The 72,089-nt window shown below is 40.3% G+C and overlaps 2 protein-coding genes and 1 pseudogene across 2 annotated transcripts; 2 read left to right on the forward strand and 1 right to left on the reverse strand.

Moving 5' to 3' along the window:
• The first annotated feature begins 15,256 nt into the window (after positions 1-15,256).
• LOC127217115 (protein FAM47E) lies at positions 15,257-16,567 on the forward strand. The gene has a single exon (XM_051177952.1). The coding sequence runs from the start codon at positions 15,281-15,283 to the stop codon at positions 16,565-16,567; it is 1,287 nt and encodes a 428-aa protein (XP_051033909.1). The 5' UTR covers positions 15,257-15,280.
• Positions 16,568-37,417: 20,850 nt separating this feature from the next.
• LOC127217116 (probable inactive serine protease 37) lies at positions 37,418-41,930 on the reverse strand (annotated as a pseudogene).
• A 13,601-nt stretch (positions 41,931-55,531) lies between these two features.
• LOC127217121 (ferritin heavy chain-like) lies at positions 55,532-56,177 on the forward strand. Its single transcript, XM_051177957.1, has one exon. The coding sequence runs from the start codon at positions 55,596-55,598 to the stop codon at positions 56,175-56,177; it is 582 nt and encodes a 193-aa protein (XP_051033914.1). The 5' UTR covers positions 55,532-55,595.
• Positions 56,178-72,089: the final 15,912 nt, after the last annotated feature.

Genomic DNA, 72,089 nt, shown 5'->3' on the forward strand with positions numbered 1-72,089 from the left:
CTTTATTTTTATTCCTTTCTGTTTTGCAGATTGAGCCACCTTAGCAAGTTATGGTCGCACTTGGAAACCCTTATGCAGTCAGAGTCAGCAGCTGGCTGACTGCAGATTTCAAAAAGAGTTCTGCACTCACTGACAGTCTACTCACAAAGCTGATGGTTTTTGGTTGTTGACCAAGGCTGTAACTAGGCCTGATGACTAGAAAATTTAAACCACATTCATGTTGCTTGATCTCACAGCTCATAAAAATGGGTCCTTTGAGAACCCCCAAAGGTGAGAGTTCCAAAGGCCCACACAGAAGCTTCAGTTCTTAAGATATAGTCTCAAGCTGAAGGCATGAGTGTAATGAGTTCACTAGACCCAAGATAAATGAAAACTGGGTGTTTCATTGGGGAACAACTTACAAAGAAGAGTAAACAAGCACCGTAGCCTTTCTCTGCCCTTTTGTTCTGATCTGCAACTCAGAGAGAGAGAGAGAGAGAGAGAGAGAGAGAGAGAGAGAGAGAGAGAGAGAGAGAGAGCACACCTCAGGCTTCTCTTTCTGATTCTGTCCCAACTTGAATCCATGCCCAAAGGGGTGTGGCCACCGTTACAGGTTCACAGGCAAGATGCTGCTACATCAGACCTTCAGTTTCAGAGTTCAGTTCAGTTACTTCTGCTGCATCCTACTGGTCATACAGAGTCAATTCCTGTATGGAATATAACACACAAGAGCAAAAGCAACAGGACATGCTATCCATTGAGGGCCTTTGTGGACACCAATCACCACTACCTCTAGTTCACACATTGGAAGAAGACCTAGGGACAAGGGCTGAAACTCTCAACTAGCTAATTGGTCTGAGAATTCAAGATAAGTTATGGATATTGAACTTACATTTCTTGTAATTCTATACTTCTTCATATCTTTTAAATTCACTGAGCATCTTTATATCTTCACACTCTTTTGGTTTCTATGCATTTAAAAGTATTTATCTTTAATAGCCACAAATTACATAAAATATCTTGGGTAATTCTAACCAAACAAGTGAAAGATCTGTATGATAAGAACTTCAAGTCCTTAAAGAAAGAAATGAAAGAAGATATCAAAAAATGGAAAGATCTCCCATGCTCTTGGATAGGTAGGATCAACATAGTAAAAATGACAATCCTATCAAAATTCCAACACAATTTTTCACAGACCTTGAAAGAACAATACTCAACTTCATATGGAAAAAAAATCTAGGACAGCTAAAACTATCCTGTACAATAAAGGATAATCTGGGGGCATCACCATCCCTGACTTCAACATCCACTTTAGAGCTATAATAATGAAAACAGCTTGGTATTGTCATAAAAACAGACAGGTGGACCAATGGAATAGAATCAAAGACCCCAATATCAACCCACACACCTATGAACACCTAATTTTTGACAAAGAAGCTAAAATTATAAAATGGAAAAAAGAAAGCATATTCAACAAATGTTGCTGGTATAACTGGCTCTCAACATGTGGAAGATTGCAAATAGATCTATATTTGTCGCCATGCACAAAACTCAAGTAAAAATGAATCAAGAACTTTTAATATAAATCCATCCACACTGAACCTTGTAGAAGAGAAACTGCGAAATACATTTGAACAATAGGCACAGGAGGCTACTTCCTAAATAGAATACATAACTCCAGGGGCACAGACTCTGAGAGCAACAATTAATAAATGAGACCTCCTTAAATTGAGAAGCTTCTGAAGGTAAAGAACATGGACAACAAGATAAAATGACTCCCTACAGAATGGGAAAAGATCTTCACCAACCCCATACCTGACAGAGGGCTGATTTCCAAAATATACAGAGAACTCAAGAAACTAGACATCAAACTACCAAATAATCCAATTAAAAATGGGATACAGATCCAAACAGAATTCTCAACAGAACAATCTCATATGGTGGAAAGACACTTAAATGCTCAGCATCTTTAGTCATTAGGGAAATGCAAACCAAAACCACTCTGAGATTCCATCTTACACCGATCAGAATGGGTAAGATCAAAAATACTAATGACAGCTTATGTTGGAGAGGATGTGGAGAAAGGGGAACACTCCTCCACTGCTGGTGGCAGTGCAAACTTGTAAAGCTGCTGTGGAAATCAGTATGGCAATTTCTCAGAAAATTAGGGCTCAACCTACCTCAAGACCTTGCAATATCACTGTTGGTCATATATCCAAAAGAGGCACACTCACACCACAACGACATTTGCTCAACTATTTTCATAGCAACATTATTCATAATAGCCAGATCTTGGAAACAACCTAGATACCCCTTAACTGGAGAATGGGTACAGAAAATGTGGTACATTTGAACAATGGAATACTACTCAGTGGTTAAAAAAAATGACATCCTAAAATTAGCAGGCAGATGGATAGATGTAGAAAAAAAAATCCCAAACCAGAAAGACAAATATAGTATGTACTCACTCATAAAGCAAAAGATATCCTACAGTCCATACCCACTGAGAAGCTAGAACCCTCATGCAGCAAAAGATGGAAGCAGATTCAGAAATCCACAACTAACCAAGGGGTCAAGCTCCTGGAGTACAGTTGAACAAAGGAGTCAGCTGACTCGAGTTAGTGAGAGATCACTGACTCAGGTCTGACAAATGGGGAACCTGCATAAGATCGAACTAGACTTCCTTAATATAGGTGACAATGTGTTGAGACAATATATGAGGCCACTGTCAGTGGGTCCAAGCTCTAGTTCTAATATACAAACTGACTTAGTGGAACCCATTCTATTTAGAGAGATACATTGTTCAGGCTAGACACAGGGTTGTTGTGTGTGTGGCTTGGAGAGGTGCCTTGGTCCTGCCTCAAGGAAATGGTGGGACAAACTTAGTAGACTTCCTAGGGGAGGCATTACTCTCTCCGAGGAGCAGGTGGGAGAGTGGGGTAGGGGAGAAGTGGGGGGAGTGGGAGAAGAGGAGGGATAACTGGGATTGGAATGTAAAAAAAAATAAGTTAATAAAAATTACACATTACAAAAGTACAAATAAATGTTTATCTTTGACCAGAAATATAGTTCATTTGTAGAAACTACTATGTTTTTAGAAACAGCAGATGGAGTCAAATATATTCTCTATGAACTACTTTAAGTCACCTAGTTTTGGTCCATCTATCTTACAAAGGCAAGAATGGTAGGTGATATAGTCTTTTAATTAAAATTATTTAAATTTTTGTGCATTGTCCTATGCAATTGATTTTTAGACTTTTGAATGAGTTTCAACTTTAGGGTTTGATTGCTATTCAAGTTTGCTTCTCTGTTGCAAAATAGACATGTCCCCATCTTAGTTAAGTCATATTTCTGTGATAACTACACCTTCTGACCTTGACATTTTATTTTATCCCTGCAATGTCTGAGCTACCTATGGATCTTGTGAAATCAAGGGCATCACATTATTCTTAGTTTCCTATAAGATCATAGACAGAAGACAACAAGCATCTATTCCTACACTGGCTATATCATTCACTGAAATACTTTTCTCTTTATTCATACCACATTTCCTAATGTAAAATATTAAATGTTAGGTACATTTTCTTTTTTGAATTTTATTTATTTATTTTATATAACCAAGTCCATTTAAATGAAAACAAACATTTATAGACAATATTTGGGAATTTGGGTGTCGTCCTTCCCAAACTACTTCCTGCTGGTAAGGGGCGTTGACATGGGGGATTCTAAGAAGATGCAGAAGTGCTGACTGTAGTCTGTAAGGCTGCTTTCTTTGTCCAGCTGTTTTGAATGTAGGATCACCTGGTACTCTGTTTCAGGCAGTCTGGCTTGATCAAACCACGTTAGTATGGAAGGAATACACAGCTTTTCATTTTCTGTGGAAACAAAAATAGAAATTCTTTTCCCCAGTAACTTGTCCTTCAACTTAAATTTTGGAGTCAAAGCATTTTTTGTTTATTTAATTTATTATTTTACATGTCGATCTCAGTTCTCCCTCCCTCCCTCCCTCCTTCTGTCCCTCCCTTTTACTCTCTCTGCCCTCTCACATGCACCCTAACCACCCTCCCCTCCCATCCCCCCCAATTTCCATATGTAGGGGAATGCCATCCAGTTGGGGTCATGTAGATCTGACAGGTCATGTGAAGTAGGGACTAGGGATTCTCTCCTGTCTCTAGATTAAGGCAGTTATCTGTGTTCGCAAGGTCCTTTGGGGCACCAGGAATATATTCTGGCTCCACTGTCTGAGGTCCCTTAGACTGCTCAGTCCTTCTTGCTGAGACCCATATTTAGGGGGGCCTGAGTCAGTCCCATGCTGGCTTCCCAGCTATCAGTCTGGTGGCCCGTTTGTTCCTTGTTCGGGTAAGCTGTCTCTATGTGTTTCTGCTGCCTGGTCTTGTCCTCTCCATCTGCATCTGGGTTCTACTTCGACTCAGTGTTTATGTATGAGTGTTTGCTCCTGTTTCCAACAGGCATTAGTTGAGGGCTCCATGGAGAAGTTAGTTGTTGATCTCACTCTCCGGGAAGGGTATTTATGGTAGCCTTTCCATGGAAGTTCAAATTGTTAGTTGGCGGCTGTCTTGTAGTTCTCTAGACCTTTCTTTGTGTTCAATTTTATCTTCAAACCAATATTGGCTCCCTCTTTTATGTTCTCTCTCTCTCTTGTTTTCTGTTCCTAACCAGGCTCAATCTTCCTGGTCGCACATGTTTTCCTTTCCTCCCCCTTGTTTTCTACTACTTCTGTCTCCATTTGCTGCCCCCCGATATCCCCTGTGCTCTGGGGGACTTGTCCCTTCCCAGTTCTGTGAGGGACTTTATATGAATCTCTTAGAATACACCTTGTATCCTAGTTCCTCTGTTGGTGTGAAGTATAGGCTGGTGATCCTTTGATCTAGGTCTAAAATCCATATATGAGTGTATGCATACTATGTTCCTCTTTTTTGTGACTGGGTTACCTCATTGAGGATGGTTTATTCAAGTGCCATCCACTTGCCTGCGAATTTCAAGATACCATTATTTTTTTCTGCAGAGTAGTATTCCATTGTGTAGATGTGCCACATTTTCATTAACCATTCTTCAACTGAGGGGCATCTAGGTTGCTTCCAGGTTCTTGCTATTACAAATAGTGCTGCTATGAACATAGTTGAACAGATGTCTTTGTTGCATGGATGTGGATCCTTTGGGTATATGCCTAAGAGGGAGATTGCCAGGTCCTGTGGTAAACTAATTCACATTTTCCTGAGGAACTGCCATACTGATCTCCAAAATGGCTGTACAAGTTTGCACTCCCACCAGCAGTGGAGGAGTGTTCCTCTTTTTCCACATCCTCTCCAACATGAGTCCTCAATGGTGTTTCTAATTTTAGCCATTCTGGCAGGAGTAAGATGGTATCTCAAAGTAGTTTTGATTTGCATTTCCCTAATAGCTAAGGATGTGGAGCACTTTCTTAAGTGTCTTTCAGCCCCCCCTTTTTTATTAATTTATTTTATTTTATTTTATATAACAAAGTCCAATTAAATGAAAACAAACATTTATACACAATATTTGGGAATTTGGGCGTTGTTCTTTCCAAACTACTTCCTGCTGGTAAGGGGTGCTGTCATGGGGGATTCCAAGAAGATTCAGAAATCCTGGGTGTAGTCTGTAAGGCTGCTTTGTCCAGCTGTTTTGAATGTAGGATCACCTTGTACTCTGTTTCAGGCAGTCTGGCGTGATCAAATCACATTAGTATGGAAGGAATCCACATCTTTTCATTTTCTGTGGAAACAAAAATAGAAATCCTTTTCCCCAGTAACTTGTCCTTCAACTTAAATTTTGGAGTCAAAGCATTTTTTTTATTAATTTAACTTATTATTTTACATGTCCATCCAAGTTCCCTCTCCCTCCCTCCCTCCTTCTGTCCCTCGCTTTTACCCTCTCTGCCCTCTCACATGCACTCTAACCACCCTCCCCTCCCATCCTCCCACCCCAATTCCATATGTAGGGGAATGCCATCCAGTTGGGGTCATGTAGATCTGACAGGTCATGTGAAGTAGGGACTAGGGCTTCTCTCCTGTCTCTAGATTAAGGCAGTTATCTGTGTTCGCAAGGTCCTTTGGGGCACCAGGAATATATTCTGGCTCCACTGTCTGAGGTCCCTTAGACTGCTCAGTCCTTCTTGCTGAGACCCATATTTAGGGGGGCCTGAGTCAGTCCCATGCTGGCTTCCCAGCTATCAGTCTGGTGGCCCGTTTGCTCCTTGTTCGGGTAAGCTGTCTCTATGTGTTTCTGCTGCCTGGTCTTGTCCTCTCCATTTGCATCTGGGTTCTACTTCGACTCAGTGTTTATGTATGGGTGTTTGATCCTGTTTTCAACAGGCATTAGTTGAGGGCTCCATGGAGAAGTTAGTTGTTGATCTCACTCTCCGGGAAGGGTATTTATGGTAGCCTTTCCATGGAAGTTCAAATTGTTAGTTGGCAGCTGTCTTGTAGTTCTCTAGACCTTTCTTTGTGTTCAATTTTATCTTCAAACCAATATTGGCTCCCTCTTTTATGTTCTCTCTCTCTGTCTCTCTCTCTGTCTCTCTCTCTCTTTCTCTCTCCTATCTTCTATTCCTAACCAGGCTCAATCTTCCTGGTTGCACATGTTTTCCTTTCCTCCCCCTCATTTTCTCCTACTTCTCTCTCCATTCGCTGCCCCCCCCCACTTCCCCTGAGATCTGGTGGACTTGTCCCTTCCCAGTTCTGTGAAGGACTTTATATGAATCTCTTAGAATACACCTTGTATCCTAGTTCCTCTGGTAGTGTGAATTATAGGCTGGTGATCATTTGACCTAGGTCTAAAATCCATATATGAGTGAGTACATACTGTGTTCCTCTTTTTGTGACTGGGTTACCTCATTCAGGATGGTTTCTTCAAGTGCCATCCACTTGCCTGTGAATTTCAAGATACCATTATTTTTTTTCTGCAGAGTAGTATTCCATTGTGTAGATGTGCCACATTTTCATTAACCATTTTTCAATTAAGGGGCATCTAGGTTGCTTCCAGGTTCTTGCTATTACAAATAGTGCTGCTATGAACATAGTTGAACAGATGTCTTTGTTGCATGGATGTGAATCCTTTGGGTATATGCCTAAGAGTGGGATTGCCGGGTCCTGTGGTAAACTAATTCCCATTTTCCTGAGGAACTGCCATACTGATCTCCAAAATGGCTGTACAAGTTTGCACTCCCACCAGCAGTGAAGGAGTGTTCCACTTTCTCCACATCCTCTCTAACATAAGTCATCACTGGTGTTTCTAATTTTAGCCATTCTGGCAGGAATAAGATGGTATCTCAAAGTTTTTTTTGATTTGCATTTCCCTGATAGCTAAAGATGTTGAGCACTTTCTTAAGTGTCTTTCAGGCTTTTTGATTTCCTCTATTGAGAATTCTTTCTTCAGTTCTGTACCCCATTTTTAATAGGATTGTTTGGTGTTTTGTTGACTAGTTTCTTGAGTTCTTTGTATATTTTGGAGATCAGCCCTTTGTCGGATATAGGATTGGTGAAAATCTTTTCCCAGTCTGTGGGCTGCCGTTTGGTCTTGTCGACTGTGTCCTTTGCCTTACAGAAGCTTCTAAAGTTTGAAGAGGTCCCATTTATTAATTGTTTCTCTCAGTGTCTGTGGCCCTGGAGTTATGTTCAGGAAGCGGTCTCCTATACCAATTTGTTCAAGGGTACCTCCTACTTTCTCTTCTAAGAGGTTCAATGTGTCTGGATGGATGTTGAGGTCTTTGATCCATTTGGACTTGAGTTTTGTGCATGGCGACAGACATGGGTCTATCTGCAGTCTTCTACACACCCTCATCCAATTGTACCAGCACCATTTGTTGAAGATGCTGTCCTTGCCCCATTGTATAATTTTAGCTGTTTTTCTGAAAATCAGTTGTTCATAGGTGTGTGGGTTAATGTCAGGATTTTCAATTCGATTCCATTGGTCTACCTGTGTATTTTTATGTCAATACCAGACTGTTTTCAGAACTATAGCTTTGTAGTAGAACTTAAAGTCAGGAATGGTGATAGCTCCTGAAGTTCTTTTATTGTATAGGGTTGTTTTGGCTGTACTGGGTCTTTTGTTTTTCCATATAAAGTTGGTTATTATCCTTTCAAGGTCAGTGAAGAATTGCGGTGGGATTTTAATGGAGATTGCATTGAATCTGTAGATTGCTTTTGGCAAGATTGCCATTTTTAGTATGTTTATCCAAGAGCATGGGAGATCTTTCCATTTTCTGGTATCTTCTTTAATTTCTTTCTTTAGAGTCACAAAGTTCTTATTATATAGGTCTTTTACTTGTTTGGTAAGTGTTACACCAAGATATTTTATGTTGCTTGTGGCTATTGTAAAGGGTGATGTTTCTCTGATTTCTTTCTCTGTCTCTTTGTTGTCTGAAAAAAGTAGGGCTACTGATTTTTTTTGAGTTTATCTTGTATCCTGCTAGTTTGCTGAAGGTGTTTATCAGCTGTAGGAGTTCCCTGGTAGAGTTTACTGGGTCTCTTATGTAAACTATCATATCATCTGCAAATAGAGACATTTTGACTTCTTCCTTTCCAATTTGGATCCCCTTGATCTCCTTTTGTTTTCTTATAGCATTAGCTATAACTTCCAGTATGATATTGAAGAGATATGGAGAGAGAGGGCAGCCTTGTCTTGTTCCTGCTTTTAGAGGAATTAGCTTAAGTTTCTCTCCGTTCAGTTTGATGTTGGCAGTTGGTTTGCTGTATATTGCTCTTATTATGTTTAGGTATGTTCCTGTTATCCCTGATCTCTCCAAGACCTTTATCATGAAAGGGTGTTGAATTTTGTCCAAGGCTTTTTCAGCGTCTAGGGAGATAATCATATGGGTTTTCTTTTTCAGTTTGTTTATATGGTGGATCACGTTCATAGATATTCGTATGTTAAACCATCCCTGCATTCCAGGGATGAAGCCTACTTGGTCATGGTGCATGATTTCTCTGATGTATTCTTGAATTTGGTTTGCCAGTATTTTATTGAGTATTTTTGCATTGATGTTCTTCAGGGTTATTGGTCTATAGTTTTCTTTCTTAGTTGTATCTTTGTGTGGCTTGGGTACCAAGGTTATTGTGACCTCATAAAAAGAGTTTGGCAATGAACCTTGTGTATCTATTTTGTGGAACAGTTTGAGGAGTAGGGGTATTAGTTCTTCCTTGAATGTCTGGTAGAATTCTGCACTGAATCCATCTGGCCCTGGACTTTTTTTGGTTGGAAGGCTTTCGATGTCTGCTTCTATTTCATTGTGGGTTATAGGTCTATTTAAGTTGTTTGTCTCTTCTTGATTTAAATTTGGTAAGTCATAGTTGTCCAGAAATTTGTCCATTTCCTTTGAATTTTCAATTTTTGTGGAATATAGATTTTCAAAGTATCACCTAAAAATTATCTGAATTTCCTCTCTATCTGTTGTTATGTTCCCCTTTTCATTTCTGATTTTGTTAATTTGCATGTTCTCTCTCTGCTTTTTCGTTAATTTGGATAAAGGTTTGTCAATCTTGTTGATTTTTCTCAAAAAACCAACTCTTCATTGAATTGATTTTTTGTATTGTTTTCCTGGTTTCTATTTTGTTGATTTCAGACCTCAAGTTGATTATTTTCTGGCGTGTGCTCCTATGGAATGAGTTTGCTTCTCTCTGTTCTAAGGTTTTCAGTTGCACTGTTAATTCTCTTATGTGACTATCCTCTGTTCTCTTCATATGGGCACTTAGTGCAATGAACTTCTCTCACAGCACTGCTTTCAAGGTGTCCCATAAGTTCGGGTATGTTGTGTCCTCATTCTCGTTGAATATTAGAAAGTCCTTACTTTCTTTCTTTATTTCTTCTTTGACCCAGTTGTGGTGCAATTGCACATTGTTCAGTTTCCATGAGTTTGTAGGTTTTCTGCTATTTGTGTTGTTGAATTCCAATTTTAAAGCATTGTGGTCTGATAAGATACAGGGTACTATTCCTATTCTCTTGTATCTGTTGAGGTTTGTTATGCTACCTAGTATGGGGTCGATTTTAGAAAAGTTTGCATGTGGAGCAGAGAAGAAGGTATATTCTTTTGTGTTTGGATGGAATGTTCTATAGATGTCTGTTAACCCCAGTTGAGACATAACTTCTGTTAGTTCTTTTGTTTCTTTGTTGAGTTTCTGATTTGTGGTTCTGTCTAGTGTTGAGAGTGGTGTATTGAAGTCTCCCTCTATAAGTGTGTGAGGTTTTATATGAGCTTTGAGTTTTAGTAGTGTTTCTTTTACAAATGTGGGTGCCTTTGTATTAGAGGCATAGATGTTAAGAACTGAGACTTTGTGTTGATGGATTTCTCCTTCTATGACTATGAAATGACCATCTTCATCTCTTTTGATTAATTTTGGTTTGAAGTCTAACTTGTTAGATATTAGGATAGCTACACCTGCTTGCTTCTTGGTTCCATTTGATTGGCAAATCTTTTCCCAACCCTTTCCCTTTACCCTGAGGTAATGTCTATCTTTGAAGCTTAGATGTGTTTCTTGTATGCAGCAGAAGGATGAATTCTGTCTTCGTATCCATTCTGTTAGCCTGTCTCTTTTTATAGGTGAGTTAAGACCATTAATGTTGAGGGTGAGTAAGGACCATTGATTGTTGATGCTTGTTTGATTTAGGTTTGTTGTTGGCAGTGGTATTGTGAATATATTAGTTCTGCTTTACCCTTGGTTTCTGGTGTATTTGGATTATCTGTTGCCTACATTTTTGTGGGCGTAGTTACCTTCCTTGGGTTGGAGTTTTCCTTCCAATACTTTCTGTAGGGCTGGATTTGTAGATATGTATTGGGAAAATCTGGTTTTGTCATTAAATATCTTGTTTTCTCCATCTATAGTGATTGAGAGTTTTGCTGGATATAGTAGCCTAGGCTGGCATCCGTGTTCTCTTAATGCTTGTAGAACATCTATCCAGGACCTTCTGGCCTTGAGGGTTTCCATGGAGAATTCAGGTGTAATTTTGATAGGTCTGCCTTTATATGTTACCTGTCCTTTTTCCTTCGCTGCTCTTTATATTCTTTCTTTATTCTGTATGCATATTATTATATGCCAAGTGGTCTTTTTTCTTTGGTCTAGCCTATTTGGTGTTCGGTATACTTCTTGTACTTTCATGGGCATGTCCTTCTTCAGAGTTGGAAAGTTTTCCTCGATGATTTTGTTGAATATGCTTTCAGCACCTTTGAGCTGGGCTTCCTCACCTTCCCCTATGCCTATTATTCTTAGGTTTGGCCTTTTCACGGTGTCCCACATTTCCTGGATGTTTTGTGTTAAGGATTTGTTGGATTTATGATTTTCTTTGGTCGATGAATTTATTTCTTCTAGTTTATCTTCTGCACCTGAGATTCTCTCTTCCATCTCTTGAATTTGTTGGTTATGCTTGCGTCTGTAGTTCCCGATTTTTTGCCCAGTTTTTCTATTTCCAGCATTTCTTTGGTTTGTGTTGCCTTTATTTTCTCTATTTCAGTTTTCAAGTCTTGAACAGTTTCCTTCACCTGCTTAATTATTTTTTCTTGGCTTTCTGTACTTTCTCTACTTTCCTTAAGGAATTTGTTCATTTCTTCCACTTTTTTGTTTGTTTTCCCTCCATTTTTTATGGGATTTTCTCACACATTCTTTGTGGCTCTTTCTTTTTTTTTGGTTATTTTTATGTCCTCTCCTCCTTCTTCTTTTTTTTGTTGTTTTTTTTTTTTTTTGGTGTTGTTTTTTTTTTTTTGGGGTGGTGTTTTTTTTTTTTTTTTTTTTTTTTTTTTTTTTTTTTTTTTTCCTTCTTTTCTTTTTTTTTTGGTTTTGGGTTGGGGTCTCCTCCTCTCTCTATGGTACTTCTCCGTTGGGCTTATGTGGGTCAGAGATTCAATATCTGTAGCTCTGGGTGGTCCAAGCTCTATAGGAGGTCTCTCCATAGATAGGGACCCAGGGATGGGGTCAGGGCTGAGGATCCAGTAGAAGATGCCACTAGCCAATGGCTGTAGCCAATGGCTGGTGGAAGAGGACAAAGGCTGAGCTGAAACCTGGGAAGTTTCTGCAGGATAGTCTGATCTCACTGGAAACTGGCACTCCCCAGCTGAGGCCTCTTTCTTTAGCAGAGTCCTCGGATCTCACTGGAAACTGAGATTTTCCAGCTGAGGCCTCTTTCTTTAGCTGAGGCCCTGCTTTGGAGGTCAAGTATCTTGCCTGTGGGAACTCAGCTGTTAGATACATTTTCAAGATGAATTTCTTTTCTTTTCTTTCTTTCCTTTTTTCTTTCCTTTTCCTTCTTTTGAGTCAGGGTTTCTCTACATTTATTTGGAGCCTGTCCTGGAACTCATTCTGTATACCAGGCTGTCCCCAAATTCATAGAGATCCACTTGCCTCTGCCTCCTGAGTACTGTGATTAAAGGCATGTGCCACCAACACCCAACTTCAAAATGAATTTCTTATATTAAGTCTATATCACTATCTTTGCTTCCATTGTTTCACTACCATGCTGGGTACACTACAGGGAACTCTCTCCACATACAGACTTTTCATCTCCAAATCTTAATGTCTGCCATTGCATGTGTAACGAATATTGAAATATTTCCACAAAGCTTAGAAAGACCTAGCCTTGTGTCCTTACCATTCCATGCCATAAGAAGTTTTGAGATTAATGCTTGCAAATAAATCATGTGTTAGAGGCTTTGTAATTCATGCCATTACTGTATTTTTTTATTTTAATTTAAAAAATTAACAGTTTTCATTTATTTTACACACCAACCACTGTTTCCCCTCTTTCAATCCTCCTACCAAGACCCCCATGCCTCCCATCCAGTCTCCTGCCCATCCACTGTCTCTATTCAGAAAGGGGTAGGCTTGAACAAAGCATGGCACATCATACGTTAATAGACTGAGTTACTGGAGTCAGTTTCCATGTTCTAAACATCATAGTGTTTAAAAACAACTCTTATAAAATCATGCAAGATTGCTCTCTCTCTCATACACAAACAACATATACACACACAGCATAACAGTGAGTGATAGTTCTATTATAACATTGAGAATATTCATTGTAAAAAAATAATATTCTTATGATGCCCAGAAACAGGCACTTAAGGCTAGGACTGGATGGAATACAATAAAGGAGGTGACCTTAAGAAGCAGGAATAGTGTAGTACCTAAAAGAAGCAAGGTAGAAATCCAATCCACCAAGATATGGGTTGATAACCATATAGTTATAGAAGGCAGCTGCCATTCAGAGTTTCCAGGCAATGCTAGGGAACACATGACACAACCAACCTCAATGTTGTAGCTTTGATTTGAAGATCCCTGCAAAACCTAGGTGGCAGAGTCCTTGTGGTTTCAGAGTTGATCCAGTGAGCAACAACTCTTCAACATCCTTGGCATGCCAGACACAGGCTTTCTTACTTTCAGGAGTAGAGATATTCCATAGACAGAAACTACAAAACATCTGTTCAGTTGACACAAGGGAAGGCTAAAAATCAATGGACAGCTGCCTGCAATAGTTTTTTTAAAGCTAAATTAGAAGTTTATTATCACAGCATCATCTACATATTAATGAAAATGGTAGCTCATTGTGAAAAAATAGTTTACTCCTCCAGCAAGGCTAAGAAAAAATATGGATTGGAATGTTCCTTGCAATAATTCTGGGAATGTCTTGCTTTCCATATTTTTTTCTCAATAGAATCTATACTCCAAAAGATCAATATAATCACTATATAGTTTGACAACCAAATGTTCCCCCCAAAGTCACAGTAGTTTATAATAAAAACTTCACACGGCACACTCTTGTCTTTGGAGGAGTCCCTTATTCCATCAAATAGCCATAAAACAGAAGTCTTCCATATAGGACAGAAGTAAGTGTGGCCCAGACATGGACAGCAGAGCATGTAATCAAGACATTTGCACACACCTTTCTTCTATAAGGTGTTTCTCTGCAAGGATACCTGGGAAGGCCATTGCATAAAACTGTAAAGGCAAAGCCTAAGTCACAGTGAAGATTCAGGATGTTGGAGATGTTCAAAGGTTAACATTCAGCATTGGACAAACAATAGTGGAGCTCATCCCTGGGAGAGGCCAATTCTCCTTTCTTCAAGAGTCATTAGTTGCTTGTTGTCTTTGTCTAGGGGCAGGACCCCATGGATTTTCATCTTGCCATGTTAATATGTTCACTGTTAATGCCATTGTTCTGGGTTGTTTATGCAGCCATTTCTAGGAGAGACTGTTTCACAGAAGACTTCCTGGTATTCTGACTATCACAATCTTTCTTATCTCCCTTCCTTGGTGTTCACTGAACAGAAGATGCAGGCTCTCTGATGTGAATGTGGCTACTGGGGCTGGGCTCTCAAAATCTGTTGATCTTTGCATTGGGTTCAGTTGTATTTTCTGTGATGGTCTCCATTTGCTGTAAAGAGAGGATGAAGGGTGGTAGCACACTTATCTGTGGGTATAAGGAAAAGATTTAGAAGGTTGTGAAGAATTATACTGGTCTAGTAGAGTGGTGGTAGTAGATTGTTTTCTAAGGTCCATGGCCTTACTATCCTGGGAAAGCTTGCTAGATTTCCAGGAACATGCCTAATTTCCCTCCTGTTGAATGGCCCTTAAGTCAACGAGAGAGCGGGTGGTTGCCACAGAAAAGTGAGAGCCACTCATTGCCCCTTTATCTTGTCTGGTCAATAATTGTCATGCTTCATGAGTGTTGCAGCTGGGAGGATTTAATTGCTTCCATTCACTGGCACCTTGCATTGTGTTTTCTGGGACCATGAAAGATAGACTAAAGGAAAGAGTCTTTCTGGCTACATTCAGGTCAAATCATCTTAGTTGTGCATCTTAAGTGTGTGGTGTCTTCAGTAACAAGGGCCTACCCTCAATCCCTGAGAGATACGGGGTACCCATCTCCAGGGTTTTGCTAATCTGTCATTTTTATGGGGAGCATGTCAGCCCAATTGACTTAACTTCCTTTAACACACACACACACACACACACACACACACACACACACACACACACACACATTTATGTGTATTGTGTATAGTTTTAAGTAAATATAAAATAATATTGAATATACATTTCCATAGAAACATTCTTTGAAATATGGGTCAAGACAGAAACAATTTGAAAGTCCATCAAAAAGACTATAGTACATAAAGCGTGTTTTTTTCTCCCCAACACTGTGTAGAACAGAATGGAGGGGACTGCTGGCGGGGCACTCCCTTGCTTGTCAGAGTAGAATCCAGATCTCCTAGCAACTGAGTAACCTCAACAAAACAAATCCCTGAGGCTGAGACCGTGGCCCCACAGCCAGGAGTATGGGAGACCACAGGCTGCCAGGGAACCAGGCCCGGCGGACACTAAAGCCAACATCTCAGGACATGACCAGCAAGTCTGTGTGGAAGGACTCTTCCAAGTGTTTCTTAAAGCAGAAGAAAGAGCAGCTAAGGTTGCCCACCTCCGTGGAGGGCCAGCAGCGACTCTACATTAAGGATCGGCCAGATGACTTCAGGAAAGTTGGAACACCAAGTGAAGGACTGACTACACGCAGTATGGAGGGTACCTTTTTCCCTACCATTTCTCGCGGAATGTGCAGTCCCATCGCCAACAAGAACCAAAGAAAGCTGTCTGAGGACTCAGGACTGTATCATCCACTTTTGCCAGTCCAACAAACACGTAGAACCTTCTGGGATGACATAGGTATGCGCCAGAATCACCATCTGCTAGCTCCCTGGCCTCGAGGAGAAGAGAATTCTGCAGATATATTAATCAAAATTCTGGAAACACCAAAACCTAACCGGATGCTGGAGAACAAGTGGCTGTATTGGGAAGATCACAGGGAAGCAACCAAGCAGCCCACCAACACTGGCAAACAGTCTCAAGGAAAATTAGATCTGGAACCACACAAGCTTCCCTGGTCATGTGAAGGCAAATGGCTCCATGATCGCAAACACAGGAAACAGGACATGCTTAGCTCTATTTATTATAAATATATATACAAAGGAGGGGATGACATCTGTGAATGGGCTGAGCCTTGTCGAGATTCCATGCAACAAATTGACACCGGAAATGAAAACCAACCAAGCTATGAAGAATCACCTGCCAAGAAAACTGATCTGCCTACATTTGATCTCAGGTATGGCAGGAAAGCGAGCAAAGTGAAGGACAGCAGACTCTCCAAACAGGCCTCCCACTTCGATATAAAACTCCAAAAACCACAAGATCCTCATAAAGCCAGCAAGGAGATTAGATATGAATCGCCATACCTGAAAAACAACCATTGGAAAATATTAGGAAATGAAGAGCCTGTAGCAGATCCCAATGAGCTTGAACTTCAAGATGAAAACATTGGTAGTCCAGAAATCATTGAGGAAGCTTATGAACCAACTGACTGGAAATACTTCATTAGCAAGGATGACAATTCTACACTAAGCACTCTTGAGCAGATGTTTATGAAGAAAGGATGGGGTTATGAAAGTTCTCCTGCGTCAAAAATGTTTAAAGATTATTATTGGATCATGGATACAGATTGTGATGATGATGATGATGATGAAAGTAAAGAAGAAGAGGAAAAAGTGAAGGAACAGAAGAAAGAAAATAACTAGGTGGCTTTCTAATTATGACTTATTATATTGGCTATATCTCTCATTTTACAATCAATCAAATTATACATCATTACACATAAATCAAATTATACATCATGAAGTAATTCTAACATCTGCCTTGCCTTCACGAATATGTTATGTACTTTATCAACTACAGGATGAATATTCACATGTACTTTTTCCACATTTTTGTAGCATTGAAGCTATTGCATCATCACATGGATCAATTATAAGAATGCACAAAACCATTCATAAAAAAATCAGTCTAAAGAAGATCCAGTGATGACAATAACAATGTGAGAAGAATCTCAAAACACTGAAATTGCACAGGATAAAAGGAAACTCATACAATTCTCCGAGGATTAAAACTTAATGAAATAACTGTAGCAATTATTTTGTCAACTGAAACCTGAGATCAATAGCCAAATAAATGTGAATTCATCTTCTGTGATAGTAGCTGTTACTAATGTCTTTAATTTCAAATTCATTTTGGTGTTTAAAACATTAATTTTAACTTTTTTTTTACTGAACATTCACAAATAAGTGGATATTTTCATTTATTCTCTTTGTAAGATTTAATATTTTCACAATTAAATCCTTATCACATATGGTATTTTGCAAATATTGCAATCTCATAGTACCTTTTACTATTTTGGTTCCTTTCCCCCCAGAAAGTGTTGAAGTATCTCGCTTGTCTTTCTTTTGTCTTCATAGTCTATGCTTTTTTTTTTTTTTGTTGATTTTTGAGTCAGGTTTTCCCTGTGTAGCTTTGGAGCCTGTCCAGGAACTCACTCTGTAGACCATGCTGGCCTTAGGAGAGCTGGGATTAAAGGCACTTACCACTTGGCTATAGTCTATGTTTTTAATGCCATATCCAAAAAGTTAATACTCATGCAAATATCCCAGTGATTTCTCCCTGTGTTCTTTTCTTCCTAATAGTAGTGTTATGATGTCAGATATTACATCTAAGTGTTTAGTAATTTTGGTTTCTTTTTCTTTTTTCCCCCTAAAGTTAGGTTCTCGGTAACTAGACTATGCTGAGGACAAAATGGATGCTCAAATAGTTGGTAAAAGAATTGAGAAACAGTGAAAGCACTTTAAAATATAAGGCTTATTATTATCCTACAACATTCTCCTCAATGTTAACAATTCACACATTTCTACAATCATCTTCACTGTCCCTCCCACCGGTTATTTCTTTTTTCCCCCACAGCCATTTTGTTGGCTGCATGCCTTTGTCAAGATTTTTCATAACCACATATGCCTTGGAACCATTTTTATGTTGTTGTCTGTCATTCAGTGTGTTATCCTTCCCCTTTATCCCATGGCGTCTTCATACATACCACTCCATTTTTAACATAAACACTGAAATATTTTAATATAAATATGAGTTAACTTATTTTGGAAGTTATATTTCAGTAAATCTAGCAGTTATAAGAAGTATGTGGTTCACTGGAAGAGTTGTGGTGTCCAAGGGGTGACAGAAGAGGTTTAAGTCTCTGATCTCCACCAACACATAATCAAAATGCCAATTCGTCTCCTATTGTAAAGTTTAATTCAGTGTTATCCATACATCATCAGAAAGCACCACATTTTGGGTCAGCAATCAATTTTATAATTAGCTGACTTTCAATTTTAGAATTGTGACCTTGTACTGCACGGAGTCAGTTTCCTCATATATGAAGAGGAAACCATGCCATTAAACTCAAAGACATTTTGATGAGAATCATAGATCTATTTTCTATGATTGCTTATGGATACAGATAGCACACAATTGACACTAAGAATGTCTTCATAAAAGAGGACTGTATTTATAAAAGGGAGATGGGTGTTTTGGTGATCCAAAGGAAAAAGGGAAGTTTGATGACATCTATTGTGATACTCTCATGTTCTATCATACTCAATGTTGACTATTGCTGAAAATTAAGAAAAAAATATTGCAGGGCTGGAGAGATGGCTTAGCAGTTAAGAGCATGGGCTGCTCTTCCAGAGGTCCTGAATTCAATTCCCAGCACCCACATGACAGCTCACAACTTTCTGTAACTCCATCTCCAGGGCATTCAACACTCTCACACAGGCAACTTATCAATGCACACACAATGAAAACAAATAAATAATTTTAAAAATTGTGGTTACATTGCCTTTTCAAAATTTGTGTTCCTCAGTGCTCTTTTCTTCATGTGGACTCAAGTCTGGGTCCTACTTCTTCTGGGAATTAAGGAGGCTTTTGTAAGGGTGGTGGGGATGCCAGGTAGGATGCATGAAGGCCTTTCCTGTCAGAGATGATGCTTTCACTCTGGCAACACGGCTTCCATGTCTTGTAGTAGTGTCCTTCATCTTGTGGGAGTGATCATCAATCCTGGGAACTGACTTGCCTTGCTGACCAATCCCCATACACCATCCTGCTTACCCCATGGTACATCTGTATCCCACCTTACCTAAGCTCTTTCTATGGTATGGGATGGAACAAGCCATATCCATTTAACTTTTCATAGAGTGGCAGGGACAGTAGGACCCCAATTCTGTCATAAAGTTCAAGTACAACCAAATGTGGACCCATGCCAGGAGAAATTCATGAAGCCTGGGACATATCTGTGCTTTTAGAGCCAGCATGAAGAGGAGTTGCTATAGGTGATTAGATTAGTATCAAGCACTCAAACCAGAGGCCTGTCACAGGAGAAGGAATAGGATTCCAGAGAGGCTGGTTATGAGTGCTGTGCTTTATCAGATAGACTCCTATGTATATTGATGAATCAAGACCTAAAATATAGCACATATAGTACTGTTATCACAGTAATAGATGTTATGGAATATTAGTTGAAGATGTGTTATATTCATTTATGCTATAGAATATTTGTTTAACCATGCAAATATTCTTTTATGCTGCATTTGTTTAACTATGTAAAGCTGTGTTACTTTGCCTGCTTAAAACACCTGATTGGTCTAATATAGAGCTGAATGAACAATAGCTAGTCAGGAGAGAGAAATAGGCAGGGCTTCTAGGCAGAGAAAAGAAATAGGAGGAGAAATCCAAGAAGAGAGGGGAGTAAGAAAAGGAGGAGAGGAGATGCCAGGGGCCAGCCACCCAGCCACAAATCCAGCCATGGAGTAAGAATGAGAGAAAGAATATGTAGAATAATGAAAGATAAAAAAAGTCCAGAGGCAAAGCACAGTTAAAGAGAAATGGGATAATTTAAGTTAGAAAAGCAGGCTAGAAACACGCCAAACTAAGGCCACTCATTCATAAGTAAGAATCAACCTCCATGTGTTTACTTGGGAGCTGGGTGGTGGGCCCTCAAGGAGTAAAAAGAAGCAAAACTAGAAACAAAGAAACAAACAAAAACCAAAAAGCCTTCTATACATAATGTGAAATATTGTAAGATTGGGAAATTATGTTAATGTAGGAAGAAAGAATGGATTCAAAGTAGGATAAGCAATCAAAGGTCATCAGTGCCCTAAGCTGTCTGGTCTACCTTGTGAACCAGGGAGTTTAACTACCATTATTTACAAGAGGACGGACGAGGACCTCTTATATTAATGTGGGCAACTTGTGGAGTAGGTATACTACAAAATAAGAACCTCACCCACCAACAGTTGATAACATAACAAACCTTTATGAAGGGGCAGAAAGTTGATCATCACTTTCTGGGATCTCCCTCTCATCCAAGGAGTATGTACACTCTTCTGGTGGTCTTCTGTGGGGAACATGATTTTAAGACAGCAACAACTATGTCATACTCTGATCATGGTATTTCACAATACTTATAATCACAAATCACATAACAAATAACTTCTAGTGTTTAATGTATTTATTACAATGTATTCTATAATACTCAACCAGCACCATTGCTGGAGAACTTAACCTTGAGACATCATGATTTCACATTTTTTTGATATTTTTTAAAAATTTAAATTTGAAAGAAGCTTGTTTTACACAATACCAGTTCCTGCATCCTCCTGTCCTCCTCTGTTACCCCACCACCACCAACCCCTATCCCATCCCCTTTTTGCTCCTCAGTGAGGGTGAGGCCTTCCATGGGGAGCTTCCACTCTGTCCTATCATTTGGAGCAGGGACCAGGCACTCCCCCATGTGTCTACGCTGAAGGAGTATACAAATGGCTACCACAGTCCATTTGTATACTAGGGATAAATACTGATTCATTACCAGAGGCCCCATAGACTGCTCGGCCTTCTAACTGAGACCCACGTACAGGGTCCCTATACTGGTTTCCCAGATATCAGTCTGGGGTCTATGAGCTCCCCCTCGTTCAGGTCAGCTGTCTCTGTGGGTTCTCCAGCCAGGTCTTGACCCATTTGCTCATCACTTCTCCCTCTCTGCAACTGGATTCCAGGAGTTTGGCTCAGTGTTTAGCTGTGAGTGTCTGCTTCTGCTTCCATCAGTTACCAGATGAAGACTCTGAAAGACAAAAAAGTAAAGTTAAGGACAGACTAACCTGGAAAGCTAACCCAGACCAATATCTGTTCCTTAGAATTTGCTAACTTCTCCTCACAAGGCCCTGAGATAACAAGATACCAAGAATTTACACTGCCCTGCTTTCTTGTGAGTCAGCAGGTGGTAAATAGGGTCCTTAAGAAACAAAGAGATAACTGTACCTCCGGTTTGCCCAGACAAGATTAATAGCACACCCTGAGGCCCTAAGATCTGTTGACCCTAATAGCGAGACCATCCAGCCTCAAAGGGTCAGGTACTCAATGGACAGAGGGTCCCACCCCCTCCCTAAGCTTGTGGGTTCTGCCTTTAAAAACACCTGTGCCTGGGGGGATGGTGCTTCTCTCTAGCCTGTGTGCTGGAGGATCCCGTTTGCGCAAACGTTTCCTATTCATTAAAGCCTCTTGCGTGTTGCAGCAACTGAACTGGACATTGAGTTCTTGGGGGTACTGACCGAAACTGGGAGACTCCTCATTCTGCGAGTCTTACAGCTCTAGGATGGCAAATAATGTTGTAATTAACCGCATTATTGTGGAAGAGCATTAAAGGTAGCCTCTCCACTATTGCTTAGATTGTTAGTTGTGGTCATCCTTTTAGGTCTCTGGACATTTCCCTAGTGCCAGACTTCTCTTCAAACCTATAATAGTTCCCTCTATTATGGTATCTCTTTACTTGCTTCCTCTCTCCCTCCCCTGATTCAACCTTCCTGTTCCCTCATGTTCTCCTCTCCCCTCCTCTTCCTCCATGTTCCCAATTTGCTTGGGAGATCTTGTCCCTTTCCCCTTCTCTGGGGGACCCTTAAGGTCCTCTGTGTTTCTTAGCTTTTCTGGAGGTGTGGATTGTAGGCTGGTAATCCTTTGCTCTATGTGTAAAATCCATATGTAAGTGAGTACATATGTTGGAAACCAGCAGTCTGCTGACCCCACCCCCTGACAATGGGTGGGACAAGCATGGCCATGTCATCGCTACATCATCACTCATTATGGGGCTGCGTAGGGGACTCAATTTCCCTTTTAAAGCAAGCACGCCCCCTTCTTCCTCTCTCTTCTGCTCTTCCTCTCTTCATCTCGCTCTTCCTCTCTTCCTCTCTCTCTTTCTTTCCTGCTTTAGGTTGGCCACCAGCTACCCCCCTTCTCTCCTCTCCACCAATAAACTCCATGTGGGCTCTGAGTTTTGTGTTTGTGTTTCATAGGTGATAGCTACAGCAAAAGAACAACAACATATCTTGTTTGTCTTTTTGTGACTGGGTTATCTCACTCAGTATGGTTTGTTCTATCTCCACCCATTTGCCTGCAAATTTCAAGATTCCATTGCTTTTTTTTCCTCCTGAGTAGTACTCCATTGTGTAAATGTACCACGTTTTCTCCATCCATTCTTCAGTCGAGGTATAGAGAGGCATCTAGATTGCATCCATTTTCTGGGTATTACAAATAATGCTATTATTAACATCATTGAACATATGTCCTCGTTATATGAATGTTTATCCTTTGGGTATATGCCCAAGAGTGGAATTACTGGATCTTGAGGTAGACTAATAACCATTTCCTGAGGAACCACCATACTAATTTCCAAAGTGGTTGTATGAGTATGTACTCCCACCAGCAGTAAGAGCAACTTTCTCCACATCCTTTCCAGCATAAACTGTCTTTGGTGTCTTTTTTTGTTTTTGTTTTTTTTTTATTTTTTATTTTTTTAGGTATTCTGACAGGAGTAAGATGGTATCTCAGAGTTGTTATGATTTGCATTTCCCTGATGGCTAAGGAGGTTGAACACTTTCTTAAGTGTCTTTCAGCCATTTTGGATTCCTCTATTGAGAATTCTTTACTTAGTTCTATACCCCACCTTTTAATTTGGTTAGTAGGTGTTTTGGTGACTAGCTTCTTGAGTTCTTATACAAAGATTTTGAAAATCAGCCCTTGGTCAGATGTGAGGTTGGTGAAGATCTTTTCCCATTCTAAGGGCTGCCCTTTTGTTTTGTTGACTGTGTCTTTTGCCTTACAGAAGCTTCTCAGTTTCAGGAGGTCCCATTTATTAATTGTCGATTTCAGTATCTGTGCTGCTGTCCAGGAAGCAGTCTTCTGTACCAATTCAGTCAAGGGTACCTCCCATCTTTTCTTCTAAGAGGTTCAGTGTGGCTGGATTTATGTTGAGATCTTTGATCCATTTAGATTTAATTTAGTGTTTGGTGATAGATATGTATTTATCTGCAGTCTTCTACAAGCAGGCATCCAGTTATGCCAGCACCATTTGTTGAAGATGCTTTCCTCATTCCACTGTATACTTTTAGCTGTTTTGTCAAAAAATCAGGTGTTCATAAGTGTGTGGGTTAATATCAGCGTTTTCAATTCGATTCCATGGTTTTACCTATCTATTTTTGTGCTAATACTAAGCTGTGTTCATGACTATAGCTCTATAGTAGAGCTTGAAGTCAGGGATGGTGATGTCTCCAAAAGTTCCTGTATTGTACAAGGTTGTTTTGGCTGTCCTGGGTCTTTTGTTATTCCATACAACTTGAGTATTGTCCTTCAAATGTCTGTGAAGAATTGTGCTGGCATTTTGATAGGGATTGCATTGAATCTGTAGATTGTTTTTAGTAAGATTGCCATTTTTACTATGTTGATTCTACCTATCCAATAGCATGGGAGATCTTTCCGTTTTCTAGTATCTTCTTTAATTTCTTTCTTTAAAGACTCAAAGTTATTATTATGTAGGTCTTTCACTAGTTTGGTTAGCATTACTCCAAGATGTTTTATGTTGTTTGTGGCTATTGTAAAGGGTGTTGTTTCTCGGATTTCTTCCTCAGCCCCTTTATTGTCTGTACATAGTAGGCTACTGATTTTGTTTTTTAGTCAATCTTGTATCCTGTCACTTTGCTGAAGGTGTTTAATAGCTGTAGGTGTTCCCTGGTATAGTTGTTTGGGTCACTTATATAAACTATCATATCATCTGCAAATAGTGACAATTTGATTTCTCCCTTTCCAATTTGTATCCCCTTGATCTCCTTTTGTTGTCTTATTGTATTGCTCTAACTCGAACTTCAAGTGCAATATTGAAGAGATATGGAGAGAGTGGACAGCCTTTTCTTGTTTCTGATTTTAGAGGAATCACATTGAGTTTCTCTCCATTTAGTATTATTTTGGCTGCTGGTTTACTGTATATTGCGTTTATTATGTTTAGGTGCGTTCCTATTATACCTGATCTCTCCAATACCTCCATCATGTTGGATTTTGTAAAAGGCTTTTCCAGCATCTAGTGAAATGATCATGTGGTTTTTCTTCTTCAGTTTGTTTGTATGGTGGATTACATTGATGAAATTTTGTATGTTGAACCATTCCTGCATCCCTGGGATCAAGCCTACTTGGTCATGGTGGATGATTACTCTGGTGTGTTCTTGGATTCAATTTGCCATTATTTTATTGAGTATATTGCATCAATGTTCATAAGGGATTTTCATCTGTAGTTCTCTTTCTTAGTTGTGTGTTTGTTTGGCTAGGGTACCAAGGTAATTTTAGCCTTGAAAAAAGATTTTGGCAATGACCCTTTTGCTTCTATTGTGTGGAACACTTTGAGGACTATTGGTATTAGTGGTTCTTTGAATTTCTGGTAGAATTATGTACTGAAACCATCTAGCTCTGACCTTTTTTTTTTTTTATTTGGGAAATTTTGATGACTGTTTCTATTTCATTAGAAGTTATAGGTCTATTTAAATTGCTTATTTGTTCTTGATTTAATTTTGGTAAGTGATATCCATCCAGAAAATTGTCTGTTGCCTTTAAATTTTTGAAGTTTGTGGAGTACAGGTTATCACAATATGACCTGAAGAGTCTCTCCTCAGTGTCCATTGTTATGTCCACCTTTCCATTTCTGGTTTTGTTAATTTGCATGTACTCTTTCTGCCTTTTGGTTAGTTTACATAAAGGTTTGTCTATCTTGTTGATTTTGTCGAAGAATCAACTTTTTGTTACATTGCTTCTTTGTATTGTTTTCTTAGTTTCTACTTTATTGATTTCAGCCCTCAAATTGATTATTTCCTAGCATCTACTCCTCTTGGGTGAGTTTGCTTGTATTTTTGTTCTAGAGCTTTCAGTTGTGCTGTTAATTCTCTAATGTATCTATCCTCCAGTTTCTTCATGTGGGCACTTAGTGCTATGAACTTTCCTCTTAGTATTGCTTTCATAGTGTCCCATAAGTTTGGGTATGTTGTGTCTTCATTCTCATTTAATTCTAGGAAGTCTTTAATTTATTTCTTATTTCTTCCTTGACCCAGGAATGGTGAGACTCTGCATTGTTCAGTTTCCATGAGTTTGTAGGCTTTCTGCAATTTGTGTTGTTGTTGAATTCTAACTTTAAAGCATGGTGGCCTGATAAGATACAGGGGGTTATCTCAATTTTTTTTGTACTTATTGAGGTTTCCTATATTTCTGAGTATGTCATCAATTTTAGAGATGGTTTCATGTGGTGCTGAAAAGAAGGTATATTCTTTTGTGTTTGAATGGAATGCTCTATAAACGTATGTTAAATCCATTAGGTTATAATTTCTGTTAGTTCATTTGTTTCTTTGTTAAGTTTCTGTCTGGTGGACCTGTCTAGTGTTGAGAGTGGGGTGTTAAAGTCTCCCACTGTAAGTGTGTGAGGTTTTATGTGAGATTTGAGTTTTGAGAAATTTGAGTTTAGTAATTTGTTTACAAATGTGGGTGCCTTTGTATTTGGGACATAGATGTTCAGAATTAAGACTTCATCCTGATGGATTTCTCCTGTGATGAATAAGAAATGACCTTCTTCATCTCTTTTGATTGATTTTAGTTTAAATTCTAATTTGTTAGATATTAGGATTGCCACACCCACTTGTTTCTTGGGTTCATTTGATTGGAAAACATTTTCCCAGCCCTTAACTTTGAGGTAATGTCTGTCTTTGAAGTTGAGGTGTGTTTTTTGTATGCCGCAGAAAGATGGATTCTGTGTTCATATCCATTCTGATAGCCTGTGTCTTTTTATAAGCAAGTTAAGACCATTGATATTGAGGAATATTAATAACCATTGATTATTAATTATTGTTTGTTTTGTATTTGTTGTTAGTGGTGGTATTATGGTTGGATTTCCTCCCATTTTTCTTTTGGCTGTTGGTAAAGTGGGATTATCTATTGCCTATCTTTTATGTGGGTGTAGTTGACTGCCTTGTGTTGGAGTTTTCCTTCCAGAACTTTCTGTAGGGCTGGGTTAGTTGATAAGTATTGTGTAAATCGGGTTTTGTCATGGAATATCTTGGTTTCTCCATCTATAGCTATTCAAAGCTTTGCTAGGTATAGTAGTCTGGGATGCCATCCGTTGTTTCTTTGTGTTGGTAGAATATCTATCCAGGACCTTCTGGTCTTCAGAGTTTCCATGGTGAAATCAGGTGTAATTCGAACAGGTTTGTCTTTGTGTGTTACTTGGCCTTTTTCCTTTGTGGCTCTTAATATTCTTTCTTTATTTTGTATGTTTGGTGTTTTGCTTATTATGTGGCAAGGGAACTTTTCTTTTTGTGGTCCACTCTACTTGGTGTTCTATAAAGTACTTCCTGTACTTTCATTGGCATGTCTTTCTTTAGATTGGGAAAGTTTTCTTCTATGGTTTTGTTGAATATATTTTCTGCTCCTTTGAGTTGGATTTCTTCACCTTCTTCGATACCTATTATTCTTAGGTTTGGCCTTTTCATGATGTCCCATTTTTTTCTGGATGTTTTGTGTTAGCGATTTGTTGGACTTGGGGTTTTCTTTGGTCGATAAATCTATTTTTCCTAGTGTATCTTCAATGACTGAGATTCTCTCTTCCATCTCTGTTGGTTATACTTGCATCTGTAGTTCCTGACCATTTACCCAGTTTTCTATTTTCCAGCATTCCCTCAGACTGTGTATTTTTAATTGTCTCTATTTCAGCTTTCAAACCTTGAATTATTTCTTGAAATTTTGGTTTGTCTTTTCTTCCATTTCTTTAAAGGATTTTCTCATTTCCTGTTTTATGGACTCTATCATCTTCATAAAATTGTTTTAAGGGTTGTTCTTTTCTGCGTCATCTGTGTTGGGATGTTGAAGACTTGCTGGTGTGGAGTCCCTAGACTCTGGGGGTGTCATATTGATCTTTCTGTTGTTGATTGTGTTTTTAGTCTACCCATCCCTTCTTCCAGTGGGTACCAGTGGGGTCTCTCTGTCTTTCCTGGTGGGTACAGGACCAAGGTTCTCTTCCAGTTGGTGCAAACAGGTCCATCATTCTGGTGGCTCTCCTGTTCCAGTGGGTGGAGGTGGGACTAGGGTGCTGGCAGACTCCAGATGGCCTGGTCCACTGGGATTGGTGTCCCTGTGTGCAGTTCCAAGTCCTCAGGAGGCTCCAAGCAGGGCACTGAAAGGCCGATTTCACTCTTAATTAAAGAATGGGCTGGAGGGATAGCTCTGATATTAAAGGCCAGGCACACAACCAAAAATATAAGAAAACTTTTGTTGCATACAAAAAGCTACCACACAGAATTAAAATAAATAGGAAAGTATGTAGTTTAGTTCTTATGCATAAGAAACATATGGTTACACTTTTCCTAGAAATGTTGATTGACTATATGAAAAAATGTTCTAATTTCAACTTTTAAAATTAGCTTCTTTGTGTCATTCACTTTGACAAATAAGACTTCAAAAGGAAAAGCATCCTATTTATAAAGTGTAACTTTGTAGATTAATTCCTCAAACAACCCACTTCCAAGTTATTCAGAGTATTAATTTTACTTAGTGATAACAGCAAGGGTTAACATTCAATTTTAGTAATAATGAAATGTACTTTAAATCTAGTTTCTTAACATGGACGACTATAGAAAATTAGCTTTGTAACTTTGTAAATTATTTCCTCAAACAACCCACTTCCAAGTTATTCAGAGTATCAATTTTACTTAGTGATAACAGCAAGGGTTAACATTCAATTTTAGTAATAATGAAATGTACTTTAAATCTAGTTTCTTAACATGGATGACTATAGAAAATTAGCTTTGTTTCTAAATTGTAAATATATTTAAGAGTCTCGAGGGACAAAATATAGAATGCTGCCTATATCTTCTCTATCCAAAGGCAGCAGTGCCCAAAACATTTCAACTGTCACAGGCTCCTTGATCTCTCTCAACAAATAACAGACACACAGTAAGTTCTTGTGTAAATGCAGCCCAGACTTTGGATTTCTGTAGCACAGCTGGTTTGTGTTGACTGAAGAATGAAAGCAGCTAATATCAACTGTTTGGTCCATGATGCCATGTAGCAAACTTGCACTCCAGGAAGTGCACCCTTAAACCTATGGCTACACCCACACAAGTCATTAATTTATCTCATCCCCTATGCATTGTTCACTGCCTTTTGTGTCTGAATAAAAGGTATGCATTTTTAGTTACTTTCTCCAGAATGTGGAAACATATCATATACTTTCCAAACCACCTTATCAGTATTCTTCATGACATTAATGGTGTCAAATTAACATTTTAGTTTACCTAATGACTTTCTGTCTTTGTTGTTTTTAAATGCTAAACTATGCTGGAATTAGTGCCCCACCGGACCCGGCAATCCCCCTCTTAGGCATATACCCAAATGATCCACATCCATGCAAGAAAGACATGTGCTCAGCTATGTTCATAGCAGCATTATCTGTAATAGCAAGAACCTGGAAGCAACCTGGATGCTCCTCAACTGAAGAATGGATAAAGAAACTTCCTTGTTTTAATAATCTGCCTTTGCCTGCTGTTTCTTTTACTATTTTATTAGATGTGTCTGCACTTTGAGGCTACACAGTCTCTCAGAGGGACATATCCTCCACATATGCTGTTCAATGTGTGAATTGTGTGTTGCTGTCTCTAATTTGAACTGAGTCTTCTTTCTGTAGGTGTTGTGTCACTTTTCCTGGGAAGAAACCAAGAAACTTCTACTCATCCAATATGATGACAGAATAAAGTATTGATTCTACCAAAGTCCAACTTGGCAAATGGAAGAAGTTTATTGGAGTTTCTTACTGGACTATGGGTGATTACTAGCAGGAACATGGGCAACTCAAAGGCAGCTGTATCACCAAAAAGTTCACATAAGCTTCTTCCTTACAGTTACTATAAGACTTGTAGGCATCTCTTAGCATAGGAGTTTTCACTCCCTAGCATTTGTTCTGACAGTTGGGATTGATATGTAAAATAAGAAAACATATTTTAAAAAATTAAAAAAGAAAACATATGCATGGGGCTAAGTAAGGTTTATTCTTGTGATTAATTACATTAGTACTTAGCATTACTACAATTAAAGAATTTGATCATTTATACAATGACTATTAACTTGTTTTCTTTAATTATCCATAACAGTTTACAATAAGTTAGTAGCTTCCATACGACAAGGACTTTAAGTTCCTGTTTAAGGTGACGGACCATTAACCTACATTTCTTAATTATCCTTAACATTTACAATAAATTAGTAGCTTTCATAAGACTAGGGCTTTAAGTTCCATCCCTGCTTGGTTTAACCTTAAAAAATAACAAATTTTGAAAGGAAGATCTTCTAGTGTCAAAATTAGTGGGGTTTATGAGCTGGGTGGTGTCTGTGGTCTGTGATCAGAGACTGGAGGAGCATGGAGGCTAGCATTGCCCTTGACAGTTAAACAGGCACCACAGTCATACAGAAATGGAAGGGCCACAGGTTCCTCTTGCCAGACATAAGGAGAATGATCACATTTTTTGCAAGCAGGAACTTTCTTCAAGCCCCTGAAGAAGTGAGGACTTTTGTTTAAATGCCTGATCTTGGGAAAAGGACTTTCTTCTTTGGGATCCAGACACCCCATTACAGAATATTGCAGACGGTTTTTGTATGGCTTAGTTTATCCAGATAGCTAAAGCTTAAAATGAGCAAAGATGAAGGTAGAGAAACATTACTGTGAATATGAGTAGACCTTAGGAATTTATAAATCTTGATTATCAAACATGCCTTATTTATCAACAAATCTTATTTGTCAAATATACCTTATTATCAAATATATGTTGTTACCCATTCAAATTTTCTAGCAGCTTAGCATTAAACATTTAGCAAAGACATAAGCAGATACATGTCTTAATAAGCAGTTAGACATATGTCATTTTATATTTATTTATTTATTTTATGAATATGAGTGACCTTTCTTCATGCACACCTGAAGAGGGAATCAAATCCCATTACAGATGTCTGTGAGTCACCACGTGGTTGCTGGGAATTGAACTCAGGACCTCTGGAAGAGGAAACAGTGCTCTTAACCTCTGAGCCATCTTTCTAACCCTAGACATATGTCTTAAATCAGCCTTTGTTTATCATCATACAAAAATCCATACCAATCCAAAATACTTGAGACTTGTTGCTTCCTTACTCTAAAAAGATATTCAATGATGTTGAGCAATTTCTCAAGTGACTTTCAGCCATTTGAGATTCCTCTATTGAGAATTCTCTATTCAGCTCCGTACTCCACTTTTTAATTGGATTATTTGTTATTTTGGTGACTAGCTTCTTGAATTCTTTGTATATTTTGGAGATCAGCCTTTTGTCAGGTGTGGGGATGGTGACGATCTTTTTTTTTTTTTTTATTCTGTAGGCTGCCTTTTTGTCTTGTTGATCATGTCTTTTACTTTATATAAGCCTCTCAGTTTCAGGATGTCCCATTTATTAATCGTCAATCTCATTGTCTGTGCTACTGGTGTTATGTTCAGGAATCAGTATACTGTGGCAACTAGTTAAAGTGTACTTCCCATTTTCTCTTCTAAGAGGTTCGGTGGGACTGAATTTACGTGTCCTTCCCCTATAATGAGATTGATGAGTAGCTTAAATGCCATCATAGAGCCTTCATCCAATAGCTGATGGAAGTAGAAACAGAGATCCACAGCTAAACACTGAGCTTAACTCTTGGAGTCCAGTTGTAGAGAGGGAGGAGTGATGAGCAAAGTGAATAAGACCAGGCTGTGAAAACTCACAGAAACAGCTGACCTGAATAAGGGGGAGATCATGGACACCAGACTGACATATGGGAAATCAGCATAGGACTGAACTAGGCCCCTTGAAAGTGGGTGTTAGTTGGGGTCTTTGGACAGTCTATGGGGCTTCTGGCAGTGGATCCAGTATTTATTCCTAGTATACGAATGGAGTTTGGGAGCCCATTCCCTATGGAGGGTTACTCTCTCAACTAGATACATGGGGGAGGGCCTAGGCCCTGCCCCAAATGATGTGACAGACTTTGATGATCCTCCATGGGTGGCCTTACTCTCCCTGGGGAGTAGATGGGGGTGGGATGGTGGGAGGCATGGAAGGATGGGAGGGAGAGGGAACTGGGATTGGTATGTGAAATAAGATTGTTTTTAACTTAAATAATTAAAAAAGATCAATATTAAATGATAAACTAAGGTGTTTGTAGGACTGAGAAGTTTTATAGTTGTTCCTTTGTACCACATACTCATCTTAAGATGATGAAGTCAAAATATATGTACTATGTGATGTCAATAAAGATGGTTGCCAGCCATGTGGCTGCCTACATCCTGATGAAGTCACTGGCCAAGATGGAAAAACTACAGCTGGCATCTCCAGCTCTGACTCCAAATTTGCAATAAATGTACAAAAAGGATATTTACTATATTTAGGGAGGAAGAGTAGACAGAAACAAACAGAAATTGGAGCAAAGAAACAGGGAGTAGAGAACTCTTTCTCATTTCCCTAATCACGTGGTCCAAGGTATATTAGGGCTATATTTGACCCAAAAAGAGTGGTCAGAGGTTCTCCAAAAGATATCCCATGGGGATCAAGGAAGTATATGAAACAGTCCCCATGGATGAGGAAGAGAGAGATCTGAAGCTGAGAGATCCAGGTATCTCCAGGATCCAGGGAGGACCAAATAATGTACAAACTGCCCAATGGGTAATCACCTTCACTGGACATTGGCCAAGGGCTGAGAGTATGAGTAAGAGACAATTGCCTGGTACTAGGGCTTCTTTGAAAAGTCAGAAGGTAAAAACCATGCTCAAAGGTGAAGTCTCATCCAGGAAAGTGGTTAGAGACTCGGAGAAGCATTTAAGTCAACTGAAGGGGAGAATTCAGCAGCTTCCATTGTGGAATGGAAGGCAAAGAGATCGGTGGATGAGAAAGTGAATCTGTTGCAGGTGGAGCAGGTGAGTAGGATCCAGGCATGGCCAGACCAAATACCAGAAGATACTAGGAAGTCTTAGAACCAATGACAGGATAAAACACTGTCAAGTGGATACCTTCAGCAAGCCCTGACAAGGTATACCACTAGAGTACACGGTATGCACTACAGAGTTAGTGCAAAAGTCTACTTGGAGGACACTAAAAGAGCAAAATGCCATCTTGGAGTGACAACATGAGAGGCATACAGACACATACATACATACATACATACATACATACATACATACATACATACATACAGAGAGACAGAAGAGCAAGACGAGCAAGAGAGGGGATTGTGACTGATGGACACTTTTGAGGGATGTTGGTGTCAACATAACTGAAGGTGGAAAGGCACCTGGCAGCAGGTGACAGACAGAACTGCTACAGCTGCTGAGGCAGTTTGTGGCAGGATCTAACACTTTTAACTGGTCAAAATGCTGAGGATAAGTGGCTGTTGAGTCCTGAACCCTAAATAGGGATCTATACCACCCTTATCAACACTCTGGAAACCTTAGAAGATGAGGTATAAAGATTATTTTAACAGCTGGATGATGGGGGGCAGCTAGGAAATGTGTTTAATGGGAAGAATTAATAGCTTATTTACAACTTTAAGCAAAGGTTTCAATTATTTTTCCTGATTAACTAAAACTGGTTCTTTAGATAACAATTTACCCACCCTTTCTCCAAAGCTATTTATTGTTCCATGAGAAATTAGACTGATAAGCAGTCTAATTTTCTGTTTGTGTGCATTTTTTCTAGCTATATCAAGAGAGATCTTGACAGTATTTTTTAACCTCTTCCTTCTTTTGATTATAAAGAACCCAAAAAAAAAAACTCTCAAACAATTGCTTACAATTGAGTATATGTAATTCATGGCTTAACCGTACATAACCAAATGTGACCTAAAACTTCCAGATCTCATTTGTGAATGTGACGGTGAGTATGGTGTGGTATGTCATGTAAACCTCGATGTACTCCCTCAGTAACTGACCACCAACAGAATGAAGCACAATACTTACAGATGCATCTCCAAGAATTGAAAATCATTGCTGTTCCTTCATGCTCTCCTGATAGGGAGTCAATGTGTGCAGTTCAAAATTCAAAGCAGAGTGAGATTCAGAAATTCTTGAGTGCTGTGGCATCTAGTCAACAGACTCAGGAGGGCTTGGTGTCCATACAAAAGGACACTTGATGGTCACCAGAGCTCCTACCATCATATGACAACACCAGCTTTTTGTCTCATAAGTCTGAGGATTAAAACCCGTAAGCAAGAACACAGTGTAAAAGCCAAAAGGACATTTATTGAACAGCAGGGGAAGGAGAGAACAAGTTCCTTAGAGTAATATGAATTTTCTGTGTCCCAAATAAAAGCATCAGAACTGCCCAACACCTGGCTTTTGGTTTGGGGTTTTAAATGAGAGTTTTCAAAGAGGAGCAGGACTACCAGGAGACGTAGTAAAGACTTCTTTATTTTTTTATTTTTATTTTACATATCAATCCCAGTTTCCCTCTCCCTCCCTCTTTCCCTCTCTCCCACCCTCTCATGCACCCCCCACCCTACCTTCCCATCCCCCCCCCACTTCACAGGGAGGGTGATGCCCTCCAGGAGGGGTCATCTACATCTGTTAAGTCATTTGGAGTAGGGACTAGGCCCTCCCTCCTGCCTCTAGGCTAAGGGAGTATCCCTCCATGGGGAATGTGCTCCCAAAGTCCTTTTGTGCACCAGGGATACATCCTGGTTCCACTGTCAGAGGTCCCTTAGGCTGCCCAGGCCTTCTAACTGAGACCCATGTTCAGGGGGGTCTGAGTCAGTCCCATGCTGGTTCCCCAGCTATCAGTCTGGGGACCCGTTAGCTCCTCCTTGTTCAGGTCAGCTGTCTCTATGTGTTTCTGTAGCCTGGTCTTGTCTTCCCTCTCTGTATCTGGATTCCAGTTCGGCTCAGTGTTTAGCTATGGGTGTCTGCTTCTGTTTCCATCAACTACTAGATGAGGGCTCTATGATGGTGGATAAGTTAGTCATCAATCTCATTATCAGTGAAGGGCATTTATGGTAGCCTTTCCACTGTTGCTTAAATTGTTAGTTGGAGTCAGTCTTGTAGGTCTCTGGACATTTCTCTAGAGTCAGTTTTCTCTCCAAACCTATAATGGCTCTCTCTTTTATGTTCTCTCTCTCTCTCTCTCTCTCTCTCTCTCTCTCTCTCTCTCTCTTTCTCCTCTCATCTATTCCTACCCTGAGTCAATCTTCCTAGTCTCACGTGCTTTCCTCTCCTCCCCTTCTCTTTCTCCTAGTTCCCTCTCCACTCACTGCGCCCCCCCCAACTCCCCATGTGCTCTGGAGATCTTGTCCCTTTCCCCTTCTGTGAGGGACCTTATATGAGTCTCTTAGGATCCACCTTGTAGTCAAGACTTCTCTATCATCATGCAGACAGCTGCCTCTGTAGTTTTTTTCCTCTACTCTCCCCTCCCCTCCTTTCCCTTCCCCTCCTCTCCCTTCCCCTTCTCTCCCTTCCCCTTCTCTCCCCTCCCCTTCCCTCCCTTCCTCTCCTCTCCCCTCCTCTCTCTTCCCCTCCTCTCCCTTCCCCTTCTCTCCCCTCCCCTTCCCTCCCCTCCTCTCCCTTCCCCTTCTCTCCCCTCCCCTTCCCTCCCCTCCTCTCCTCTCCCCTCCTCTCCCTTCCCCTTCTCTCCCTTCCCCTTCTCTCCCCTCCCCTTCCCTCCCCTCCTTTCCTCTCCCTTCCCCTTCCCTCCCCTCCTCTCCTCTCCCTCCTCTCCCTCCCTCTCCCTTCCCCTCCTCTCCCTCTCCCCTCCTCTCCCTTCCTCTCCTCTCCCCTCCCCTCCCCTCCTCTCCCTTCCCCTCCTCTCCTCTCCCCTCCCCTCCTCTCCCCTCCTCTCCCTTCCTCTCCTCTCCCCTCCCCTTCCCTCCCCTCCTCTCCTCTCCCCTCCTCTCCCCTCCTCTCCCTTCCCCTCCTCTCCTCTCCCCTCCTCTCCCTTCCTCTCCTCTCCCCTCCCCTCCCCTCCTCTCCCTTCCCCCTCCTCTCCCTTCCCCTCCTCTCCCTTCCCCTCCCCTCCCCCAACCCTCCTCTCTTCTCTTCTCCCCTCCCCTCTCTCCTCTCCTCTTTCTTTCCCTCCCCTCTTCTTCCCTCCCTTTTCCCCTCCCCTCTTCTGTCCTCTTCCCTCCCCTCTCCTCTTTCCTCCCCTCTCCTCTTCTTTCCTCCCTTCTCCCTCCCCTCTTCTCTCCCCTCCCCTCCCTTCCCCTCTCCCCTCCCCTCTCCCCTCCCCTGTCCTCCCCTCGCCTCCTCTTCCCTCCCCTCTCCTCCTCTCCTCTCCTCTTCTCCCCTTTCTTTATCCCCTAACTCCCTCTCCACCCACTGCCCCCCTCACTGCTCCCAATATGCTCAGGAGTTCTTGTCACTTTCCCGTTCTGTGGGGGACCATGCATGTCTCTCTTGGGGGTCCTCCTTGTTTCCTAGCTTTCCTGGCGGTGTGAATTGTAGGCTAGTGATTCTTTGCTTTATGTCTAAAATCCATATATGAATGAGTACATACCATCTTCCTGTTTTTGTGACTGGGTTGCCTCACTTAGAATGATTTCTTCTAATTTTATCACTTTGCCTGCGAATTTCAAGATTCCATTGATTTTTCCCCCACTGAGTAGTACTTCATTGTGTAAACGTACCACATTTTCTTTATCCATTCTTCAGTTGAGGGGCATCTAGGTTGTTTCTAGGTTCTTGCTATTACCAATAATGCTGCTATGAACATAGTTGAAGAGATGCCTTTGTTGTATGGATGTGGTTCATTTGGGTATATGTCTAAGACTGGAATTGCTGGGTCCTGTGGTAGACTGATTCCCATTTTCCTGAGGAACCACTATACTGATCTCCAAAATGGCTGTATGAGTTTGCACTCCCACCAGTAGTGGAGGAGTGTTCCCTTCTCTCCATATCCTCTCCAGCATAAGCTGTCATTGTTATTTCTAATTTTAGCCATTCTGACAGGAGTAAAATGGTATGTTAGAGTTGCCTTGATTAGCATTTCCCTGATGGCTAGGGATGTTGAGCACTTTCTTAAGTGTCATACAACCATTTTGGATTTCTCTATTGAGAATTCTCTATTCGGCTCTGTACTCCACTTTTTAATTGAATTATTTGGTGTTTTGGTGACTAGCTTCTTGAGTTCTTTGTATATTTTGGAGATCAGCCCTCTGTCACATGTGGGGTTGGTGAAGATTTTTTCCCAGTTTGTGTGCTGCCATTTTGTCTTGTTGACTGTATCCTTTACCTTACAGAAGCTTCTCACTTTGAGGAGGTCCCATTTATTAATTGTTCATCTCAGTGTCTGGGCTACTGGTGTTATGTTCAGTAAGTTGTCTACTGTACCAATCCTTTCAAGGGTACTTCCTACTTTCTCTTCTAAGATGTTCAGTGTGGCTGGATTAATTTGGAGGTCTTTGATACATTTGGACTTAAGTTTTGTGCATGGCGATAGACATGGGTCTATCTGCAGTCTTCAACACACCATCATCTGGTTGTGCCAGCACCATTTGTTGAAGATGCTTTCCTTCTTCCATTGTATAATTTTAGCTGTTTTTCCGAAAATCAGTTGTTCATAGGTGTGTGGGTTAATATCAGGATTTTCAATTAGATTCCATAAGTATGCCTGTCTATTTTTGTGCCAATACCAAGCTGTTTTCATGACTATAGCTCTATAGTAGAGCTTGAAGTCAGGGATGGTGATGTCTCCAGAAGTTCCTTTATTGTACAGGGTTGTTTTGGCTATCCTGGGTCTTTTGTTTTTCCATATAAAGTTGAGTATTATCCTTTCAAGGTCTGTGAAGAATTGTGCTGGGATTTTGATGGGTATTACATTGAATCTGTAAATTGCTTTTGGTAAGATTGCCATTTTTACTACGTTTATCCTACCTATTCAAGAGCATGGGAGATCTTTCTATTTTCTAGTATCTTCTTTAATTTCTTTCTTTAAAGACTCAAAGTTTTTATTATGTAGGTCTTTTACTTATTTGGTTAGCATTACTCCAAGATATTTTATGTTGTTTGTGGCTATTGTAAATGGTGATGTTTCTCTGATTTCTCCTCAGCCCCTTTATCAGGGCTACTGATTTTTTTCTGCATCCCAATCTTTCTACTTGTTGAGTTTATTTAAGTTTAGGGAACCTTTGAACACCTTTCATCAATGGCAGAGATCATGGCAGGAAAAGCAAGACATTATTTTATCTTTTCCTTAGTGGTTTTCTCAATTCATGATATGTATGTGTAAATATTGGTATAGATGCTGACGTCCCCTCCCATAAAGTGTACAATTTCAATTCCTTGGAGCTTGCCTTTACACATGACGGCCACCTCCCCCAAAATTCCGCTGAATACTCTCATGAATTTGACACATAAAGTGTTTCTCTGGATGCTAACTTGTTCAGTTGCCTGGCAGTCCTTGTCAGTCATCATCAGGGCCTCCAGATTCTGTCGTAAGTTGGGGTGCCTGCCAATGTTTTCTTGGCTCCAGGGCAAACCTGAAAGTGTACAGACAGTGCCTGTCCAGACATTGGTGGTGGCGATGGGGAAGACCTGGACTTTGTGGTTGAAGTTGGCAGGCTTAGCTAGTTTAATAAGCATGAGGTCATCCTGTGGGGCACTGTGGCTGTAGTTCCAGTAGCAGATAATCTGAGTGTTATGAGTTGTCTGCTCTGTCTTAGGGCTATTTTTTTTTTTGTTTATCTTGTATCCTGCCACTTTGCTGAAAGTGTTTATCAGCTGTAGGATTTCCCTAGTAGAGTTGTTCAGGCCACTTATGTAAACTATTATATCATCTGCAAATAGAGACAGTTTGTCTTCTTCCTTTCCAATTTGGATCCTCTTTGTCTCCTTTTGTTGTCTTAAAGCTCTAGCTGAACTTCAGGTACAATATTGAAAAGATATGGAGAGAATGGACAGCCTTGTCTTGTTCCTGATTTTAGAGGAATCACATTTTCTCTCTATTTCTCTCAATTTCTCTCTCTATTAGTTTGATGTTGGCTGTTGGTTTACTGTATATATTGAGGAGCATTGGTATAAGCTCTTCTTTGAATTTCTGGTAGAATTCTGCAATGAAACCATCTGGCTGACCCAGGAAGTTCCAAGGAGAGTGTGGGGTGTTGGACCTGAGCTGGTCAAACATTCACCCCAGACAGAGGTTGCAGCAGGGCCAAGGATGAGGGGAAGGCAGGCTCAGGATGGTTTTGCATCTATGTAAAATAATGTTATTGATGTTGGTGATTTATCTCTTTCATCAAAATTCCTAGTGAAGTGTTTGCCATGTCGTGGTTTTCCAGCTCATCTGTTCAGCAACCTGTAGCAGCACTCACAGCACAGCACAGTACACAAGACCACCAGCAACAGTTTCTCTTCAAAGCATCACCTGAATGTGGCAGCAGGAAGGACCCAGCACAACTTCTGCATCCCGTGTATAAGTTTTCAAAGTTAACCTTAAAACAACTAATTAGAAACAAGAAAAGTTTGTCTATTCAGATATACTTAATATATAGGTGGTATTCAAATGCCTCAGAAATCTGCAGAATGTGACATTTGAAGTGTTTAATCTTCCCATAATAGACAGAACTGCCCCCTTCTAGAGGAAAATCTTAAGGTATTCAAAGAAGATAGAAAGAGAACAACAAAGCTACCTGGATTGTGTTAATGCTAAGCACTAGGAAAAACATGCCACCTGGGCTCAGCTTTCACTGGGGACACTTTTGGGTTGACTGCCTTAATTTTTCTGGTTAAAGTAAGGTCAGTCCTTGCTATTTTACAGAAAAATCTCAGACCTGGGTCTGGCAGCCAAAGGCCTAGGCTGCTCTGTATGACAATTAAAGATCAAATCTTGTCCTGTATGATAGCTGAAGACCTACCATCTCAAACAAAGCTATGGAAACCACCAGAAACTGAGGTAACCCATCTAAGTAATGGGGAAATTTCTGTCATTTTTAGTAGATTTGGAAGCTGCTTGTTCTGCACTTCTTCTTACTTGGGCAAAATTCATCCTTCTCAGATCTCTGATGACATTGCTGACTAGGTTAATGATAACTTTGGCAGTTTAACAGCAGCAACCAAGGCTTCAGCTGTCTTCTCAGAACACTTCATGTGTAAAATACAGGACACAGGCCTCACTCTCCTAGAGATTCTACTAGGTCTAGGCATAGTTTACCTTGTTACCAGACTCAGAAAAGAGCTAAACTCCCAAAACAGATTTCAATATAACTTTTTACTATCTTTGTGAGTCTAAAGTCCTATATGTAACTTATCTTTAATTCTAACTAAGGAAAACTATAACCATAACTATCTGTCTTCAACTCCATCAAAGACCACAGAAGGATAATATATAACTCTAGAATGACAGAGGCAACTACCCTGGCCAGGCACCCAACCTTCTTCTGTAATGTTCCATCTTCATCCCATAGGCCATAGTGTGTCTGGCAGACTCCTCAGCAAAGCAGGAAACTTTAAACTGTCTGCCCGTGTTGGCATTTTGTCAGTCACTTTTCTCTGTGTCCTGCAGAAAGTCTGGAGACTCTTTCATGAAGCAGGACCTCTGTAGCAATGTCCATCTTGAATCAGCAGTCACTTTCCTGGGTCCTGAATGCCCAGTTTATACAGCACAAAGTCAAACAGTTCAGACAAGAGCAGTATCTCGTCCAAATGGTTAGTCCTTAGATACACAGAAATAGAATAGATTATGGAATATTTTCTTCAAATCTTACTAAATGTTAATGGACTAAATATTGTTAACTGAGATTCTTATTTGATAACTGTTGTGTGATATATTTTTCTATGTTAAGGTTAAAACCCTTCTTTTTATTTAGACAGAAAAGAGGAGATGATGGGAGATGCCATTCTGTATATATTTTTCTCATACTGTTGGCCAATAGGAAAGCTAGATAGGTGGGACTAGGAGAGAAGGAGGAAAGAGGAAGAAGTAAGGAGGAGTCAGCATGGAGAGATGGGGGGGGAGGGAGACCAGATCCCAGCCCCACTGCCCGGTAAGAAGACCACATGGAAATACTAGATTAATAGAAATGCGTTGATACTTAACACAGAGCTAGCCGATAAGAAACAAGTAACAGGCCAACAGCATTATATCAAATACAGATTCTCATTGTGTTATTTGGGGCTGGCATGGCATGGGACAAGACCAGCGGCAGGAAGAAAAACCTTACTGCTTACATAGTGGAAGTAAACTTCAAAACGCGTTTCTTTGATGTCCATCTTCCATCTTCCTTTCTGGTGCAGGTGGTGTTGCCAGGAGCATTTATGTCTCACTGTCAAGAAAAACCCTAAACCATTTTAAATGCCATATTCTGTAGGTCTTTGAAAGGTTTGAGGAATGCCTATCCATCTCAAATACATCTCTGTATATCTAGAAATCTTATCTAACTTAACTATAAGATCTGACTATCATAGGTACTATCTATAATCTCTACTCAGTTATACATTTTTAAATGAGCTATATAAACGCAATACCTAAACAAGAGGAGAAATATACATATCACAAAATTGAACTTAAATTTGTATCAATAAATGAAAATCCATTCAAAAGCAAAGTATCCATTTCTATGCCACAATCCACTTTTTACCTTTAAAGATACTGGTTATGTGACGACCTGTCAGATCTACATGACCCCACCTGGATGGCATTCCCCTACATATGGAATTGGGGTGGGGGGATGTGAGGGGAGAGTGGTCAGGGTGCATGTGAGGGGGCAGAGAGAGTAAAAGGGCGGGAAGGAGGAAGGAGGGAGAGGGAACTGGGATCGACATGTAAAATAATAAATTAAATAAAGATATTGGGTGTGATCATTAACCATTTATAATCAATCCCATTTAAATTAAAACAAACATTTATAAACAGTATTTGGGAATTTGGGCGTCATTCTTTCCAAACTGCTTCTGGCTGGTAGGGGTCACTGTCATGGGGGATCCGAAGGAGATGCAGAAATCCTGGCTGTAATCTGCAAGGCTGCTTTGTCCCAGCTGTTTTGAATGTTGGATCACCTGGAACACTGCTTCAGGGGGTCTTGCTTGATCAAACCATATTAGTCTGGAAGGAATCCACAGCTTTTCATTTTCTGTGGAAACAAAAATAGAAATCCTTTTCCCCAGTAACCTGTCCTTAGACTTAAATTTTAAAGAAAAAAGTATTTTTAAAATATATAAATTAAATTGATCCAGCAGCATATACTGTATAGTATCCAAATTCTCTCTCTTTATGTGGCTTTTTTATTACTCTGTTTCTTTTATTTCTATTTATTCATTTTTTGAGACAGGGTTTCTCTGTGTAACACTTTTCTGTCCTGGAATTCACTCTGCATACCAGGTTTACTTTGAAATCTCAGAGATCTGCTTGCCTCTGTCTCTGGAGTGCTCCAGCTCCTCTTTGTCTTTTAAAAACCATATTATTGGTTTTTTTCCCCAAGCCTACATATATTTTAGAACACACTTTAAACCTTTAGAGGTTTTTCTTAATTTGAATCTGTCTTTACTGTAAATCTTTATCTTTTTTTGGCCACAAGTCTGTTTTTTTTTTTTTTTTTTTTTTTTTTTTTTTTTACATCTGGTAAACAAGAACATTGCTAAAATGAAAGTCATAACTGTGTTAGCCACAGTCTATCCAAGATGGCGGCGGGTACTTTTACCGCCAGAACTGAGAGCTGTACTCACTGCTTTGATCTACACTGCCATCCAGCAGCATGCTGCCGGCTTGGAGATGCGGTCACTGCCATTGCCAGCTCTCGTACACACCAATGAATTGTTTGCAGAGCTTCTTTAAAGCCCTGCAGTTTTTTTTGCCGCTTATGCTGAGTCAGGAAATCTCCCTTAAAGGAGCCGTGCAAATCTTTGCTTGTCTCACGCAAAACAGAGTCCAACTGAGAAACATGCTGCTATCACGAAGCCTTGCTTTTCTCCGTTCTTTTGTTTCTAAAACAATTTCTTTAGCTTTTCTTAGTTTTAAGTGGAAGTTCTTATTTGCCACATTGAGGCACCGTATGTTACAAGTAGGTTTTTCTGCCAGCCTGGTCTCACTGCCACACCAGCCCCAATTAACACACACAGACTCTGTATTTGATATAATGCTGTTGGCCAGTTACTAGTTTTTGTCGGCTAGCTCTGTCTTAATTATTAACCTGTTTCTATTAATCTAAGTATTTCCACATGGTCTCATCCTACTGGATGGTCAACAGTGCTTTATTCATTAACCAGTATGAGAAACATATTTACAGAATGACATCTCCCATCCAATAATCAAGAAAAATTGTTTCAAGAAAAGGAGTAAATTGGCCTATTGGTACATCAAATGTCTCAAAATGCTACTTTTTCTTTTAATTATGTGTACATGTGTGTATGTATGAATATATATGTGTACACATATATGCATGTATGCATGCATATGGATGTGTGCATGTATGTACCAGTACTCCCAGAGGTTCAGAAGACATTGGATGCCCTGGAGCTGGAGATACAGATGTTTATGTGACATACAATGCGGGTGAACCTAGTTCCTAAGGAAAAGAAGTATGTAGTCTTGACTACTGAACTGTTTTTCCAGCTCTACTAATCATACTTTATTAAAAGACAAAATAAACTACAAAAAACTCTAACTTCACACACCCTGCAAAGGACCAAAGACAAAAGTCTTACACCTGTGAGTAATTTTTCCTTTATATTGCTTTAAAAAACAATATCATCATGCTATATATAGAAATTAATTTTTATGGCAATTGAGTCTTGAAAAGTACATATAGAGTTTTCCTCTTTGGCAAAGTTTTTGTAAAGCGTCTTTTAAAATTAATTGCAATATCAAGGCAACTTTTTCAGCTACCAGTTTGACATTATTTATAGCTATCATATGATCATCAATGAGAGTAACCCAATTCTGGCTATCATTGCATAGAAATGAATCACTTTAGTAATAAAATTATGGTTATCCTTATATTTTGAAAAGTTACCTTTGGTCATATAATATGCATTTCCCAAATTGTTTAGAAGTCTCCAAAGTAACTCTTACACAACTAAACAGTTATCTGTCAGGCTTGGCTATGGGTTGAGTTGAGTTAGGGTTGAGTAGAGGTTATCTTTCTGTTACTTGGTCACACACCCACTATATATTTGTCTTTCAAGTAGAAAATCTGAGAAATGTGACAAAGCCCAACCATGTGAAGACATTTCATCTTCTGTTAAAATGTGACAAACTTTTAATCTTCTCACATACCACTGACCAAAAGAAAATACATGGAACATCTAAACTGGAGGGAAAGGGGAGTGTTTACTCCCACTACTGATGTCATGGCTAAAATTGGGAAAGAAGACAAATGCAAACAAATGATACATTCTCTCACAAAAGAAAAATGGGTGCAGCAAAGTTCTTGGAGTGGTCAGAGAAAGGAATCAAAAGAACCCATTATTGCTATATTTTAGGATTACAATTACTAGGTCCAGATTGATTGAGTAGGTTCAGGTGTTACAGGGTCTTGTTCCGAGTGGTGATTGTCTAGGGGCACTGCTCAGCTTGTTGTGGAGCTGACAAAAATTGCCCATCCTGGGCAGAAGACCTGAGCATAGAAAGCAAAAGCAACAGATTAGACGGAGGCAACATCCAACACTGGGGAAAGTGAAAGTGACAAGTGGGGAGAGGAAGGGTACAGGCGTCACTGTCCCAGAGTAAAAATGACAGTTGGAGATCCCCATGGTCAGGGACATACAGAGTGGAGAAGCATTAGGCATATAGAAAAGAGACCTTTAACAAGCTTTATTAGGATGAACAGCCCCAGAGGTGGGAATCTGTCTGAGAGCTCCGGGTTGGAGATTTTAGAGGCTCTGGGGGCCCTCCATTTTAGGTCTTCCCCTTCTCCCTGATTGGTCCCACCCAGCATATCCTGCCTTCGGTGGGTTCTCTTCCTCCCACAGTTGTTTAGCAGTTGGTATCAGTTGCAATGTGATTAGCAGTTGGTAAAGGCTGCAAAGACCTGAGACCTGAGGGAGCACAACCCTAGGAGGATCAAGCAACCCCTCTTAAAGGGGCAGGTCCATATATAGTCTCAATCAACCTAAATTCTTCAGACACGCCTTCAGAATGATTGCATTGATTGACAACGTGTCAATAAATTACTCCCACTAGGCAACTATGAGGCACATTCTGATGACAATTGAGACTTTAAAGTCTAAAGATAATTTTTGTTTGTGCACAAATGTAGTTTGAGTAAATTCAGGAATTTCTTGTGAAGACATGTTGTTTGACTTCCATCTAGTGGCCACTAAGAATCATTGTTCAAAATTGAGGATAAAATGCTTATTTAGAGGCAAAAAATAAAAATTAATAACAACAAAACCCATAAACATCTGCAATAGTTGTGACTCAGAGTGGAGAGAGGGAGGGAAGGAAGAAAAGAGATCGAGCCAGAGAAGGGGGAGAAAGTGGAATTTTTTTTGTAAACTAGTACACATACTCTGTGTGTGTGTGTGTGTGTGTGTGTGTGTGTGTGTGTGTGTGTGTGTGTTTGTGAGAAATGTGTCAAAGTTTCTTTCCACTATCATATACCCAATAGCAGCTTATGGTAAAATTTGAGAAACATTGTCATCTCACACTGCTGATCAAAGGGAATGAAATAAGACAACCAAGATCAGAAGCTAGGACAAGGAAGAAAAAAAGTTAGTAAGACACATTTATAGGGCACTAGTGACTACAGAGTTTATTTAGTCAGGTTCCCCTTTTCCAAGGAAATGAAAAACATGTTTCTGAATGTTATCTTTCTCCTTCATTACATTATGAGTGATAGATAAGAAGTCATCTTTGACATGCTAATCATTTTCCCTCATTATTGCTCAGCAGAGGAGACAGGAAATCATGATTAACAATCCACAAAATCATTAGTCTTAATTTCATATCCATTGCATAGCTGACTATTTGGCTCACACACTCTTCTTGTTTTTAAAGGTAAATCTATTTTTAACTGCTATACGAAGAATAAATATTAATGGAGTTTCATGTGACATTTGGATTTATGTATATGTTAGATGATTTCTAAATTGGCTTAAGCATGTTTATATATCACAAATAGGCATCATTTCTTAATACATAATTCACATAGCATGAAAGTATATAGAAGAGCATAATTTAATTGTTCTTGTTATTTAGCAGAACCATCCAAATATTAGCACTATGCGATTTCAAAACACCTTTATCAGCCCACAAAGAAGCTAAGAACTTATGCATAGTCATGATCAGTCACCCCACATTTCCCTTCTCTACTTTCCTTGTCAATCACTACTCTCTTTCTTCATAACAATTTATTTCAGACATTTCATGCCTTTTGTTATAGGTTTCTTTTGTGTTTGGGTGAAATGTTCTGTAAATATCTGCTAGATCCATTTGATTCATAATGTCTCTTAGCTTCAGTGTTTAGTTTTTGTCTGGATGACCTGTTTGCTGGTGAGAGTGGAAATGTGACATCTCCCACTATCAATGTGTAAAAGTCAATATGTGATTTAAGCTGTAGCTGTGTTTCTTTTTTACAAACTTGGATGCCCTCGTGGTTGGATAAGAATCGAAATGCCATCTTGGTGGACTTTTCCTTTGATGAATATCTATTGCCTTTCCTTATCTCTTTATATTAATTTTGGTTTGAAGTCTATTTTATTTTATATTAAAATGGCTACACCAGCTTGCTTCTTAAGTCTATTTGTTTGGAATATGCTTTTTTCCAACCCTTCACCCTGAGGTAATGTCTATCCTTGATGTGTTTCTTGGATGCAGCAGAAGGGTGGATCCTGTTTTCACATTCATTCTGTTAATCTGTGTCTTTTTTGAGGAATTGAGACCATTGATACTGAGAGATACCAAAGACCAACGATTATTGATTCCCGTTATTTTGTTGCTGTTGTTGGTGGTGGAGGAGTGTGTGAGTATGTGTGTGTGTGTGTGTGTGTGTGTGTGTGTGTGTGTGTGTGTGTGTGTCCTTCCTTTTGATTTTCCTGGTCTGAGCTTGTTTATTTACTGTTTTCATGGTTGTAGTTAACCTCCTTATGTGGAGTTTTCCTTCTAGTACCTTCTGTATGGTTGAATTTGTAGATAGATACTGTTTAAATTTGAATTATCATGGAATATCTTATTTTCTTTATCTATGGTGATTCAAATTTTTCCTGTGTGTAGTAGTCTAGGCTGGCATCTGTAGTCTTAGAACCTGCAGCACATCTGTTCAGGCCCTTATGGCTTTTAGAGTCTCCATTGAAAATTCAGGTACAATTCTAATAGGTCTGTATATGCTATCTGTTACTTAGTCCTTTTATTTTTTCCTTGCAGCATTTTATACTCTTTCATTGTTCTGCATATTTAGTATATTGATTATTATGTGACAAGGGAACTTTCTTTTCTGGTCCAGTTGATTTCATGTTCTGTATGCTTCTTGTATCAACATAGGCACCTCTTTTTTTTTTTTAGGTTAGGAAATTTTCCTCTATGATTTGGTTGAAAATATTTTCTGTAGCTTTGACCAGGGTTTCTTCTTCTATTGCTATTATTCTTATATTTGCTCTTTTCATAGTGTCCTGCATATTTTTGTCTGGGGATTTTTAGATTTCATACTTTCTTTGACCTATGTATCTATTTCTTCAATTGTGTCTCCAACCCGCCGTCATTCTTTCTCTCATCTCTTATATTCTGTTGGTTAAGACTGCCTCTGTAGTTCCTATTCAAATTCCTAATTTTTTTAAAGTCAATGATGCATTTTATTTATAAAGGTACTTGAGGGGCATTGTTAACAATTCTAGCTTGCTGTGTAGATAAAAAAAATCTTTTTTTCCCTTTTTTAAAATTTAAATTAGAAACAAGCTTGTTTTACATATCAATCCCAGTTCCCTCAAACTCCTAAATTTTTAATTTCCATAATCCATTCAGATTGTGTTTTCTTTATTGATTCTATTTTCATTTTCAGGTCTTGAATAGTTTTATTCACTTCCTTTAACTGCTTGTGTTTTCTTGGATTTCTTTAAGGGATTTATTTATTTACTCTTTAATGATATCTATCATATCTATATGGTTGGTTTTTGTGGTCTTTTTCTTCTGCTTCAGCTAGGTTGGAATATTCAGGGCTCTCTGTGGTAGGATAGCTGGGCTCTAGTGGAGACACATTTCCATGGCTATTATTGGTTGTGATTTTATGTTGGCATCTAGGCATCTGGATTTGGGTTGACTAAAGGTCTAGGTGCTAATTTCTGAGTTTGTCTTTCTTGGGTTCCTTGGTGTCTGTTTCCTCTCTATTTTCAGAGAGTGTGACAGCTGTGTGTTGCCTGATTTTCTGGCCTATTCAGCTAGTATGTTCACAGGGAATGTCCGCTGGTGTTGGAGGCTCCGATATTGGGATGAGTTGGGTGAGTTGATAACTGTTGTGTTATATATTTTGCTATGTTAAGGTTAAAACCCTTCTTTTAATTTAGACAGAAAAGAGGAGATGATGGGAGATGCCATTATGTATATGTTTCTCATACTGGTTAATGAATAAAGCACTGTTGGCCAATAGGAAAGGAGGATAGGAGGGACTAGGTGACAAGGAGGAAAGAGGAAGTAGGAAAGTCAGTCAAGATGGAGAGTCTAGGGAAAGCAGTATGCCGGCCGGCTCCCCGGTAAGAAAAATACATAGATCAGCAGAAATGGGTTAATAATTAAGACAGAGCTAGCCGATAAAAAACTAACAACTGGCCAACAGCATAATATCAAATACAGAATCTCAGTGTATTATTTGGGGCTGGTGTGGCAGCGGGACAAGACCAGGCGGCTGGAGAAAAAACCATACTTCTTACAGAGAAGGTTTTTGTGATCTATGGGGATGGGGTCAGAGAAGAAAAGGAGACACAGCAGGTTTCCTGCTCTAGAACTTGCCATGAAACTGGTGGAACTGTATCTCAGTAGCAGTAGGAGAGGTGTTTGTCTGCCTTCTGCCTACTTATTGTCCTGGGAGGAGCTGTCCTTGGGTTAGCAGGAGTGACTACTGCAGTTGGGTTCTGGACCAAAGCAACAAATGTAGGGAGTGAGGTTATAAGGGGAAGGTCTCTGGGATACAGGAGATATGATAGGGGAAGGAAAGCTGCAGCAGGTGGTCTGTTGCAGAGCTAGGAATGTGACTAGGGAACTGAGGAGAGGAGGAAGTGGAGAAGGTCTTTAGTTAGTTTAGCTATTTCCCTGGCCTACTCAGCTGGTGTGTTCACAGTAAGCGCCTACTGCTATTGGAGGCTGGGATACTGGGATGAGTTGGGGGAAGGAATACTGCTGGGGGAGAAGCTCTTTGTGATGCACTGGGGATGGGTTCAGAGAGGAAAAGAAGCCTGAAGCAGGTTTCCTGCTACAGAGCTGAGGATGAGATTTGCAATTGTGTTTTCAATTCCATTTTCACCTTGTTCATTACCACTGTTCAAAGTTCAAGGATTTGGAGGTGGTACTTTGTATTTTGAAGCATTGTGAACATGTTCATTATTTTATTTGTTTTTCTTGAACAAATAATTAGGGATTATCTACATATAAGATTATGTCATCTGCAAATCAACAATACTCTTGCATATTTCTTTCCTGTATGTCTTTTTATCTTCTGTTTTAAATTGATTTTCTTGCATATGTTCATTATCTTTCTTCACTTATTTTTCTTACCTACGTTACTGGGGTAGAATTTCTAGTACAATGTCAAATGAAAGGGTAAGAGCAAATATTATAGTCTTTTTCTTGATCTTCAGAGGAAAGCTATCATGTTTTCACCTCTAAGATGCTATTTATGAGTATTTTGTGTATGACTTTTATCAGGATAATAAAATTACCCTAAATTCTCAGTTCATTAACTTTTTTCTCAGAGGCTGTTATTTTGTTCTTTTGTATATTTTTTACTCTTACTGGTAGATAAAAGCCATACCATATTGCTTACAGAATTTAAACTGAGGAGAAAGAAAAGTTTCATTTATGAAAAGAATAGAGAGTTTTATGTTTCATTTTTATTTACATTTTTGTATGATATATATATATATGTGTGTGTGTGTGTGTGTGTGTGTGTGTGTGTGTGTGTGTGTGTGTGTACAGGTGCCTGAGACAGTGGGAAAAGGGGGTCTGATTTCCTCCATTGTAACTGCAGTTCTAAGTGGTTATAAGCCACCTGATGTAGTGAGGTAGTCCTTCTGTAGCACTGACCACGCCCATTGGGGGGTGGAGCGATGGGCGGAGAGGACCTGAGGGAGGAGGTCGGAGGGGGCCAGGAAGGCGCTCGCTCTTTCTGGCGTGACTCGGACAGGAGAGGATCGGGTTGAATTTCCTGGTGTTCATCTGTCTAGGTTGTAAGTTATTTCTCCCTGAATAAACATCTATTCGGCCTATTTGTTTATACTGATCCTTATTTACCGCAATAACCTGATGCAAGTCTTATGACTGAATTCCGATCCTTTCAAAAAGCAACAAGGGTTCCTACCCACTAAGTCATCTTTCCAACCTCCAAGAACATCTTATTTGCAATTGTTTTTTATTGTCCAACCACTTGGTTATATCCATGCAAGTAATATCATTTTAAAAAATGAAATCTTGAGTAGTATCAGCTTACTTTAATCAACAGCCTGTCAGATACCTTTAAGTTACCCCATACCTTTTTGGCATAATGCACTGGGAAGGGAGTTCTAACCTAGACCTCATGTAAAGTTACTAGTCAAACTGTGGACTGTAATATAACACCACCACCCCCGCTCTGTTCCTAGAAATGCAGCGAACACTTAGAAACTGCTTTTCAAAAAAGTAGAAAAAACCTTGACTCCTTCCTTGAATCCACATCGTATCTATAAGAAGGATGGAAGCCTGACATCTCTGCCTTTGTTTTTCACCTATCTTCATTCACTCTCACTCAGACTCATACTCAGTTGACTCTCCTGAAGTACAGAGAATTTTTCTGGAATCTTGGTGATATCTAAACTGTCATCTTCCTTTAATGCTAAAAACGCAATCATTTTCCTAAACCACCATTCACCTTAGATTCAAGTCCTCACAAACAGGATAGACTATTTTTCTAAATAATGATGCCTATGAATGAGAGATCACACATGACCTCAAACAGGTCTTCTTGTAGGAACCAGATTGAATCCATCAGGCATTTAGTATTAGCAGATGAACAACTTTTTATTGGACCACTTGCAGGACAGAGATAATGATGGGTGAGACCACACATTGACTATGACCTTGATAATAGGTCCCTGTGGTCCCAAGTTTATCTGAGTACCACTAAAAGAGATTTAGGTTTTACTACAGGAAGAAATGTATTAATTTCTCTGTTTTCTTTTGGAATTGTGTGTTTATGTAATTGTCACATTGGGGCAGTTGGCTTACTCTACCCTGCTAGGGTTGTTGGAACTAGGGCTACTGCCCTAAAACTCCAGTTACTATGGCCAGTAGATTTCTTGCATATTATTGATTGATGATTGATGTGGGAGGGCCAAATCACTGAGGGAAGTGCCACCCCTGGACAAGTGGTCCTGGTGTGTATAAGAAAATGGATCAAGTAAGCCACTAAGCAGCACTCCTCCATGGTTTGTACATCAGTTCACATCTCCAGGTTTCCATCTTGAGGTCCTGGCCTGACATCCCTGAATAATGAACTAAATTCTCTAAGATGAAAGAAACCTATTCTTTCATAAGTTGATTTTGGTCATGGTGTTTGTTTTATCAGAGTACTAGAAAACTTAAACTAAGATTTAAACATAATTATTTATCGATTCTTTGGGAATTTCACATCATGTACCCCAATCTCACTCATTTCCCAGACCTTCCATATCCAACCTTCACCCCCATAGTGTTCCCCCAAAAGAAAATTTCAAAAATACTGATTAAAAAAAAAAAAACCAACCAAACAAACAAAAACCCCACGACACTCCTCTATCTTTCCCACGTCTCTAATACTTCTTCATTCATCTTAGTGGCACTGGGAACTGTGGTGTGTCATTCAGTATATAACCTTTTGTTCACCCAACTTTACTTGCAATTGTTCATTGAAATGAGTTGTTGGTCTGGTTCAAGGACTCTAGTTTCTGGTATACTGCCAATGCTGGACCTTCACTGGAACTCTACTTAGCTATCCTGTTGTTGTCCAGAATCATGGAGATCCTGTGGCTATAGTTCCACAGGGCAAGTCCCTTCACATACTCTGGCATGTCATGGATAGTGTAGATGTTGGGGTGGGTCAACTCAAAGGCCTATATGTGGGTCTATGTGGTAACTAATTTGGTTAGTCCAGGCCACTGGGAATAATAGATTTGGCCCTATCCTTTATAATAAACATCTAATGAAATCAATGACTAGAACAGCAGGGCATGACATTTAAACTGCTCGAAAGTCATTAGTATATAACTAAAAAAGGCTCCAGAAGCCTTAAAGTTTATATGATTACTATATAACAGAAGATTGTCAGATAAAAACCAAAGACACAATATTGCCCTTCTTAGAAAGAGTTGATCTAAACAGGCGTGTCAGTCACCTGAGAAGGACAAAGTTCCTCCAGAAAAGCCATTTAATTTGGAGATTACTTACAGAATAATATAAACAACTTTTAATTTCTATTTCATTGGTGGCTAAGAATGTTGAACATCTTTTTAAGTATTTAGTGGCCATTTATATTTCTTCTTTTCAGAACCGTATTCTCTGATCATTAGCCCATTTATTATATTTCTGGTATTTAATTGCTTGGTGTTCCTTAAATATTCTAGAATTAGCTCCCTGTTGGATGTAAGCAGGATAGAAAGAATGGTGGTGGTGGTGGTAAAACAATGTGTGTAATAAAAATGGCATAATGAAAACCATAATTTAATTCTAAAAAATAATTTAAAACAGAAAATATTGTCAAATGTGCCTAAAATTTATTCACTGAGTGATCGCTTTGATCATTGTCCACTCTTATCATTTGAGCATGCACCATTATGTGACATCAATATGACTTGTCTTCTACACTAACCGCATTGTGTGTATCTCACCTGAATACTGTCACTGAAGATCACAAGGACCAGACAAACATTAAGAGTTAAGGCCAAGATCCTAATGACATCAGCATTGTTTAAATGTGTATTATTGGTCATCAAACACTGCTTCATATATCTGTTTTGGTGGTTTATTTTGTTTGTTTTGAGACAGGGTCTCACACTGTATTGTGTATGTCCTGAACTCACCAAGTAGTTGATGCTGGTTTTAAAATTACACAAATGGAAGTGAAGTCTCTTAGTGTTCTGAATGCTAGTAATACAGGTGTGAGCTGCCTCCATGTCCCGTTCAGATATCTTTTTATGATTTCTGACTTAATTCCATTGAGGTAAGAGGACATATGTTAGAAAATTGGCATCCACTTAAATTCATGTTTATGTATGACTCAAAATGAAGGTTCATCTTTGTCCAGAAATCATGAGGATTTTTTAAAAAAAAATGTGATTTTGCAAACACATGATATACCAGAATGTCTGCTACAATATAATGTCGTCTGTATGTGCCAGGAAAACTGCATCCATGAAAATTCAACAGTATGGCTGCCTAAACAAGACTAAACTATGACAGAACCAGTTGCCATGCTAATGTGGAAGGGGGAAGTCTCATAAGGCCACACACCTAGATGAAGAGCTATAGACAATTAATGGCTAGAGGGTGAAGAAAGAGAGAGAGAGAGAGAGAGAGAGAGAGAGAGAGAGAGAGAGAGAGAGAGAGAGAGAGAGAGAGAGAGCTGGGCAGGGGCCTTTATTTTTTAAATCTTTTTCCTCCTTTTTAAAATTTAATTTAGAAACAATGTTATTTTACATATCAATCCCAGTTCCCTCTCCCTCCCATTCTCCCATTCCCCCATTGACCCCTCCCCATTGTACCCCACATACACTCCAGGATCATCAAAGTCTGTCACATCATTTGGGAGAGGACCTAGGCCCTACCCTGTGTATCTAGGCTGGGAGAGTATACTTCCTTAGGGAATGGGCTCCCATAGTCCATACACTAGGATAAATACTGATTCCACTGTAAGAGGTCCCATAGACTTCCAAGACATCCTAACTGAACAAGCATTCAGTCCAGTGCTGGTTCCCCAGCTATCAGTCTGGGTTTCCTGTGCTCCTACCTGCTCAGGTCAGCTGTTTCTGTGGGTTTCTCCAGCATGGTCTTGACCTCTTAGCTCATCCCTGTTCCCTCTCTACAACTGGATTCGAGGAGATTGGCACAGTGCTTAGCTGTGAATCTCAGCTTCTGCTTCCATCAGCTACTGGATGAAGACTCTAGGATGGTATGATGTAGTCATCAATCTCATTATTATTATAGGGGAAGGGCATTTAAGGTAGCCTCACCACTAATTTCTTAGATTCTTAGTTGGGGTCATCCTCGTGGGTCTCTGGACATTTCCCTCATGCCAGATTTCTCTTTAAATTTATAATGGCTCCCTTTATTAAGGTATTTCTTTTCTAGCTCTCCTCTATTCTTCCCCTGACTCAGTCTTCCTGAAACCTCATGTTCTTCTCCCCTTTTCTTTTCTTCCCTTCTCTTTTGCTACCTCCTCCCCCCTCCTCCCATACTGTAAGGCAAAGGATACAATCACCAAGACAACATGGCAGCCCACTGAATGGGAAAAGATCTTCACCAACCACACATTTGACAGAGGGCTTATTACCAAAATATACAAAGAACTCAAGAAGCTAGTCACCCAAATACCAAACAATCCAATTAAAAAGTGGAGTACAAAACTAAATAGAGAATTCTCAATAGAGGAATATAAATGGCTGAAAGACAATTAAGAAATCCATCAACATCCTTAGCCATCAGGGAAATGCAAATCAATACAACTCTGAGATACCATCTTACACCTATCAGAATGGCTAAAATCAAAAACACCAAAGACAGTTTATGCTGGAGAGGATGTGGAGAAAGCAGTACACTCCTCCATTGCTGTTGGGAGTGCAAACTTGTAGTCATTTTGGAAATCAGTATGGTGGTTCCTTAGGAAAATGGGAATTAGTCTACCTCAAGATCCAGCAATTCCACTCTTAGGAATATACCCAAAGGATGAACATTCATACACAAGGACTTCTGTTCAACTCTGTTCATAGTATCATTATTTGTAATAGCCAGAACCTGGAAGCAACCCAGATGCCCCTCAACTGATGAATGGATGGAGAAAATGCGGTACATTTACACAATGGAGTACAACTCAACGGAAAAAAACCAGTGAAATCTTGAAATTCAAAGGCAAATGCATGGAACTAGAAGAAACCATCCTGAGTGAGGTAACCCAGTCACAGAAAGACAAGAATGGTATGTATTGTCTCATATATGGATATTAGACATAGAGCAAAGGATTACCAGGCTACAATTCACTCCTCCAGAGAAGCTAGGAAACAAGGGGGACCCTAAGAGAGACATACATGGTCCCCCACAGAAGGGGAAAGGGACAAGATCTCCTGGGCAGAGCCCTTTTAAGGGAAGGTAGTGAAGGTGCACAGGTGTTGCTCTTAGTGCCTGCAGCTGAAGGAACATCCTATTAGAACACCTAAGACACTCCAGTAGAGATGCCTGAAAACACTAACATTACACAAAAAATTTCAAAATTAAAACATGTTTCTAAATATCCACTACTTATATCACTGATTATGCTTATAACTACCATTATTTTCTTTTTATATTCTTTTCTCCTTGATTATAACATATAATAGTCTAATGGTTGTTTGAATGAAGGAGTCATGCTGACATTTGAATTGTATGAAAACTCTGCAAGAAATAATTATCTGTATTTGAAGAGAATTTTTAAAGGACACTTGAGACAAGGTAGTAGACTAGTCACACAAAGCATACCTACTACACATACAAACTTGAGAAGGTACAGGGAGCAAAGCAGAAAATACTGGGAATTTTTAGATTGAAAAATACCTCAGTAGAAAGGATCCTCACTGAAGGGTGTCATTCGTATGCACACTGAAGTCACTGTGAAGAGATGTCACTAAAATAAAACTTTATGCTATGTCACTAAAATAAAACTTTATGCTATTAAACATAACTAACTTCTGGAATCATGAAAGGCACTGTATTAATGAAACATTCCTATTTAAATAATATTCACATAGCTTGTTTAAAGAAATCGAGTGATTTATTAAAATGTTTTCACTTTATTAGTAACTTTTCAAAATACTGTTTAAGTGAGGTGATCAATGCAGTCATGTGCGTTGCTACAGAACTTAGAACTCACGTTCTAACGCCTTGTAACGGTGGTTCTGAGCCTCCATGGTTCTGCCACTAGTTCAGCTCAAGCTTGTGGGTTGATCTCTTGTCACCATGGGTTTTCTGCGCAAGTCTCGTCGGCGCCATCGCCACCGCTGCCCACTCCGCTTCTCAAGATCTATGGTTGCCTATCCATTGGTGTTTATGACACCACCCATGGTCTCTCCACCATCTCAAGTGCGACAGAACTACCACTTTGACTGCAAGGCCGCTGTTAACAGCCATGTCAACCTGCAGCTCTATAACTCCTATGTCTACCTGTCCATGGCCTTCTACTTTGATCGTGAAGATGTGGCTCAGGAGAACTTGGCAAGTTTCTTCTTGAACAAATCCCATGAGTGTATTGCTCATGCCGAGATGTTCCTGGCACTGCAAAACCAGCGAGGTGGCCGCATCTCTCTCCGCACCATCAGCAAGCCAGAGCGTGATGATTGGCTCGGCGGCCTTCAAGCAATGGAGTATGCCCTTCAACTGGAGCTGGCAGCCAACCAAAGCCTTGTGGCCCTGCACCAGCTAGCTGCTAGCAAGAATGATGCTCATCTATGCAGCTTTCTGAAGACCCATTTTCTGAACAAGCAAGTTGAGGTCCTCAAGGAGATGAACGACTACGTGACCAACATGCAGCAGATGGGGTCTCCAGATCAAGGCATGGCTGAATATCTATTTGGGAAACTTTCCCTGGATGACAATAAAGAGAATTGAACTGGAACTTTCTTCATGACCCTAAACTGTTCTTTTCCAGGCTACCCATATTGCCCTTCCAGCAAGTTTGCTCATTTCCCTTCCCCTTTTCCATTGTTTCCAATAAAATTATTTGACTGACTGCACTCAAATTAAAGTGTTGAGTTCATTTATGTTTACTTCCCATTACTTTACAAGAATAAGGGCATATCCCTTTGAGGTCTAAAACCAGGGTTTTCTTCACACACCCCTGTCTTTCCTCTTACAGCCCCAAATCTCCAAAGGGTGGAGGGGAAAGGTGATCCAAGGGCCCCAGATACAGCCTGCTCTTATAAAGCTTGCGAGCCTAGGTAGTAAGGTATGATGTAAGGGGTGTGATGGGGTGTGTGGCCAGAAACCCTGGGGTCTGTGCTTAGTGTAAGCACATGGGGCATCTGAGCTCAAAGTAGAACTGAGATGGGGCAGGCATTAAAAGAAGCAATGGATGTGGGAGAGAGGGGAGGCAGGGGAAACTGGGAGGAGTGCAGAGAGAGGAGGCTGTTGTTGGGATGGATTACATAAGAGAAGAATAACTAAAGAGAAAAAAAACCCAGGATGTTAGGCCTCAGGTGTTATTCAGTGACAGAGTGTTTACTTGGCCTACGATTGCCTTAGTATTATCCATCACTGCCTGAAACTAAAAATGGAGACCTTCAACTTTACATGAAGACTTTTAATACAGTGGCAATAAGTAGCAATAAAGAGACAGACAGACACACATGAGAGAGAGAGAGAGAGAGAGAGAGAGAGAGAGAGAGAGAGAGAGAGAGAGAAGAGAGAAGAGAAGAGAGAATATGACCAGGGACTTCTGGGCAGCAGAGCTAATGGAGTTGAGTTAGCCTTAACCTGGCTTGCTCATAACGAGTGTCACCAGTGGTACACACACATCCCCTTCGTAATACTATTTCCTTTATTTTTAAATCATGTATTTCTTCCCATGATGTGACCTGATACCACAAAATCTCCACCGCCTTCACAGAAGGGTTAAAATCACCGAGGTCCTCAGAGGTATCCATATTTGTGGTATTGAAAGTAAAAGATAACTCCGAGTGTCTTGGGCTGCTTTGAATAACATAGAAACATGGTGGAACATTGATAGTGGGTAGCCGGTGAGAAATCTGTCAGTGCAGAACTGATAGTAGGTGTATCTATTGTAGTGGATTTGCTGGCTTTGCATATGTGGCTAGCGGCTGGGTGTCACTGCAATGGCCATCTCCAGGATAGAAGTCTAAGGAGAACAGTAGCTGCTCAGCTCAAAAATCTGGGAGCCTAAGGTCTAGAAAGACTAAAGAAGTAACTGTGATCCAATGCTAAACTTTGAAAGCTCCCCAGGTCTATGTTGGGAGTAAAATGCTGAAAACCATGGAAGGAAATGCCTACAGGCTATTGAAGGAGCAACAGTAGCAGGAGCAGCAGCAAGAAAAGCAGCAGCAATAGCAAAACAACAAAATAATAAACATCCCTGTGCTGGCTAATTTTCTGTCAGCTTGACACAAGCTAGGTTCATTTGGGAACACAGAATTACCCCAGTTGTGAAAATGCCTTTGTCACATTGACCTGTATGTGGGGACACTTTTTTGTTTAATGTTAGATGGGATATGGTCCAGCCAACTGTAGTCAGTGCCCGTCTCCATGGGCAAATTGGGCAGCTTATAAGAAACTGCAGGCTGACCACTCCCACAATCACTGCTCACCTTTACCCCAGCACACTGCACAGGCTGGAGAGACTGTAGGTCATGTGACTGTTGGTGCAGTCTGAGACCCATGCCACTAGAGTGAGCCCACCACTGACTCTGCCTGAAATGCCAACATCCAGAGGCTGGATGTCCCAGAGATCTAGGATAGAACCAAACACTACTGGAGAAAAAATTGTCAATGTAATGATGCCTACTAATATTCTGCTATCCTCATAGACTGATGCCTAGTCCAACAGTCGTCAGTGAGGCTTCATCCAGCAACTGATGAAAACATACAGATTCTCATGGGAAAACATTAGGCCCAGCTTGGGGACTCCTGTTGAAGAGAGGGAGGAAGGATTGTAGAAGTCAAAGGGGTCAAGGACATCACACACATCGCACGCACGCGCACACACACACACACACACACACACACACGCACGCACGCACGCGCGCGCGCACACACACACACACACACACACACACACACACACACACACACACAGTCCAAACAGCAGAAACTACTACCCTGAGCTCATACGGGCTCACAGAGACTAAACTGACAACCAGGGAGCCTGCACGGAACAGAACTAGGTCCTCTACATATATGTGACAGCTGTGTAGCTTGATCTACTTGGGATCCTAGCCCTGGTAGCAGGGACTGTCCCTAATGCTTTGTCTATCTTTTGGGACCCTATTCCTCATAATAGGTCACCCTGCCCAGCCTTCATACAAGGGGAGGTGCTTAGTCCTACTGCAACTTGATATAACATGTTTTGTTGATATCCTTGGCAGGATTTCCCCTTTCAGAACGGAAACAAAGGAAGAAGGGGTGGGTAGGAGAGGGGTTGCGGAGAGGGGCTTGGAGGAGAGGATGAAGGGGAAATTGCAGTTGGAATTTTTTTAATCTAAACTATGAACTTTCTATTGCAGGACACACTACCAAGAGGCTGGAAAGAAAGACATGATGTTTCAAGATTTATGTTCTGACTATACAAAACTTTACACACAGATAAATGGATATCTAGAATATATACATTTGATTTAGTAATCTGAATTTTCAAAGTTGGTAAAATATTTGTATTGTCATTTCACCCACAAAGACATCAGATGGCAAGCACTATGCATCTAAAAATATGCTCAAAGTCATTCTATCTTTTAATTTTTATTTTATATTTTTTCTTATTTTACATATTGATCCCAGTTCCCTCCCTCCCAACCCTCTCCCCCGTCCCACTTCTCACCACTACCCAGAGAGGGTGGGGCCTTCCAGGGGGGATCATGAAAATCTGTCAATTTATTTGGATTAGGGCCTAGGCCCTCCCTTGTGTCTCCAGAAAGGTAGTATCCTTCCATGGAGGAATGTGTTCCTGAAGTCCTTTCATGTACCAGGGATATATCCTGATTCCACTGTCAGAGATCCCATAGACTGCCCAGGCCTCCTAACTAACACCCACGTTCAGGGGGGCTGGGTCAGTCCTATGCTGGTTCCAGCTATCAGTCTGGGGTCCATGACCTCCTCCTTGTTCAGGTCAGCTGTTTCTGTGGGTTTCCCCAGCCTGGTCTTGACCCCTTTGCTTATCACTCCTCCCTCTCCACAACTTGTCTCAAGGAGTTCGGCTCAGGTCAGCTGTGGGTGTCTGCTTCTGTTTCCATCCGCTACTGGATGAAGACTCTTTGATGGCATATAAGTTAGTTATCAATGTCATTATCAGGGAAGGGTATTTAAGGTAGCCTCTCCACTATTGCTTAGATTGTTAGTTGGGGTCATCCTTGTAGATCTCTGAACATTTCCCTAGTGCCCGATTTCTCTTCAAACCTCTACAGGCTCTATCTATTATGGTATCTCTTTTCTTGCTCTCCTCTATTCCCACCCCAACTTAATCTTTTTGCTCTCTTATGTTCTCCTTTCTCCTCCTGTTCTCCCCTTGTCTTTCTCCTAACGCCCTCTCCACTCACTGCCCCCCTCATGGCTCCTAATATGCTAGGAGATCTTGTTCCTTTCTCCTTCTGTGGGGGATCATGCATTTCTCTCTTAGTGTCCTCTTTGTGTGAATTGTAGGCTGGTGATCCTTTGCTCTATATCTAAAATCCATATATGAGTGAGCACATACCAAGGTCATCTTTTTGTGACTAGGTTACCTCACTCAGGATGGTTTCTTTTAGTTCCATCCATTTGCCTGCAAATTTCAAGATTCTATTATTTTTTCTGCTGAGTAGTACTCTGTTGTGTAAATATACCACATTTTCTCCATCCATTCTTTTGCCGAGTGGCATCTAGGTTGTTTCCAGTTTACAGATAGCTATTACAAATAATACTGCTATGAACATATTTGAACAGATGTTTTATTGCATGGATGTGCATCTTTTGGGTATACGTCTAAGAGTGGAATTGCTGGATCCTGTGGTAGAATGATCCCCAGTTGGGATTTATTAAAGGAAAAAAAAAAGCAAGCTGGGCAATCCATTGGGAGAAAGCCAACAAGCAATGTTGCTCTATGATCTCTGCTTCAGTTAGTTAGTTAGACAGTTGGTCAGTCAGTTAGTTAGATCACCCTGACTTCCCTCAGTGACAGACCATGACCTGGAAGTTGTAAGAGGAAATAATCCCTTTCTTCCCCCACCTCTTTTTGGTTGTGGTGTTAGAAAGTAAGCAATCCCCTCTCAAAAAGAGTGGGCTTTGTACACATATGCGATTCCCCCTTTTATTTATTCATTTTTTTGTCTCACATACATTCCCAGCCTAATTGGTGGTGTTGCCTATAATTCCTGGCAGCACTTTCCCACACATTCCAAATCTTTTTAGAAACACTTTCATATATACACCCAGAAGTGTACTTTATCAACTTCCCTGACATCTCTCCACACATTCAAGTTGCCAATCCATCTTTATGACAGAGAGACATTGTGTCTAGGTCAGGTGAGAGAGTAGTGAAAGCCTACAGATTAAAATAAGAGACAGAACAGCAGGTCTTTCGTTCATCAGTCATTAGTTCACCAGTAATGTTGGAATGCCACATGCCATTTATTGAGGGGGTGGGGTGGGTTTTTATTCTGACTCACAGCACAGTAGAAAATGACAAGGTTTTCAGGCTTAGCTCCTCCCCAGCAGGTATGTGTTAGCAAAACAGGAAGAGTACCAATAACAACTCTGGGGCAAGATGTTCCAGCCAACAGCTTCAGTATTGCTCAAGGTGCCTCGGGGGTCCACGCAGGGCCCTACATATCCCCTTTCTTTTAATATAAACTAACACCTGTCTTATACAGCAGAAGATGTCAGCATAATTCCTTACCCATCATTGGAGAGGTCACCCAGGCACCTTCCTGCCTTACCCATCTCTGGTGATTAGTTTGTCTGGAAGTTCACCATACTTGGGCAGAGGCATTGTCTTGAGCCAAAGACAATAGAATTTGTCTTGTTTGAAAGTTGTCCTGGGCCTGTCTAATGCTGTGGTGGCATAGGCCGATTGGGCAGATAGCACCTAGGGCAAGGGCTATGAGCCCAGCGAGAGAGAGCTTGTCCTTTCTCTAATTAATCTGCCTGCAAGTTGAAGTCCTTGTAAAAGGTCTTCTGCACTGGCAGGTGGTACTCAGGTTTCATTGATATTAATGATCTGCATGGCTAAAGCATGTGTATAATTTAAAAACTGATCACTCCAGGCCCCCTGGAGAAAAGTAACTACAACTGATGTATTCTTAATTTTAGCGGGTGTAACACAGATATGTGTGAAAGAGAGAGAACAAGAAGCATAATAGGCTCCCCACAATAAATCCAATTGTTCCTATAGAAGGCTAGTTTGTAGATTTAGTTTTAAAACGCCAGTTTGTACTAGATAATCAAGTGTATTTTGGGTAGCTAAGGCTTCATCCAATTCACCTGATGGTTGAGCCACTGTGCTTGCGATATTTACAGATTGGGAGAGGGCTATCATAGAAACTTTTGCTTCAGTGGTGCAGGTGGCACTGGCAATAACAATTGCAGCCATGATCCCGAAATCTCCTTTCCTCTATGTCCCGCAAGTTGGTCATCTATAGAGGAGGTCTCTGGCATAGGTACCACCCCGGGTACGTGGACCACGACAGCTGTTATTTCATATGTTCAGCCACTAACCAGTCGGCAGACCTGCTGAGAACAATTGAGACTTCTTCCAAAATTCATAGCATTAGTTACAACAATTTGTGTATAGACCACTGGGTCAAAAAGAATTTGAGCTGCAAGGGCAGCATATTGCCCAATGCCCATGAGCATATCTAAATTCCTACCAGGAAATCCTGCAGCGGCATTGTGTTGGGCGCATTCTTTGCAATATTCTTGAAACTCACCTCTCCAGAGCAAATAATTACCCCCACTTAGCATGGCTGTACAGAGCTGCATCCAATTGCTAGGGGTGGATTTAACACTGCAAAAGACTCAAAAATTGCCTGAGTGAAAGGAGCATGGGGCCCACAATCAGTGATAGCCTCTTTAAGTTGTTTAATATCCTTAAAATGTAATGGCTTGTGCTCCCTAACCCCGTTACCCTGATGATCCACTGTCTCAATCACAGGAAGAGCTTGTCTTTCCTCTCCTAATGCTTCTACCTTGGTTATTAAATCTCTGACCTCCTCTATCCCTCAAGGAACAGAGAACCTACTAAAGGGATCACAAGAAAAGGGTTGTGCCACAGCAGACAGCATTTGCGCTCATCAGCCTCAGCAATTCTTTGTTTTAATTGTTCAATTTCTGCTTCTAAAGTTTTTTTTTCATCAGTTACAGTAGGACTATCATTTCCTAGTTGAGATACCTCTTGTTCCCTAATAGATTTCACAGATTCTAAATCTTGTACTTACTCAAAAGTCCTATTCATCTCTGCTGATTGTTCTTTTACTTGAACAGTGTTGCTCAGGAGCACACTTTTAACTATACACTAAAGGGAAAAGGTGGCAATAGGGAGGTTATCAGGCCCCTCTTTATAAGCCTTTTGGAGATCCCTTTTTTATCTGTTTCCAGTCGGGGATGTTGGAGCCTCCAGAGTGCATAAACCAGGGACTATGTTTCTCTAATACTGGCAATGAATTCTTTAGCTGTTTTAGTTTTATCCTGGTGCCCTGTCATTTCAATAGGGCCACTAATTGCCCACTGAGAATTTCCTTAGAGTTACTGGCACCCATCCTTCAATACACTGTCATTCACTTCGCCAAATGGCGCTGAGGGGGATCTCTTAGGTGATCCTTTCTTCCCGATTTTGGTGGGACCTCCACTTGTAGTGCCCCACCTACAATCTGTTCCACTAATTCGGCAAAGGCCTACAGATTGAAATAAGAGACAAGATAGCAGGGCCTTCGTTCAATAGCAATGTTGGAATGCTGAATGCCGTTTATTGAGGGGATGGGGTGGGATTATGTATTGACTCATAGCACAGTAGAAAACAACAAGGTTTTCAGGCTTAGCTCCTCCCCAGCAGATGTGTGTTAGCAAAACAGGAAGAATACCAATAACAACTCTGGGGCAAGATGTTCCAGTCAACAGCTTCAGGTTTGTTCAAGGTGTTTCAGGGTCCATGTAGGGCCACACAGAGTAGTGGGACTTGAATCACAGTGTACTTGAAGAAATAGCATTATGCATATTCTAAATGGCTGTGAACATCTCAGTTAGAGGTGTCCATGAGCAGGTAGTATTGAAGCAAAGGCAACAGAATAACATTGGTTCTAAGGTTTGGCTTTGTCCTCCTGACTTGGTGATTTTCAGCGTGGGATTAATTGTGATGGGAATACCTGGATGATGGATTATTAGAGAAGGCTGGAAAAATGAACAAGACCTCCTCTCTATTATTAGTCAAGTCAGAGTTTCAAAAGTCATATGGCATAGCAATGAACAAACACACCAGACAAAGGGCATAGATCAATGATTCTCAACCAGTGGGTTGTGGCCCCTTTGTGGTCAAATGACCCTTTCACAGACCATCAGCAAACACAGATATTCACATTATGATTTGTAACAGTAGCAAAATGACAGTTGTGAAGCAGAAATGAAATACTTTTATAGTTGGGGTCACCACAGTATGAAGAACAACATTAAGGGGTTGAAGCATTAGGGAGGTTGAGGACCACTGGCATAGACAGAGAGATGGTATGGAAATATCAGTTCCATATCTAGGGCAGCTGACATTTAGTGAAGGGCTCGTGTATTAGAGCACTCAGAGTCTGCTGTTCCCACATTGATTATTACCTGTTTGCCTTATACTCTTGTCTGTTACAAGGTTAAACCAACACTATCCTTGCTGCAGGCTCTGGATGACTCTTGGCTTCTCATTTTAATGCGGGAAGGTGCTGTGCCTGTGAGACCAGAGTACCAAGCTGGCAGAGCGTGTCAGGATTGAAACACTTAACAGACCACCAAGAGAAGTGAAGAAGAAGCTGCTGCCATTTATTATAGAGAGTAATGAGCTTATATACCCAATCCAGGGGATGGGCTAAGCATAGGAAAAAGTAATGAACCACCCACATCTGTGGTCAAGGCACAGGTACTGCACACCAGAAAGTTCTGAGAACAACCTTGGTTGCTCAACCTTGTTTGCACGGCAGTTCTACAGCTGGGTGGGGAGGAAGAGAGCTGTAAGCGACAAGTACTTAAATTTCCCAACTGGCGGGAGGGGAGGTCTTTTCAGTGGCACTGTCTTTTTCAAAAATTAATTTAGTTTTTACATTTCAATCCCAGTTCCTCCTCCTTCCTTTCCTCCCACACCCTACACTCTCCCCTCCTTCCATCTGCTCTACCTCTACAGAGAGGGTAAGGCTTCCTCTGTGAAGTCTACTAAGTCTGTCCCATCATATAGTCGAGGTAGGACCAAGGCACCTCTCCACCTCCACACCCCTGTGTCTAGGCTGAGCAAGGTATCTCTCCATATAGAATGGGCTCCACTAAGTCAGTTTGCACATTAGTGTTAGGTCTTGGACCCATTTCCAGTGACCTCATATATTGTCCCAATCACATCATTGTCACCTATATTAAGGGAGTCTAGTCCAGTCTTATGCAGATTCCCCATTTGTCAGACCCAAGTCAGTGATCTCTCACTAGCTCAGATCAGATGATTTGGTAGGGTTCCCCAACATGGTCTTGACTCCTTTGTTCATATTTTTGTTCCTCCCTCACTTTGATTGTACCCCAGGAGCTTGGTCCATTGGTTAGTTGTGGATTTCTGCATCTGCTTCCATCTGTTTCCGGAAGAGGGTTCTAGCTTCTCTGGGATTGTGGATTATAGGCTGGGTATCTTTTGCTTTATGTCTGGTATTCACTTATGAGTGAGTAATACTATATTTGTCTTTCTGATTTTGGACTACCTCAGTTAAGATTTTTTTCTAGTTCTGCCCATTTGCCTGCAAATTTTAGGATATCATTGTTTCTTACCACTGAGTAGTACTCCATTGTGCAAATATACCACATTTTCTTTATCCATTCTTCAATTGAGGGGCACCTAGTGTGTTTCCAAGATCTGGCTATTACAAATAATGTTGCTGTGAACATAGTTGAGCAAATGTCCTCGTGTTGTGAATGTGCCTCCTTCAGGTATATGCCCAACAGTGGTATTGCAGGAGGTAGGTTGATCCCTAATCACCAGATTTCCACAGTGGCTGTACAAGTTTGCACTCCCACCAGCAGTGGAGGAGTGTTCCCCTTATCCACATCCTCTCCATCATAAGCTGTCATTGGTGTTTCTGATATTAGCCATTCTGAGCAGTGTAGATGGGATGTCAGAGTGGTTTTGATTAGTATTTCCCTGATGATTAAGGATGTTGAGTATTTCTTTAAATGTTTTTCTGTCTGGCTCTGTCTTAATGCTCATTAGGTGCAAGGGATTTTTCCCCAGTGAACAGAAGTTTCCACAAAGAAATGATACAACATTAACTTTTTTTTCCATTTTCCTTAAAATATTTTCCCTCTCTCCTTCCATTCCTTACCTTACTGAATGAAATTCATCTCAGGTAAGCCCTAATGTTAGTTGTAGCTCTGAACAAAATCTCTGAGACCTCTTCTACCTTCTGTGCCACAAGGGGGATACAAAAGTGAAAATAAATTCTCCAAGGCACATATATTACTTTTACCTTCTTAAATGTGGAAGATTACTGATAAATTTTGTTAAAATTCCAATGCATTTAGCTGTGCTGTAATTATTCTCATTTTTCCCATAACACATTGACATTTTATTAATAGTTAAGATTACAACATTTTTTTTTTACTGTCAAGGAAATGGAAATGTTTTAGTCTCACTTACTTCTTTCTGTACTTGATTGATTGAAGGACCTCCGAGTTTAAAATACATGCCCACTTAAGAAAGCATGTACTCTTATATTTTTGGTTGTGAGCCTAACCTTTAGAAGCTGAGTTAACCAGTTGTAAAGAGGGAGGAGCGATGAGCAAAGGGTCCAAGACCATGCAGGGGAAACCCACAGAAACACCTGATCTAAATAAGTGAGAGCTCATGGATGCCAGTCTTGGGTGATCTGAGGTCAGTCTTTAGCTTCTCCCCTTCTGTTTCTTCATATGAAATGTATGGATAGTTTATCATTCCTATTGAGCTGTTGAGACTAAATGAGTTAAGGCATGTTCAGTATTCAATTTTAATGATAAATTTTATTAAATTTAAGAGAACAGTGAAGTACACTAATGCTTCTATCAGAATTTCCAGGAAAGACAATGAAAGGTGGGTGAAAGACCCCTGCACGCAGATGGCAGTCCCATAGGAAGAGGGCCTAGACAGAGTAAAAGGAGGAGAAGAAGAAAGCCACTTCCTTTGCCTTCTGGCCTTCCTGATGTGAACTGCTGTACACTACCATGCATGCCCTTACTAAGCTGGCCGGAGCCCTCTGGAATTTTGAGGCTGTTCTAAATGGTCATTTTGCAGGTATTTAGCAGCAGTGACACAAAAGCCTAGCTGATAGTACATGGTAATAATTCATAAGAATGCTTTGCCCACAGCAGTCAAGTTCTTTCCTTCCATTGTCGTTTTCCTTCCTTCCTTTGTTGTCACCATTATTATTAATTGTAAAGTCTGTGACTCTTGGACATTGAAAACTAGAGTTTACATTCACACTTGGCCACTGGGGGTCGCTCTTGCATTTGAAACACCATGCTGCCCTGCATGCTTGCAAAGGCAAGCCTTAATGCTATTGGCTTGTCAGGTGCCAGATTTGGGAAACTATATTATTGCTTTCACTGTCCCAATCTGGAGCTGGTAGGCAAATCTTGCTGTGGCCATTTTCCATAGCGATCTCCTCTGGAGGGAGATATCCACCCTGTCCACACCTGTCTCCACGTCCCCAATGGGCGTGGTCAGTGCTACTGGTGTGTTTTACCTGGAACTCTTTGTACATAATATCTGACTCGGGCTGCCTGGGGCCCCTGCTTCTGGCCTGAACTAATGGATTCATGAGATTCAACCTGGCGCTTCTCAAGCCATTCTGCACATTAAAACAGAGTTTTTGAAAATCTCACTGACCTGGCAAATCTCAAACCATCGCCAGTCTGGATGGGAAGACTTAAAGGAGTAAGCACAAAGTGTGGTGTGATTCGAGAAGAGAAAAAGAAAATCTTCCTAGAGGAGCTGAGAAACATCTACAGTGGAAGTGATGTTGAGTTGAAGGGTGCATGGTTTCCATAGGTGAAGAGGTGAAGAAAACCTGATTAGGTATGCTTATCTGCTACAGAGGAGCCCCTAGAGAGGCAGAAGAAAAGGTTAGAAGGGGATAGTATTGATGAAGAAGCCCCTAGAGGGGGAGAATGGTGGTGCAGAACATATCTCTGAACCCAATATGTTTTGTTAAAGGAATGTCTATTTAGATGAAAAGACAAACCAACAAAATGCCCGAATGGGTGTCTTTTCGTATACTGTTTTTCATTTAGTTATATTTTTAAACTTTATTTTAAGCTGGGACTTGTGTTCTCAATAAACATCATACAAAAACTAAACTTTCAGAACAAAAATCATGCACAAAAATAATTATTCCATAGGGGTTCGAGAGATGAATCAGCTATGAAAAATATTTGGTGTTCTTGCCGAGAGCTACAGTTCAACTCCCAGCACCCATGGCATTTGGCTCACAACTGCCTAGAACTCTGCCTCTAGAGCTCTCAATGGCCCTTTCTTGCCTCTTCAAGCACCTACACATCTGAATGCTTTCACATAGACATACACATAATCAAAAATATTTTTTAAAATTTAAGGGCAATGTAAATTAATTGAATTATCCCACAAAACAAAATGGAGTAAGTTCCCTACTGCATATGGTACAATTAATGCCATATTTAATACATGTGTACCAAAAGCAATATTATTAAACACACATGTGGAAATGCAGATAAAACAGAAGATTATATCTCCTCATGCAAGGCAGTAGTTTTCTTTGTATTTTAAGAATGATTAAATGCCCCACAGTTAAGAATAATTATTGGAATAGATTGTAATGACTTAAAAATGATGACACCTTAAGCAACCTCAGTGACGAATATGTAATTATTTAGAATCAGCAAAAAAGGACTAGTGGGGATTGTTCCATTGGTTTTGTTCACAGGAGTATGACTGTTGGTCCTCAATTATCAAAGCAAAATGAGAGTCAGCTACAGAGAAAGTCAACACATTAACTTGCTGAAATACATAAACATTTAATCTAGAGGATTCAATTGTAATTCCTGAGAATGTGACAATTAGAGACATGTACAGAGCATGTCACACATCTGAAATATCATAGGTTATTTATTGAGATTATATAAAACAAAATGTAGTAGGCTTTCCTCTACCTCCAGTTCCCAAGTCATAACACTGAGACTTATTTTTAATTATGAATGCTCAGCCTTAGCTTAGGCCTGTTTCTAGCTATCCTTTTTAAAAACAAAACCTTAACCCATTTCATCAATCTATGTGCTGCTCTGAGGCTCATTTACTTCATCTACATAAAGTCCATCCTGCTTGCTCTGTGTCTGGATGGCTGCCCCTGGTGGACTGGGACCCTGCTAGCCTGCCTCTGGCTGGCTGGCTGGTCCCCTTTTCTCTCTGCAATCCTGCCTATTCCTCCCCAGCTCAGGTATTGGCCGTTCAGCTCATTAGATCAAAAAGTATGTGTGTGTGTGTGTGTGTGTGTGTGAGTGTGTGTGTTGTTGTTGTTGTTGTTTGGTGAATAACGATTCTGCTTTATTTTCTGAGATAGAATCTCACTCTGTTGCCCATGATGGGCATGAACTTCCAGTGGTCTTTCTGTCTTTAACTCACCAAGTGCTGGGCTTACAGACATAAACTACTAAGCTTGGCTTGACCAATAATTATTCAGTAAAGGTTGTTTAAATCACTGTAAAATGTTATTTATTTTGTCTAGTACTCGTGTAAAAGTACTTCTGGGTAAATAGTGTGAATTCAAGCATCATTGTTAATGTCTAGCTGCCTAGGTGATTCCAAAGTATAGTGTAATTGATCAGAGTATTAACGCTGTACAAAATTCAATTCTGACTCATCAAAGTAAAGTAGAAATTTTACAGTATCATTCTTGTAAAATGTTAGAAACAAATCAAGAAAATAAGAAGGTTGTATGATGGAGAGGATGTGTCATAAGTGAAACACTCCTCCATTGCTGGTGGGAGTGCAAACTTGTACAGTTGCTTTGGAAATCAGTATAATGGTTTCTCAGAAAATTGGGAACCGATCGATCTACCTTAAGGACCAGCAGTACCACTCTTGGGCATATACTCAAGGGATTCACACTCATACCACAAGGAAATTTTCTCAGCTATGTTCATAGCAGCATTATTTGCAATAGCCAGAACCTGGAAACAACCTAGATGGCCCTCAAATAAAGAATGGATAAAGAAAATGTGGTACATTTACACAGTGGAGTGTTTATCAGCTGTTAAAAACAATGACATCAGCCACATGGGAGGCCTCACCCTCTCTGAACAGTGGATGGGGGTGGTGGAGAGATAGTAGGAGGATGAGAGGACAGGAGGGAGAGGGAACTGGGACAGTATGTAAAATAAGATTGCTTTTAATTTAACTTTAAAAATTAATTTAAAAAGCAATGACATCAGGAACTTTGCAGGCAAATGGATGGAGTGAGCAAAAGCCATCCTGAGTGATGTAACCCAGACACAGAAACACAAACACATTATGTCCTTATTCATAACTGTATATTAGACATAAATCAATGTATAACCAGTCTACAATCCACAACCTCAGAAAAAGCAGGAAACAAGGAGGACTTTAAGAGGGATATTCATTATCCCCACAGGAAGGGGAGATAGGATCTTCTGAGTAAATTGGGAGCATGGTTGGGGAGGGGTGGTTTGAGCATGATAGGGGAGTGGGGAAGGGGGAAAGAAGGGGGGAAGGAGAACATGAGGGATCAGGAAGGTCGATTTGGGGGAAAGACAGAGAAGGAGATCAAGGAAAGAGATACCTTCATAGAGGGAGCCATTATGGGCTTAATAAGAAACCTGGCACTAGAGAAATCGCCAGGAATCAACAAGGATGATCCTAGCCAGGAATCTAAGCAATGGTGGAAAGGGTACCTTAAATGCCCTTCTCATGGAATTAGATTGATGACTACCTTAATTATCATCATAGAACCTTCATCCAGTAAAAGATGGAAGCAGATGCAGAGATCCACAGCTAAACACTGGGCCAAATTCCTGGAATCCAGAGGGAGGAGTGATGAACAAAGGGGTCAAGACCAAGCTGAAGAAACCCACATAAACAGCTGACCTGAACAAAGGGTGCTCATTGATCCCAGTCTGATAGCTGGGAAACCAGCATGGGACCAGCCCAGACTACTTGAATGTAGTTAGGAGGATGGGCAGTCTATGGGGCCTCTGGTAGTGGATCAGTATTTATCCCTAGATAGGAATGAACTTTGGGAGCACATCCCACATAGAGGGACACACTCTCAGTCTAGATACATGGGGGAGGGTCTAAGTCCTGCTCCAAATAATGTGACAGATTTTGAAGACTCCCCATGGGAGACCTCACCCTCTCTGAGGAGTGGATGAGGGGTGGGATCGGGGAAGGTGAGAGGAGATAGAGAACTAGAAGGAGAAGGAAATGTGATTGGTATATAAAATCATGTTGTTTAAAAAAAAAGAAGCTTGCTATGGAGTGGGCCCTGTTTCTCTAATTTGTATTGATCTCTTTCTTTAAACAGCAAAGGTGCTCAGATGTTGGATGGGCCTAAGAGATGAATGTGTAATCTCGTTTCTTGTAGTAGATAAACTTGGTGCTTTGCCCAGATCCACTTTACAAGCAGGGCATCCAAATGCCCAGCTGCTTGTGAGATCTATAGCTGATCACTTATGCCTGTGACCTTCTTAGAAGGATTACCCTTGGCTAACTGAAACAGTAAGAGATCCAATGATACAGAACTACAAGAACAATGAGATTTGTGTACCATGATCTTTTTTTCAATATCTAGCTAGTGTTAATGATTGCCTAAAATCACTTACTTACCTGACTCCATCTCTTGAGCTACCCTGCTATATGTGTGTCTCCTGAGTACATTCCTTTGATACATACTTATCTTAGATTCTGCTTCAGGAATCTGCATCATCAAATACAGTTGAAAACCTTCTCTTTTGTGTTGCTTTTATTCTGACTTTACTGTTTCTTACAACTCTGTATGACATTTTTTCTTCATATTTTTGCTCCTTAATAGACTACAAAGTCTTTGAGTACAGGGTACATGCATATTTAACTCTCTTTAAGTCTTCATTTATATGTTCTCAATAAAATGGAAAGTTGAACTTAATCTAAATTAAAACTCACATCACAGCATTTCAGAAATGAGTAGATATGGTGTGGAGATAATACACATAACAACAAGCTGCTCATTCTAATGTCTCCGTATGCCCTACCGTAGAATGTCATTACTGGTTCACCTATTTTATTTCCCACCTAAATTGTGACTGACCAAGTAAACCCAAGTCTTTAGTAATTTGTCTGACATGAAGAATTTCTTATATATACATATGTAGTTCATCCAATCCAGTTAATTTATAAAATGGGTCCCTTTCTTCCCTCCTTCCTTCCCTCCTTCCTTCCTTCCTTCCTCTCTCTCTCTCTCTCTTTCATAGTTTCATTATTACTTAGTCAGAAAGGGTTCAGATTGTAATTTAGTGACTTAGCAACTTCTTTCAATTAAATATCCCAAAACAAGATTTCTTGAACAAGACTAAATATTTCATGCACTGCTAGCATTTTTGAGA

This window comes from Phodopus roborovskii, unplaced genomic scaffold (assembly GCF_943737965.1).
Source record: "Phodopus roborovskii unplaced genomic scaffold, PHOROB, whole genome shotgun sequence".
NCBI lineage: Eukaryota > Metazoa > Chordata > Mammalia > Rodentia > Cricetidae > Phodopus > Phodopus roborovskii.

Excerpts from the sequence above, each read along its gene's own strand:
- LOC127217121 (XM_051177957.1), top strand. The coding sequence starts at position 55,596 with ATGGTTGCCTATCCATTGGTGTTTATGACACCACCCATGGTCTCTCCA.
- LOC127217115 (XM_051177952.1), top strand. The coding sequence starts at position 15,281 with ATGGGAGACCACAGGCTGCCAGGGAACCAGGCCCGGCGGACACTAAAG.